General features: G+C 39.4%; 1 long non-coding RNA gene and 1 pseudogene across 3 annotated transcripts in view; one reads left to right on the top strand and one right to left on the bottom strand.

Moving 5' to 3' along the window:
• The window catches only part of Gm31946, a 16,006-nt gene extending 6,578 nt beyond the window's left edge, over positions 1-9,428 (bottom strand). Inside the window, exon 1 of one of the 3 annotated variants that reach the window (XR_382672.4) lies at positions 9,122-9,428. This is a non-coding gene — a long non-coding RNA (predicted gene, 31946). Of the gene's footprint in view, positions 1-9,058 lie in introns of all 3 variants that reach the window. The other 2 variants (XR_382671.4, XR_382670.4) reach the window with 2 other exon arrangements.
• Positions 57,217-63,577, top strand: Gm6317 (predicted gene 6317; annotated as a pseudogene).

Below are 72,089 nucleotides of genomic sequence, written 5' to 3'. Positions count from 1 at the left end.
ACAAACTCATGAACACTAGAAATCTCACTACTAAATTTAAAAAAAAAAAAAACAGCTTGATGGAATTCTGGGCTAAAACCATCTTTTCCTGAGTTTGTTCTTTCTTTTCCTTCCTTTCTTCCTTTCTTCCTTCCTTTCTTTCTTTCTTTCTTCCTTTCTTTCTTTCTTTCTTTTGTTTTGGTGGTGGTTGGGAGATTTTTAATGACTGCTTCTACTTCCTTAGGGATTTTACAAGGATTTAAATAGATTACCTGATCTTGATTTAACTTTGGTAAGTAGTATCTATATAGAAAATCATCCACTTTGTTTAGAATTCCAGTATTGTGGAGTACAGGCTTTTGAAGGCCAAATGATCAAAGCTATACTATTCTTGGGCATATACCCAAAAGATGTTCCACTATACCACAAGGACACTTGTTCCAATAAGTTCACAGCAGTTTTATTCATAACAGACAGAAACTGGAAATAACCCAGAGGTCCCTAAACTGAAGAATAAATACAGAAAATGTGGTACATTTACAAAACAGAATGCTACTCGTCAATTAAAAACAAGGACATGATGAAATTTGCAAGCAAATGGATAGAACTAGAAAATATCATCTTGAGTTAGGTAACCCAGATCCAAAAGGACATGCATGGTATATACTCAATTATAAGTGGATATTAACCATAAAGTACAGGATACCCAGACTACAACCACAGACCCAAAGAAGCTAAATAATGAGAAAAGCCCAAGAGAGGATATTTGAATATTACTCAGAAGGGGAAATAAAGTAGTCATCCAAGGTTGATGGAGGGAGGAAACTAGGTCGGAGCAAGGAGGAAGATGAGAACCTGGGTGGAGATCAGGTATAGGGAGAGCTGAGGAAAGAGTGCCAGGAAATTAAATGGAAATTGACGATGGTTGAGAGAGGAAAAAGCAATCTCCAGGATGTGCCAGAGACCTGCTATGGGGGTAGTTTCACAGATTATATGAGGGTGACTCTAGCTGAGACTCCTAGCAGTGAAGGATAAGGATTGCCTCCTGTAGCCAGGCAGGATTCCCAGTGGAGAGATAAGAATTCCACCCCACCCACAAAACCTCTGACACAAAATGTGTCCTGCCTACAAGAAGTGGAGGGACAAAGATGGAGCAGAGAGTGATGCCAACTATTACCTGGCACAGCTTGAGGCCAATTCATTGGGCAAGTACCAATCCCTGACACTATTAATGATACTCTGTTATGCTTGCAGAAACAAGTTATGCTTTCATAACTGTCCTCTTAGAGGTGCCACCAAGCAACTGACCAAAACGGTTACAGAAACCCACAGTCCAACATTAGACCCAATTTGATAAGTACTATAGAAGAGTTGAGGGAAGAACTAAGGAACAAGAAGAAGAGAGGACTCCACAAGAAAACCAACATAGTCAACTAACTTAGAACCTTGGGTTCACAGAGACCAAACCAGCCATCAAAAAGAATGCACTTGCTAATCCTAGCTCCCCACCTCCATCACAATATATATGTAGCAGATGTGTAGTATGGTCTTCATATAGGTGTCCCAACATCTAGAGCATGGGCTTAACTTGACTATGTTTCCTGCCTGTATATCCTATTTCTCTAACTAGGCTGTCTGGTCTGGCCTCAGTGAGAGAGGATGTGCTCAGTCCTGCAGGGATTTTAAGTTCCAGAATGGGTTGGTACCCAGGGGTTCCTCTCCCTTCTCAAACAACAAACTTAAAGAAGATAGCCACATGAACAGAATTTCAACTCTAACAACAAAAATAACAGGAAGCAACACGACTTTTCCTTACTATCTCTTAATATCAATGGACTCAATTCCCCAATAAAAAGACATAGACTAACAGACTGGCTACATAAACAGGACCCAACTTTTTGCTGCATACAGGAAACCCACCTCAGGGACAAAGACAGACACTACCTCAGAGCAAAAGGCTGGAAAACAATTTTCCAAGCAAATGTTCCCAAGAAACAAGCTAGAGTAGCCATTCTAATATCGAATAAAATCGACTTTCAACCAAAAGTTATCAAAAAAGATAAGGAGGGACACACTTCATACTCATCAAAGATAAAATCTGCCAAGATGAACTCTCAATTCTGAACATCTATGCTCCAAATGCAAGGGCATTCACATTCATTAAAGAAACTTTACTAAAGATCAAAGCACACATTGCATGACACACAATAATAGTGGGAAATGTCAGGACCCCACTCTCATCAAGGGCCAGATCATGGAAACAGAAACTAAACAGAGACACAGTGAAACTAACAGAGGTTATGAAATGAATGGATTGAACAGATATCTATAGAACAATTTATCCTTAAAAAAAAAAGGATATACCTTCTTCTCAGCACCTCAAAGAATCTTCTCCAAAATTGACCATATAATCAGGCACAAAACAGGTCTCAACAGATACAAAAATATTGAAATAATCCCGTGCATCCTATCACCACGAACTAATAACATAAATAATAGAAATCCCACATGCACATGGAAGCTGAACAACACTCTACTCAATGATAACTTTGTCAAGGAAGAAATAAAGAAATTAAAGAGTTTTTAGAGTTTAGTGAAAATGAAGGCACCACATACACAAACTTATGGGACACAATGAAAGCATTCCTAAGAAGAAAACTCATAGCTCTGAGTACCACCAGAAAGAAACTGGAGAGAGCATACACTAGCAGATTGACATCAAACCTGAGAAAGCTCTAGAACAAAAGAAGCAAATTTAACCAAGAGGAGTAGACAGCAGGAAATAATCAAACTCAGCTGAAATCAACCAAGTGGAAACAAAAAGAACTTTACAAAGAATCAGCCAACCCAGGAGCCAGACTAACTACAGGATATAGGGACAGTATCCTAATTAACAAAATCAGAAATGAAAAGGGAGACATAACAACAGAATCTGAGGGAATCCAAAAAATCATCAGATCCTACTACAAAAGCCTATATTCAACAAAACTGGAAAATCTGGATGAATGGACCATATTTTAGACACATACTAGGTACCAAAGCTAAATCAGGATCAGATTGATGATCTAAACAGTCTCTTATCCCCTAACAATGTATAAACAGTCATTAATAGTCTTCCAATCAAAGAAAAAAGCCCAGGACAAGATGGGTTCTATCAGACCCTCAAAATAAACCTAATTCCAATATTCCTTAAACTATTCCACAAAATAGAAACAGAAGGTACTCTACCCAGTTCATTCTATGGAGCCACAGTTACTCTGATACCTAACCCACACAAAGACCCAACAAAAAAAGAGGACTTCAGACCAATTTCCCTTATGAATATTGATGCAAAAATACTCAATAAAATTCTCGCTAACCGAAACCAAGAACACATCAAAACCATCATTCATCATGATCAAGTAGGCTTCATCCCAAGGATGCAGGGATTGTTCAACATATGGAAATACATCAACATAATCCACTATATAAACCAATTCAAAGAAAAAAACACATGATCATCTTGTTAGATGCTGAGAAAGCATTTGACAAAATCCAACACCCCTTTATAATAAAAGCCTTCAAAAGATCAGCAATTCAAGGTCCATACCTAACCATAATAAAAGCAATATACAGCAAAACAGTAGCCAACATCAAACTAAATGGAGAGAAACTGGAAACAATCCCACTAAAAGCAGGGACTACACAAGGCTATCCACTCTCTCCATACCTATTCAATATAGTACTTGAAGTCCTAGACAGAGCAATTAGACAACAAAAGAAGAGCAAGGGGATACAAATTGGAAAGGAAGAAGTCAAAATATCACTATTTGTAGATGACATTGTAGTATATATAAGTGACCCAAAAAATTCCACCAGAGAACTCTTAAACCTGATAAACAACTTCAGTGAACTAGCTAGATATAAAATTAACTCAAACAAATCAGTGGCCTTTCTCTACACAAAGGACAAACAGGCTGAGAAAGAAATTAGGGTTAAGTCAGCTATTGGATAGGTCACACGACCCCCAATGGAGGAGCTAGAGAAATTACCCAAGGAGCTATAGGGAACTGCAACCCTATAGGTGGAACAACAATATGACTAACCAGTACCCGGGAGCTCTTGTCTTTAGCTGCATATGCATCAAAAGATGGCCTAGTCGGCCATCACTGCAAAGAGAGGCCCATTGGACTTGCAAACTTTATATGCCCCAGTACAGGGGAACACCAGGGCCAAAAAGGGGGAGTGGGTGGGTAGGGGATTGGGGGGGGTGGGTACGGGGGACCTTTGGGATGGCATTGAAAATGTAAACCTGGAAAATACCTAATAATAAAAAAAAAATTCAAAAAAAAAAAAAGAAATTAGGGAAACAACACCCTTCACAATAGTCACAAATAATATAAAATACCTTGGTGTTACTCTAACTAAGAAAGTGAAAGATCTGTATGATAAGAACTTCAAGTCTCTGAAGAAAGACCCCCATGCCTATTGTTTGCTGGGCAGTAGCCTGGTTGAGGGAAAGACGTCCTCCTGCCCTCCCTCATCCCTCATCATCTATGGCAGGTGGGAAAGCTGCACCTGGGGTCATGAAAGCAGGAGAATTGGCCATGTCAGGAGAGTGGGCACTCTACCTTGCCTATGAAGCAGGGTAAAACTGCCCCAAGGGTGTGAGAGCAGAAGATGTAGCTCTGCCCCTTGCTGGCTGTAGCACTGGATGAAACAGCCAGGCAGTACAGAAGAGTTTGCCCCCAGTGCTGTGGGTGTGGGAGAGCCAGTGGGCTGACAAGCTCAAATACCTCTCAGGCCTAGGTCCAGTAAAATGGGATTGACTTCTGTGTTTTGTTCTATTTTGTTTTGCTTTTTATAAATTAAAAATCAAAAGTTGAGACATGACTTACTTACCGGGAATACACAACTATATCTACACCCGTGGTTGCCTGAATGCAGTTCTCCTTACAATCACTCCAAAGTGCTGTGGTTCATCATTTTCAATCAGTAAGGAGAATACTGATAGTAAAGCACAATCCCAGGTGAAATTACTGAACTCCTACTTTATCAAGGAAGCTTGCTTTGGTCAAAAATTGGGAAGTATTTGAAACAGCTTACCATTTATTTTAGGAGGCAATAATTGCCCAACACTTACAAAGTAACATCTTTATACCAGGTACTTTGTATGTGTTAAACCTAGCCCTCAGAGGCAGCCCAGAAAGCAGATAACTATTTCTATTTTCTAGAACGGGAAATGCTTGGAGAAACTGAGATCACAGAGCTGGTACGGAGTCTCAACTTTGCACTCTGCCATCCTGCTGCACCAATTCATTACCTTTCTTACAAGGCCTTTCTCTAAGGGGCTTCAAGAGTTTGCTTTTTACAGTAATGGTGACATCCCCTGCAGTTTTATTTATACTATTTATTAGCCCACCAAAGCTTTAGTTCAAGCACAATGCAAAAATAAACTTTAACCCAAGCCCTGCCCTCATTTTCATAAATTCAAAATTTAGTGAGGTCCAAGTTAATGGCTTTTAGTGTATATGGAAAGAGTTTAATAGTCACTTAGCCCTGCTCTGTCTCCATTAGCCAATCTAAAAAGCCTCATGGGGCGAAGGCAAGGAGTGACCTCAAACTTTAATAGGCAAGGAGTGTCTAGAATTTTTTCTTCAGCAAAAATCAGAATATAAAATTGTCAATCCATAACAAAAAACTGAAACCGACAAGTTTAGGTGTTCTGTTCATCAATTAGAGAAAATTAACCTAATTAGATGCCATATTAAGGATTATACCAATGGAGAATCAGCAATCATAAATAAAAGTCCATTTCGAATCTCTTTGGTGTACAGTGAAATGACTTAACACAGCCAGACTGCTTGGCACGTTCCGTGGCGATGTGTAAATGAACATATCACGTGATTGTGTGATCATGTGATCATTCCTGGCTGTTTAACAGGGCCGTCTCTGCTGCTTTTGCTACTTTTTCTAATGCAGATATGTTTCTATGTATACCCTGAGCGGAAAAGTACACAGGATGTGACAGTGCATCAAGCACTTGTCTGCAGTCCCCTCATTGATCCCACAACTGGAAGTATATAAGTCTCTCTGACCCAGGCTGCGAATATTCAGGATTAATCATCTGCACCTTTGGATTGGAGTGCTTTTAGAATTCAAAATCCCACAACTTTCTCTTGACAATACCTTGCAAAGAGCCTCCCTACAAAGAAACAGGTCTGAGGCACAAGCAAAGCAAAGCAGATAAAGGGCGGCCCTTCTTGTCTTTCAGACCTGAGGCTCTGAGACCTGAGGCTCTGAGTGAGGTCCTTTGAGGTCAGGCAGGACTCTCAATAGGTCTTTGGCTTCCTAGTGTTAAGCCATCCAGGGTTTGCTTGGTCTGTTTGCTACAGAACTTGAGTAGTAGGTGGAGCTTGAGTAGTAGGTTTGCTGCCCAAGACCTGTGGAATGGATTAATCCTTCATAGCCCCTTTATATAAAGTATTCATTTTTCTCCTATGAAGTGTACAATATTTTAACAATAGTTTGATAATCTCTCGTCTTCTGCTTTACTGCCTTATCAAGCAGGCACATCAGGCTATCACCACAGGACTCAGCCTTGAGTTTTACTTCCAACTCATTTGGCCAGAGCATCGTGACTACAACAGTCTGTAGTGTCCTCTTTGAAGAATAAAGATGGTGGAGTCAGATCTCTGGTGTTTCCAAAGTTATGGCAGGAAGAGAAAGTTGCTTCCGGTGAGTCAGGACAAACCTCTGGGCTTTCACAACCCTTTCCAACCAATGAACTTCTGCTTATTAATTAGACAGTTAATTAAGCACTTGAGTTTTATGTGAGATTACAGAAATTCCATTTAGAAGACTCTAATAATATCAGAAATTAACTAAATCAAAAGTGCTATCATGTTCACTGCACGAAGCATAATACATGAAAAAGAATAATAATAGTTAATATATGAAATAGGATAGATGGAAAAGCCAAAAGCAACCTACTGTTGCTGACTGAGGGCAGGGTAGGAGGTAGTTTAATAGGAAAGCTAAAACTCATCTTCTTACAGGCTACATAACTAAGCCATCTTGGTAAGACAGGAAGTGTGGCCCTACCCTTAGAGATAATGTGTGACTTGGTGAGAAAGCCCTACTTCGTGGAGAAGTGGGGTGACATTTACTTGAGCTGGTTCAGGCAGTCATCACCCTAAATGGGCAAGGTACTCCCTTCCGGGACAAAGAGTCAAGGCAGCTGAATCCAGGCTCCAAACTGTTAAAGAGTTCTTTTTAGGCTGGGCATGGTGGTGCACGCCTTTAATCTCAGCACTTGGGAGGCAGAGGCAGGTGAATTTCTGAGTTCGAGGCCAGCCTGGTCTACAGAGTGAGTTCCAGGACAGCCAAGGTACACAGAAAAACCCTGTCTCAAAAAAAAAAAAAAAAAAAAAAAAAAAAAGAACACCCCCCCAAAAAAAAACAATAAAAAAACAAACAAACAAGAAAAGAGTTATTTTTAATTTCTTATAAGGAGCCCAACAACACCACAAAACTGACAAACGAAGAGGTGGAAGGAACTGCAGCAAGAGTCTACACCCTGCAGAGAACCTGTGGCCTGCCAGGGTGGAGATACTGCACACAGAGTGAGCAGCATCAGAAGGCTATCTGTGTTCCCACCCTGCTGTAGGTTTGGGGACTTCATCCAGAACACAGACCTGCAAAACATCAGAAACAATGCCTACTTGCCAATGTTTTTGTCGAGCCTTAAATCTTCAGAAATGTTATAATTTGGCATCTACAAGACATTGTTTAGGTTAGTGCTTGTGTATATATACATAATGCTTTCTGTATCGTTTAATCTCTAGACTCAGGTTTCCATACTCCTTTGTCTCCAGGAGCTCCGCAGAATCATTTTATTTTTCCCTAAATAAGAGTGGTTTAAGCTTGACTGGCCTTTTGCACTATTTTGTTCTGGATACCATTATACCACATTCTCAAAGTCACAATGCAGCATAAAGTAAAAGCCAACAGACCAAATAAATTCGAGGAGAGATTTATGCTCTAAAAATCTGGCTCCGGACTTTTGTCTGACAGTGACTAAACTTTCTCACTGGAAACACGTCTGGGGAAAGTTCCCACTGCTGTGTTTCGTTGCCAGAGTATCAGTGGCCGCGCTGAAGTTCTAGAAAGACGACAAGGCCCTTCTGCTGAACAGATCTCCCTGAGTTAAAAGAAATTTGAAACGCTCCGCACCTTTCAACAGCCCCCAAAGTTATATGCTTTATCAGATTTTAAAGTTACTCCAATCCTCCTTGTGGTTACAAGCTTCTCTGCCCCCACTATCTTCACAGCCGCTGCCCTCTCCTAACTAACAGGTTTTGACGTCATTCGGGCTTTGCAAACTGTGTGCTACAGCCCTTGCTCAGGCTTCCCAGCTGCCATTAAAGTTATACTGCATTTGGTTAAGTGTGGAGGCTGGCACAGCAGAGGATCCATAATGGTGATTATCATGCAAATCAGCCTCCCGCAAGTCAGGCTCCTCCTTGGAGGCCTTGCAGCTTGGCTTCCCCCAGTGCTGCCCCATTGTCCCCAGGATAAAGCTAACCGCTCGCTCGCTCAGCTACTGACTCTGGAGGACTCCGAGACAGTTCTCCTGACAGAGATTAGTGGGCAGCGATGAATCTTTCACTTGTGGTAGAAATATGATTTTATTTAAGAAAATAACCATCCATAATTGGGCTTCTGTCGCTTTAAATTTTAATGGGTAGAGTACTGTGGAGGCTGAAGAACTTTAAATTACGGCTTTCAGAAGCTTCTCACTGAATCTTTCAATTATTCTCTGTAAGTACTTTCTCAAAGCATGTGCCACCATGACATTGATATCACAATTCAAATCTAAATTCAAAACTGACTGCAAGGCTATGAGCTATGCGCTGGCGTACGGGCTGACTCGTTTTATCTCTGAACATCTGACGAGGCGAATCAAGAGGCGCTCTCTCAGAGCCCAGCCAGCTGTTTGCCAAATATTCAAATACCCTGGCATGCACAAGAGCCTTTCAGATTTCCCCACATCAAAATTAACGACGACCTCCTATTTCCCCATTAGTTTCTGGCTCACCTCCATCCTTTCTCATAGGCCCGCCTGCCTCACTCTGCTAAGTGCTGCTCGATGCTCGCTCACCTCTAGGTTCCTGGCTCCAGCACTGGACCCAGTGTGTGCTGCAGGATGTGAGCAGTTCAGACAAAACCACGGGGAGCAGTTTTCAAGCCTGTGTTTCCTTGAAGTAGATCTGAAAGGGTGGCTGGACTGATACTTCTGCAGTCTGAATATAGATCCAGAGAGTGCATGGCTCTCCTTAAACGGCATCATTAAACTGAAACAGAAAATGGACCTGGAAAGACCATACATAGCAAGGGCATTGGGAAAGGCATTTCTTTCTTCTACTTCGGTGTCTTAACGTCCTTGTTACAAACCCACTTTCTTTCATTGTTTTAATATCTGCATATTAAAGCAAGCCACCAAAATGAATCCATTTAATTATTTATAGTTCTAACTGTAGACTTTCAATTATTTCAAAATGTGTCCCTGACCTCAGCCTATGCCATTTCTTGTTTACAGCTGTAAACAACTAAATCCAGCTGCTCTCAAGAGCACAAGGAAAGACACTTCATCTCCTCCCTCACATGTTAAAGGTCCTGAAGCAATTTTCCTCAGCAAGTCTCCCACGGGACAACTAAGAGGAGGCTGTGGATTTTAAAGTATGCTGCTGCACATGGGGAGTTTAAGGCAGAAACGACCAAGGTACCATTGACGCAGGACAACAGCCTCTGTCCCTATGGCTGCCTGCATTTCCTGAAACTGGACCTCAAATCCAGGTGGAGCCGGGCCAGGCCTTTTTTATTCCTTCTTGGAAAGCCACTTCTTGACGTGTTCGTTTCCTGTGATGTGTTTATACTTGGGCAGAAGGGGCGCAGCAGGAATGAATCCAGGGCACACTGAGGGGGAAGCTGCTCTCCCAGGAACCATGAATGCCAGATGTCAAATGAACCAACTTGTGCTATAGAGAGTTCGCCATGCAGGATACTAGAGATGTCAAATCATGTATGAGAATTCCTGACATGGGGCCTTTTTTTTTAGCTTATGTAAAACTAGATGGGGAAAAAAATCACTAATTTTAAAATAATATCAACAATAAAAGAAGCCGCAAATTAAAGCATACAAATTACCTGAGAACCAGAAAGGCCAAAAGTGTTCCAATTCTGCCACGGAGTGTCTTCCCAGGTGCCCTGCGTATTACAGGCCACCATTTCCTGAAACAAGCCCAGACACAGCTTTGCCCTCAGATAGGAGCTGGCGCACACAGAAAGATGATTCCTACGATTCCTAAGATACTGGCCATGGAGACAGAAAGAAAAGTTGTTAAGACTCACATTGGTTTCCAAGACCAAAACAATGCAATTATAACTCCCGTTGTGCTTGAATATTTAAGGCTTGTGAAGTGTTTCCAACACAGAGCAGTTGCACAGATATCTTTTACTCAAACCTGCAGTATGCTCTTGTCTGCTAAGCAAGAGATCTTCATGAGCCAGCTTTGATGATGGGCTAATCTCCACACTTCAGGATTTCTATGCACAAAGAGTGTCTCTCACCTATAGAGCTTCTCTCCCTCTCAGAATGATCAACTCTCAGAATTGGTCTACTTTTACTAATTCCTCTTTCTCCTTTCTGCTTTCATTTCTCGATAAGTCAAACAGGATAAGAAGAAATATGTCAAAATCACCTGGGGGAGATCGCTTCAGCCTCAACCCCAGCCTGGGAAACACTACCTACATAATCCACTCATCATTTCTAACTAGAGGAAATTGTATTTCTTAAAAGATGGGGAAAGAAAGCTGAAACTGTACGGACCTCCTGTAGCAATGATATCACTTGTGCCTAACACTTACCTGCCTATATATGGATGACTTCAAAAATAATATTTGACCCAGGCTGCACATATCCAAGTGCCTAAATAACTTGTTCTCAGATGGCCTACGATCTCCAACTCAACAAACACAGCATCAAAACCATCCTGTGTGCTTAGTTTCTCCACTCTTCCTTTTCTTTGTTTGTTTGTTTGTTTTTGTTTTTGCTTTTTTGAGACAGGGTTTCTCTATGTAGCCCTGGCTGTCCTGGAACTCACTCTGTAGACCAGGCTAGCCTCAAACTCAGAAATTCACGTGCCTCTGCCTCCCAAGTGCTGGGATTAAAGGCATGAGCCACCATGCCCAGCCTCTCTTCCTTTTCTTGACAAGATCAATGTCTACTCAGTGACCCCTTGCAGTTGGGCCGGTCATCTCATCTGTATTTACCATTCTTCTCCTCAACAATCCGCCACTCCCACCCCACACACATGAACTCTGTCACCACATCTTCCTCCTCCTTCCTCCAGGACACAGGATCCATCTTCTATCTCTGCATCTAGCATATCCCATATTCCCCCTGGGCCTCTAGAGTAGCTTCAGCTTCAAACCTAGTGCCCACACACTTGGGATGCATACTAGGACTCTCCACTCCTGATATACAAGGTTATTTTGATAGCAGACAGACTTTAAAAATATTTATGTATATAATAGAGTTAGAAAAACAGAGTTGCCACATGGAAGATAATGCCCATTAAACTGTCTTTAAAATATAAATCTTGGTATAAAAATTAAACAATTAAAGAAAAACCTTTTAGGTAGTTTGAATTTTTTTTTCTTAGAAATTTTCTTCATTTATATTTTAAATGCTATCCTGAAAGTCCCCTATGCCCTCCCTGCCCTCCTCTACAACATACCCACTCCTGCTTCCTGGCCCTGGCATTCCCTATATTGGGGCATATTATCTTGGCAAGACCAAGGGCCTCTCCACCCATTGAAGGCCAACTAGGATATCCTCTACTACATATGCAACTAGAAACACAGCTCTGGGGTGTACTGGTTCATATTGTTGTTCCATCTATAGGGTTGCAGACCCCTTCAGCTCCTTGCTTACATTCTCTAGCTACTCCATTGGGGGCCCTGTGTTCCATCCAATAGATGACTGTGAGCATCCACTTCTGTATTTACCAGGCACGGCCATGGCCTCACAAGAGACAGCTATATCAGGGTCCTGTCAGCAAAATCTTTCTGGCATATACAATAGTGTCTGGGTTTGGTGGTTGTATTTGGGATGGATCTCCAGGTGGGACAGTCTCTCGATGGTCCTTCCTTCTGTCTCAGCTCTGAACTTTGTCTCTGTAACTCCTTCCATGGGTATTTTGTTCCCCCTTCTAAGAATGAACGAAGTATCCACACAATGGTATTCCTTCTTCTTGAGTTTCATGTGTTTTGCAAATTGTACGTTGGGTATTTTAACTTTCTGGGCTAATATCTACTTATCAGTGAGTGGATACCATATGTGTTCTTATGTGATTGGGTTACCTCACTCAGGATGATATCCTCCAGATCCATCCATTTGCCTAAGAATTTCATAAATTCATTGTTTGTAATTGCTGAGTAGTACTCCATTGTGTTAATGTACCACATTTCCTGTATCCATTCCTCTGTTGAGAGACATCTGGGTTCTTTCCAGCTTCTGGCTATTATAAATAAGGTTTGTATGAACATAGTGGAGCATGTGTCCTTATTGCAAATTGGAACATATTCAGGGTATATGCCCAGGAGAGGTATTGCTGGATCTTCCGGTCTTACTATGTCAAGTTTTCTGAGGAACCACCAGACTGATTTCCAGACTGGTTGTAACAGCTTACAATCCCACCAACAATGGAGGAGGGTTCCTCTTTCTCCACATCCTCCTGCCACATGAATTTTTGATCTTAGCCATTCTGACTGGTGTGAGGTGGGATCTCAGGGTTGTTTTGATTTGCATTTCCCTGATGTTTAAGGATGTTCAACATTTTTTCAAGTGCTTCTCAGCCATTCAGTATTCCTTAGTTGAGAATTCTTTGTTTAGCTCTGTCTCCATATTTTAATTGGGTTATTAGATTTTCTGGAGTCCATCTTGGGTTATATATATATATTGGATATTAGCCCCCTATCTGATTTAGGATTGGTAAAGATCCTTTCCCAATCTGTTGGTGGCCTTTTTGTCTTATTGACGTGTCTGCTGCCTTACAGAAGCTTTGCAATTTTATGAGGTCCCATTTCTCGATTCTTCATCTTATAGCACAAGCCATTGCTGTTCTATTCAGGAATTTTTCCCCTGTGTTCATATCTTCGAGGCTTTTCCCCACTTTCTCCTCTATATGTTTCAATGTCTCTGGTTTTATGTGGAGATCTTTGATCCGCTTGAGTGTTGTACAAGGAGATAAGAATGGATCAATTAGGATTCTTCTACATGATAACCGCCAGGTGTGCCAGCATCATTTGTTTTAAATGCTGTCTTTTTTCCACTGGATGGCTTTAGCTCCCTTGTCAAAGATCAAGTGACCATAAGTATGTGGGTTCATTTCTGGGTCTTCAATTCTGTTCCATTGGTCTACCTGTCTGTCACTATTCCAGCACTATGCAGTTTTTACCACAATTGCTCTATAGTAGAGCTTGAGGTCAAGGAATGGGATTCAACCAGAGGTTCTTTTATTGTTGAGAATAGTTTTTGCTATTCTAGTTTTTTTTTTTTTGTTATTCAGATGAATTTGCAAAGTGCCCTTTCTAACTCTGTGAAAAATTGAGTTGGAATTTTGAAGGGGATTGCATTGAATCTATAGATTGCTTTCAGCATGATAGCCATTTTGACTATATTAATCCTGTCAATCCATGAACATGGGAGTTCATTCCATCTTCTGAGATCTTCTTCAATTTCTTTCTTCAGAGACTTGAAGTTCTTATCATACAGATCCTTCACTTCCTGAGTTAGAGCCACACCAAGATATTTTATATTATTTGTGACTATTGAGAAGGGAGTTGTTTCCCTAATTTCTTTCTCAGCCTGTTTATCCTTTGTGTAGAGAAAGGCCATTGACTTGTTTGATTTAATTTTATATCCAGCTAGTTCACTGAAGCTGATTATCAGGTTTAGGAGTTGTCTGGTGGAATTTTTGGGGTCACTTATATATACTATCATATCATCTGCAAATAGTGATATTTTGACTTCTTCCTTTCCAATATGTATCCCCTTGATCCCCTTTTGTTGTTTAATTGCTCTGGCTAGGACTTTGAATAGAGAGGGAGAAAGTAGGCAGCCTTGTCTAGTCCCTGATCTTAGTGGGATTGCTTAAAGCTTCTCTCCATTTTGTTTGATGTTGGCTACTGGTTTGCTGTATATTGCTTTTATTATGTTTATGTAATAGCCTCAAATTCCTGATCTTTCCAAGACTTTTGTCATGAATGGGTGTTAGATTTTGTGAAATGCTTTCTCAGCATCTAGCAAGACGATCATGTGTTTTTTTTTTTCCTTTGAGTTTCTTTAGAGTGCATTACATTGATGGATTTCTGTATATTAAAACATCCCTGCATCCCTGGAATGAAGCCTACTTGATCATGATGGATGATCACTTGATGTGTTCCTGGATTCTGTTTCCGAGAATTTTTTGGAGTATTTTTGAATCGATATTCATAAGGGAAATTGGTCTAAAGTTCTCTTTTGGGGGGTGGGGGTCTTTGTATGGTTTACGTATCAGAGTAATTGTGGCTTCATAGAATGAATTGGGTAGAGTATGTTCTGTTCCTACTTTGTGGATTAGTTTGAGTAGAACTGGAATTAGGTCTTCTTTGAAAGTCTGATAGAACTCTGCACTAAACCCATCTGTTCCTGGGCTTTTTTTTCATTGGGAGACTATTAATGACTGCCTCTATTTCTTTAGGGGATATGGGACTTTTTAGATCATTAATCTGATCTTGAATTAATTTTAGTACTTGATATCTATCTAGAAATTTGTCGATTTCATCCAGATCTTCCAGTTTTTTTTTGTTTTTTTTTTTTTTTTTTTTTTTTTTTTTTTTTTTTTTTTTGTAGAAGGATCTGATGATGTTTTGGATTTCTTCAGGATCTGTTGTTATGTCTCTCTTTTCATTTCTGATTTTTTTAATTAGGATGCTGTCCCTGTGCCATTTAGTGAGTCTGGCTAAGGGTTTATCTATCTTGTTGATTTTCTCAAACAACCAGGTCCTTGTTTGGTTGATTCTTTGAATAGTTCTTTTTGTTTCCACTTGGTTGATTTCAGCCCCGAATTTGATTATTTCCTACAGTCTACTCCTCTTCGGTGAATTTCTTCCTTTTGTTCTAGAGCTTTTAGGTGTGCTATCAAGCTCCTAGTGTATGCTCTCTCTAGTTTCTTTTTATGGCACTCAGAGCTATGAGTTTTCCTCTTAGGACTGCTTTCATTCTGTCCCATAATTTTGGGTATGTTGTGGCTTCAGTTTCATTAAACTCTAAAAAGTCTTTAATATCTTCATTTTTTTCTTCCTTCACCAAGGTATCATTGAGTAGAGTGTTAATCAGCTTCCACGTGAATGTTGGCTTTCCATTATTTATGTTGTTATTGAAGATCAGCTTTAGTTCGTTGTGCTGTGGAATAATTTCAATATTTTTGTATCTGTTGAGGCCTGTTTTGTGACCAATTATATGGTCAATTTTGGAGAAGGTACCATGAGGTGCTGAGAAGAAGGTATATGCTTTTGCTTTAGGATAAAATGTTCTGTAGATATCTGTTATATCCATTTGTTTCATAACTTCTGTTAGAGTCCATGTGTCTCTGTTTAGTTTCTGTTTCCAGGATCTGTCCATTGATGAGAGTGAGATACTGAAATCTCCCAATATTATTGTGTATCATGCAATGTGTGCTTTGAGGTTTACTATAGATTCATTAATGAATGTGGATGCCCTTGCATTTGGAGCATAGATATTCAGAACTGAGAGTTCATCTTGCAAGATTTTACCTTTGATGAGTATGAAGTGCCCCTCCTTGTCTTTTTTCATAACTTTGGATTGGATGTCGATTTTATTCGATATTAGAATGGCTACTCCAGCTTGTTAGACCATTTGCTTGGAAAATTGTTTTCCAGCCTTTTACTCTGAGGTAGTAGTCATTTTCCCTGAGGTGGGTTTCCTGTAAGCAGCAAAATGTTGGGTGGTGTTTGTGTAGCCAGTCTTTTAGTCTATATCTTTTTATTGGGAAATTGAGTCCATTGATATTAAGAGATATTAAGGAAAAGTAATTGTTGCTTTCTGTTATTTTTGTTGTTAAAGTTGGGATTTTGTTCTTGCAGCTGTCTTCTTTTAGGATTGTTGAAGGATTACTTTCTTGCTTTTCCTAGGGCGTACTTTTCATCCTTGTGTTGGTGTTTTCCCTTTATTATCCTTTGAAGGGCTGAATTCGTGGAAAGATATTGTGTTTATTTGGTTTTGTCATGGAATTCTTTGGTTTCTCCATCTATGGTAATTGAGAGTTTTGCTGGGTATAGTAGCCTGGGCTGGTATTTGTGTTCTCTTAGTGTCTGTATAACATCTGTCCAGGATCTTCTGGCTTTCATAGTCTCCGTTGAGAAGTCTGTTGTAATTCTAATAGTTCTGTCTTTATATGTTACTTGACCTTTTTCCCTTACTGCTTTTAATATTCTATCTTTATTTAGTGCATTTGTTGTTCTGATTATTAAGTGTTCGGAGGAATTTATTTTCTGATCTAGTCTATTTAGACTTCTGTAGGCTTATATGTTCATAGGCAGCTCTTTCTTTAGGTTAGGGAAGTTTTCTTGAATAATTTTGTTGAAGATATTTGCTGGCCCTTTAAGTTAAAAATCTTCATTCTCATCTATACCTATTATCTGTAGGTTTGGTCTTCTCATTGTCTCCTGGATTTCCTAGATGTTTTGAGTTAGGATCTTTTTGCATTTTGCATTTTCTTTGATTGTTGTGTCCATGTTCTCTATGGAATCTTCTGCACCTGAGATTCTCTCTTCTGTCTCTTATATTCTGTTGCTGATGCTCACATCTATGGTTCCTGATTTCTTTCCTAGGGTTTCTATTTCCAGAGTTGCCTCCCTTTGGGTTTTCTTTATTGTTTCTACTTCCATTTTTAGATCTTGGATGGTTTCGTTCAATTCCATTACCTGTTTGGTTGTCTTTTCCTGTAATTCTTTAAGGGATTTTTGTGTTTCTTCTTTAAGGACTTCTACCTGTTTAGAAGTGTTTTCCTGTAATTCTTTAAGGGATTGTTGTGCTTCCTCTTAAGGACTTCTACCTGTTTAGCAGTGTTCTTCTGTACTTCTTTAAGTGAGTTATTAATGTCCTTTTTAAAATCCTCTGCCATTATCATGAGATATGATTTTAATTCCAAATCTTGCTTTTTGGGTGTGTTGGGGTATCCAGAACTTTCTGTGATGAGAGTGCTGGGTTCTGATGATGCTGAGTGCTCTTAGTTTCTGTTAGTAAGATTCTTAAGTTTGCCTTTCACCATCTGGTAGTCTCTGGCATTAGTTGTTATAGCTGTCTCTGGCTGGAGCTTGTTCTTCCTATGATTCTGTTAGTCTCTGTCAGCACTCCTGGGAGTCTAACCCTCTCCTGAGTCTCAGTGGTCAGCGCACTCTCTGCAGGCAAGCGCTCGTCTGGCAGGGAATGTGCATAGAGTTCTGAGTCTCAGCTCTGCCTTCTGGCTAAAGATGAAGGTACACAGGGACCCTGTCCAAGAAACTATGTTGTTCTGCAGCCTGTGTGTTCTCCTGTGCATACTGGTCTTTGAAGGACCCAGTATAACTTGAAATTTTTTTAAAAGAAAATATGACTCAATGATGTTTGGGGGAGCTAAACTCCTTAAAGTGACAGTGCATCTTCCTCCCCAACTTCCTATGTTCCTGTTATGGACATAGATCATCTGAGTATCAGCTTCCTACATGACAAACACTCCAAATCTACAGGTTAAAAAGATACTTCATTTAGTTCCACATTCTGTGGATGAGCTATGTGGTTCCTTCTGAGCTGACAGTACAGATAGATCAAATCAGAGGAAATCCTAGTTGGTCCATGGTTCTCTTGGACTCTCCCACTGTTCCTGGTCTCATGGTGATTCATATGTTAACTAGACGATGTGAGATGATCTCATCACACCTCGGCTGTTTCTAAAACTGTTAACAAGGCCTCTGTTCTCCTGTGGCAATTCATTCCCCTTGCTCATTCAAAAGATAGCTTCTGAGTTCCCAACACAGAAATCCCTTGTCACAAGCATTCTTCAAGTCTTTATTATGTCATATTTGCTAATGACCATTGACTAAAACATGACACAAGAACAACTCAGTCCAGCAATGGGATGAAAGATTCTACCTCATAATGGAAGGATCTGCCATGTGACATTGCTGGGCTTATATTCAAGAGCTAAGTACCCAAGAGTCTACTGCTCTTATGCTAGGTTTATCCCTTAAACATTCCGAGCATATTCACATGTGTGTTCATGTTCTTCCCACCCCTAAAATGAACTCCTCAACTTTCTGAAAAATTATTTTTGTCAGTTAAATCTTTCTTGACTAAGTATAATGTATTAACATGTCTAGTTCTATCATTCATACCAACACATCTATCATTAGCATTATTTTGTTACCCACTCATTTCTTTCTGTTTATATGTGCATATTACTTATTTTTCAATATTCTTATTGTTGAAATCTTCATACATTTATATAATACATTTCAGTCATTTTATCCCCCCCTCCATCCTCTCTCTCCTCTTCCTCCTGCTAAAACCCTTCTTCTTGGCAAGACTCTCCCCTACCTTCCTGTCTTCTTGTGTTTCAGGGTTCTGATCCAATACAGCAGTCTCTGGCATCTTCATTTAAGGCAAAAATCAATCACTTTCTTGTCTGTTCCCTTGATCCCTTGTGAATGCCTCTCCTTTGTCATTTAGGGAATTGTATTATAATTACTTATTAGGAGCCAAAATGTCTGACTTTGTACCGTAGCATCTAGCACACTGGCTGGCAAAGAAAAAGCATTCAATAACTATTCTGTAAGGTAGAATTAATTGATGAGTTCAGAACAAAGATATAAGCCTCCCTGAAACATACTTATATGACAAGATTTAAGGTGCAACTAGAAAAAAGCAGCCTTATGAGTTAAGAAATCTAATCAGATCTATGCCATCTAATATGAAGAGCAACAGGCAGAGACAAACTTCATGTTGAAAGCATCTTCCTATGGGGACTGACATAGCCTGAACTTCCAGTATACGTTATTCCAAGATCTGAAATGTTTGGGGTTTGTTGTTGTTGTTTATTGGTTGGTTGATTGGTGGGTGGGTAGATGGTTTAGTTGGTTGGTGCATTATTTGATTCGTGAGCTAGTTGGTTGGTTGGTTGGTTTTTATAATTCTGGAGTCACTACCACTCAAAATGTACCTACCTGCATGACCCTGATCATTTATTTAATACATTTCTATCTATACAGAGTAAAGTCTGTGGTAATGACATGTACACTAAGCACACACAGATCAAATCCCAGAGCATCTTGTATAAAAAGTCAAAGCCCTTGAGACAAGTGACCTCAAGCTTTTTCTTCCCATCCACAAGAGCAGAGAAGGAGAAATAGGGTGGGAAGGTAAAGCAATGAGAGCAGGTAAGTAACTTCATATTTGTCCAAGAGTCATGCCTCTGCTTGCTGACTAAATACCTATATTAAAGTCCAACGGCTCCCATTTGGGACCTCCTCCCACCCTGGCATATACAGTGGCTATTTCTAGTAGCAGAGGACTTGGGAAACTCTGCATAATATTTTTAGGCAACAATCAGCAAAGGATCAATACTTGTACTATACAAGACTACCAGGGAGTTAGTTTTAAAAGGAGGTTTAAAATGTTTTTTATACACAAAATCTTACTTTATCCCTCTTGAATATAAATGAAGATAAATTTGACAAGTAAGGGTTTTTTGCTTTCTACATCAGAAAAAAAATTGTTTTAAAAAAAATAAAGAGGTGCTAGGCATAGCAAAGCTGTAACTTCTGACCTTGTAAGCTAGGACAGAGGGATGAGGATTCATGACCAGCCCATGCTACAAAGTGAGTTCAAGTCCTGTTGTTACCTAGGGTAGATTACTTGGCTAATATATGTAAGGCCCTGAATCTCCAGCACCAAAATTAATTCATTATTAATTAATTAACTGATTAATTAAATTAAGAAAGAGAGACAGAAAGAACACAATTGTGAAGTAGAATATGCCATTTAAGGAAGAAAATGTACAATTGAAATAAAGTGAATTTAGATACATTGAAGTATTGTTCCAAGGTAAAACCAAATTTTAATGAATTGTGTGTGTGTGTGTGTGTGTGTGTGTGTGTGCGCGCGCGCGCACGCGCACGTGCGTGCGCACACGTGTGTGTATACAAATGATATGTGTATCCCAACTCCAGGAATCAACCTGACTCTGCCTCCCAAGCATTTAGTTCTCTCTCTCTCTCTCTCTCTCTCTCTCTCTCTCTCTCTCTCTTTCTCTCTCTCTCTCCTTTCTTTCTTTCTTTCTTTCTTTCTCTCTTTCTCTCTCTCTCCTTCTTTCTTTCTTTCTTTCTTTCTTTTTTTAATGTGGATTGAATTCAAGTTCTAGTGATTGTCTTGCTTTGGCCCTGTATGTCCTCAGTATGCTCCCTTTTCACCCTTAAGAAATAGAATAAAGGGAGTGGTGACCTTGGGGCAAGACTCTACCCAGCTAAGCTTCCGACTTTTGAAAAAGAATTAAAGAAAAGGGAAAAGAAATTAAAGAAAAGATTAGGGTTAGGTGGTGGAGGCACATATCTTTAATCCTAGCACTTAGAGGAAAAGGTAGATGTATTTCTAAAAATCAAGGACAGCCTGGTCTGTAGCTCAAGTTCCAGGACAGTCAAGCTTAGACAGTGAAGGAAACCATGGAAAATAGAAAGCTTGTGAAGACATAATAGAACAAGTAGACCATGCTCTAGCCTCAGCAAGCAGCAGAACTTGGCAGCTTCAACTACATGGTTCTGACTTTAGAGTCAAGGATAGAAAGGGGTTATGGAATCTCTCTCTATGACTAAGGAAATCTCCTGAGGCCATGTATTTAGCATGGATGTCCAGACATGGAGGTGCAGAGAGGCCATGGTGTGACACCATGAAGGTGAAGACTGGATTGCCTTGGGGACCCCAAGAGGTTAAATATGTCAAACCCATGCATGGGATACCTGCCAAAGAAAGCTGCTAACGGGGATAGGAACAAGCCCAAGAGAAACAAGAGTATTGCAATCAACAAAGCTGAATGGATTTGGAGATCTAAAGAGCATTTTGACATCAAACATGAAGATGCTGAGTTTAGAGTTTGCCTGGATGTTTTTTTTTTTTAGCCTTGCTTTGGTCTAATATTTGTCTATGCTCCTTCCCTACCTTTTGGAACAATAATGTATATCTTGTGCCATTATAAGTTGGAAGTATGTAATCTGCTTTTTAATTTTGATTTTACAGGGGATTACAGTTAAGAGATTGCCTGAATTTCAGTAGAGACTTTTAACTTTGGACTTTGAAGTAAGTTTGAAACTGTATGTAGACTATGGGGACTTTTGAAGTTGAAGTTGGACTGAATGCATTCTGTATTACAGTGTGGCTACAAGCCTATGGATAATAGGGAGTAGAATGTAGTGGTTTGAATAGGAATGACCCACATAGACTCATGTGTTTGAATGCTTGGCCTACAGGGAGTAGCACTGTTAGGAGGTGTGGCTTTGTTGGAGTAGGTATGGCCTTGTTGAGAGTAGATGTGACCTTGTGGGAGAAAGTGTCACCATGGGGGAGGCTTTGAGATCTTCTATGCTCAAACTACACCCAGTGGGGCACACCATCTCAGTCTGCTGCCTTTAGATCAAGATGTAGAGCTCTCAACTCCTCCAACACCATGTCTGCCTACATGCTGCCATGCTTCCCACCATGATGATAGCAAACTAAACATCTGAACTGTAAGTCAGCCATAATTAAGTGTTTTCCTTTATAGGAGTTGTGGTGGTCATGATTTCTCTTCATAGCAATGAAACCCTAAATAAGACATAGTGGCTAAGGTATGGAATGCTCAGATGTGAGACAGAGCTCCTGACTCAAATGATCCCCAAAATAGACAGGGGGAGCATCTGATCAAACACTCTTCAGAACAGAGTACCTGAGTCAAATAATCCCCAGAAGAGAACACCTGAAGCAAAGGTTTCCCAAGCAGATGAGTAGGCCTGCTACTCTTCACGGGAATTTACTATAGAATCTAGAAATCTTTTTTTTTCCTTTTTTTTCCATTTTTTATTAGGTATTTAGCTCATTTACATTTCCAATGCTATACCAAAAGTCCCCCATAGCCACCCACCCCCACTCCCCTACCCACCCACTCCCCCTTTTTGGCCCTGGCGTTCCCCTGTACTGGGGCATATAAAGTTTGCAAGTCCAATGGGCCTCTCTTTCCAGTGATGGCCGACTAGGCCATCTTTTGATACATATGCAGCTAGAGTCAAGAGCTACGGGGTACTGGTTAGTTCATAATGTTGTTCCACCTATAGGGTTGCAGATCCCTTTAGCTCCTTGGGTACTTTCTCTAGCTCCTCCATTGGGAGCCCTGTGATCCATCCATTAGTTGACTGTGAGCATCCACTTCTGTGTTTGCTAGGCCCCGGCATAGTCTCACAAGAGACAGCTACATCTGGGTCCTTTCGATAAAATCTTGCTAGTGTATGCAATGGTGTCAGCGTTTGGATGCTGATTATGGGGTGGATCCCTGGATATGACGGTCTCTACATGGTCCATCCTTTCATCTCAGCTCCAAACTTTGTCTCTGTAACTCCTTCCAAGGGTGTTTTGTTCAGAATCTAGAATTCTTATATCGAAACTTTGAAAGTAATCATTACTATGGTCTTTTCATCATATAATTTATTTTTTAATCTAATGCCATTTTGTTTTTAAAAAAGTATCCAAAAATAAAGCTGCCATTTCATTTTGAAGATTTTCAGATAATATTAAATTTAATGGGCAAAACTGAGGGAAGTCTCAGACATGTATTTTCTGTCCTTTATTTCCCAGGTTTTTGTCTTTATGTCACTGTCTATCTGCCTACCTACCTGTCTGTCTGTCTGTTTGTCTCACCCTTATATGAATACACACCATAGTAGGTTCTCTTACACAAAAATATCCTCAGCAGTTTGCACCTGCACTCAAGAGGAGAGCCTGTGCTCTGGCTCCCCACTGACTGCCACACCCAGAGACAGTTTGACCCACAGGATCACAGGTTCACAGGAGGGATGGGCTCAGTCAGAAACAGCAAAGCCTGTTAACACCAGAGATAAGCAGATGACAAGAGGCAAGTGTAAGAACATAAGTAACAGAAAACAATGTTACATGGCAACATCAGAACTCAGTTTTCCTACCGCAAAAAGCCCTGACTACACCAACACACCTGAAAAGCAAGATTCACATCTAAAATTCCATCTCATGAAGACAATAGAAGACAAAAAAAAAAAAAAAAAAACATAAACGCCTCCCATAAAGAAATACAGGAGAACACAGGTATACAAGTAGAAACACTTAAAGAGGAAACACATGAATCATTTAAATAAATATAGGAAAACACAATCAAACAGGTGAAGGAAGACAATTCTGGAGATGGAAAACTAGGAAAGAGATCAGGAGTCATAGATGCAAGCATCACCAACAAAATACAAGAGATAGAAGAGGGAATCTTGTGTGTAGAGGATACCACAGAAAACATTGATACAACTGTAAAATGTGAAAATGCAAAATGTGAAAAGCTCCTAACCCAAAACATCCAGGAAATCCAGGACACAATGAAAAGACAAAACCAATAAAAGGTATAGAAGAGAGCAATGATTTCCAACTGAAAGGGCCAGTAAACATCTTCAACAAAATTATAGAAGAAAACTTCCCTAACCTAAAGAAAGAGGTGACCATAAATGTACAAGAAGCCTATATAACACCAAACAGATTGGACCAGAAAAGAAATTTCTCCCATCACATAATAATCAAAACATCAAATGCACAGAAGAAAGAAAGAATACTAAAAGCAGTAAGGGGAAAAGATCAAGTAAAATACAAAGGCAGACCTATCAGAATTACACAGGACTTCTCAACAGACACTCTACAGCCAGAAGATCTAGGACATATATCATAGAGACCGTAAGAGAACAAAAATGCCTGCTCAGGCTACTATACACAGCAAAACTCTCAATGAATGTAGATGGATAAACCAAGATATTCCATAATAAAGCTGAATATTGTGTAAACAATAGCTTTCCACTAATCCAGCCCTACAGATAAATAATACAAGGAAAATTCCAATAAAAGGAAGGAAACTACACCCAAGAAAAAGCAAGAAATTATTCTTCTTACAACAAATCCAGAGAAGAGAGACACACAAACGTAATTTCACCTCTAACAACAAAAATGACAAGAGGCAACAATCATTGGTCTTTAAGATCTCATAATATCAATGGACTCAATTCCCCAATAAAAAGGTATAGGTTAACAGACTGGATACATAAACAGAATTCAGCATTTCAGTGCATACAGGAAACACATCTCAGTAACAAATACAGACACTACTTCAGAGTAAAAGGCTGGAAAAAATTCTTCCAAACAAATGGTCCAAAAAACAAGCTGGACTAACCATTCTAATACCTAATAAAATATACTTTCAACCAAAAGTTATCAAGAAAGATGGGGAAGAACACTACATACTCATCAATGGAAAAATCCACCAAGATAAACTCTCTCAACTCTGAATATCTATGCCCAATCCTTAATCATGAGGGAAATACAAATCAAAACCATGCTGAGATTCTACCTCACTTCAATCAGAATGGATAAGATAAAAAACAGGGGTCACAGAAGATGCTGGTAAGGATGTGGACATAGAGGAACACTCCTCCATTGATGGTGGGAATGCAAGCTGGTACAACCACTTTAGAAATCAATCTGGTGGTACCTCAAAAAATAGGAAATACTACTACTGAAGACCCAGCTATACCACTACTGGACATATACCCAAAAGATCCTCCACCGTATAACAAGGACATATACTCCACTCTGTTTACAGCAGCCTTATTTATAATAGAAGCTGGAAAAATCCAGATGCCCCTCAACAGAAGAATGAACAGAGACTTCATGAAATTCCATTGATGGAACTAGAAAATATCATTCTGAGTGAAGCAACCCAGACACAAAAGAATACACATAGTATGTACTCACTCTTAAGTGGATATTAGCCCAAAAGCTCAGAATATCCATGCTACAACCCACAAACTATATGGAGCTTAATCACAAGGAAGACTAAAGATGGATGCTTCAATTCTACATAGAAGAGGAACAAAATAATCACAAGGGGTAAAGGGAGGGCAGGACCTAGGAGGAAGAGAGGAGGGGGAGGGAAAAAAGAGAGGGCAGGATCAGGTATTGGAAAGGACAGGAAAGAAGTACAGAGGGTCGGGACATTGGATTGAAATGTGTAGCAATGGGGTATGGGGAACTGGGTATAGCCACTAGTAAGTCCCAGACACCAGTGAAGCAAGAGGTTTCCAGGACCCAATGGGGTTGACTTTAGCCAAAATATCAAACAGAGGGGAGATAGAACCTGTAGAGACGATCTCCAGTAGATAGCCATAGCCCCCAGTTGAGAGATGGGGCTACCCACCTACCTCAAAATTTTTAACCCAATATTGTTCCCGTCCATAGGAAAGATAAGGACAGAAAATGGAATAGAGACTGAAGGAAAGGCCATGCAGAGAATGCCCCACCTAGGGATTGATCCCATCTGCAGACACCAAACCCAGACACTATTGTGAATGCCAAGACGAACTTGCTGACAAGAGCCTGGTATGGCTGTTCCCTGAAAGGTTCTACCAATACAGGTGCAGATACTCAACACCCAATCATTGTAATGTGCCCAGGGATCCCAGTGGAAGAGCTAGTGTAAGGACTGAGGATGCTAAAGGGGATTGCAAACCCATAGGAAGAACAATGCCAACTAACTGGACCACTCAGAGCTCCCAGTGACTAAGCTGCCAACCAAAGAGTATACATGGAGGGAGCCATGGCTCCAGATACATAAGTAGCAGAGGATGGCCTAATGTAGCATCAATGGGAGTGGACGTCTTTAGTCGTGTGGAGGTTCAATGCCCCAGTGTAGGGGATGATAGAGCAGTGAGGTGGCAGTGGGTGAGCAGGTATAAGATCATCTTCATAGAGGCAAAGGGAAGGGGGGAGAAGGGAGATGCTATAGTAGGGGTTTGTAGGGAGAAATGGGAAGAGAGATATCATTTGAAATGTAAACAAAACAAGAATTAATTTTAAAAGTCCTCACAAATTTTTAGCCAGAAAAAAAATACATCTGATTACCAAGACACCCTGCTTTGTTTATTAATCACTAAATAGTTGTCCCTTGTGTCTAAATTATGTGTGTGTGTGTGTGTGTGTGTGTGTGTGGTGTGTATACATATACCTATATATATGAATGATATGGCTAAATAGACCTGTTGGCTTTTGCCATTAAGAATGTTGTTGGTATAGATTCAAATGAGAGTGCATCTCTCGTGTGAGGATTTGGCCTATTAGTGGTGTCCTGTACATCCATTAGTTCTGCATTATAGAACAATTTTGTGTTCCTTCTTTTAAGAACTCTGTGCTGTTGTCTCTCTTAAAATTAGTCAGATTTCATCAGCATCCCTGCCGTGCTGCTGAATAGTTTGCAGGAACTCCATCTTCTTGTTTGAATCTGTGTTCATAATCTCCAGTATCCCTTGAGATCATTCATTCCAACGAACATATGATTTCCAAGAACACTAAATCTCCCATTTACAGATTTCCCTAATCCACCTTTTACCCTCAGTATACCTAGATTATAATCATTAAAAGTTAATTATGGCTGAGAAAAAAATGCCTAGGTTCTACTTGCTGGTGGTAAATTCCCTACTCTATCCAAGTACAAAGACCTAAAGATCAAATGAGCTGATTCCTCTTCAACTCCATGTCAAGCAAAAAGAAACCAATATTAAATCATAAAGAACAAATCTTACAAATAGGCTTAAATTAAAGTAACTTGTACTGGCAAAAAGAAATATTGTAGTTCAACAAGATCATTTTCCTCCTGTTATAGCTCGTGGAAAGAAGAAGAAAGAAGAGAGAGAGAGAGAGAGAGAGAGAGAGAGAGAGAGAGAGAGAGAGAGAGAGAGAGAGAGAGAGGAAGGAGGAGGAGGAGGATGCAGTAAAGAGAGAGCCCCAGGCTTGCTAGCACTTGGTGTGAAATATGTTACTCTAATTCTGGGTCCACTTCATAAAAATGTGTCAAAATACTAATTATGGGTACAAGGACTTACACTATGCCGTATAGAAAGAAAAATATAACTGACATTCCCTAAAAGTGTGCAAATTCAACTTAATCATTTGGTAAGCTGTGTAATATAATCTGAATAATGACAATATGACATGAGTTTGCCAATGATTACATCTGTTTCATAGTCATATATAGAAAAGACAGGTAGGAAAATGAGGGTCACAATTCATCTACATTTTATTTCATTAAACACTATATTTAATGTTAAAAAGCATCAAGCTATAAATCATGTTGGGATAAATGTTCCATAAGTAATGACCACAGTCATCATAAATCTAGAATATAGATCCTAATTACACAGTAGAATCAAAACCACCACGTTGGCAATTAAAACTACAGTAATTTTGCTTGTAATTTGATTTTCAATACTCAAAGTAACAGATATTCGTCGATACATCCATTAGTTGTAAATGGTTTATGTGTACATATAATGGTTTCAGTTGACATATTCTAGTTTTGTATCTTAAAATCCAGCTGTGTTCCATGAGGGTTAAATTCTATGGCATGCCTTGGTGAGCCTGTCTTATAAAGGAAAGTGTTTGAAAATCTAGAATAACAGTGCTAAGAATTCAAACTATTGTAAGATATTACACAAGGACTTTGCTTTTGATGAAATAAGCACACTTTAAAAGTAAAATTATGATGCTGAAGAGCTGGCTTAGAAATTTAAGAGGATCTGTTGCTGCAGAACTAAATTTAATTACCAATGCCAGCAGTGTGGCTCACAAACATCTATAATTCCATTCCAGGGGTCCTGATGTCTTCTCCTGACCTCAGTAGACTCCAGGCATGTACATTGTGTACACACATACATGCAGGCAAAGCACCCATATGCATAAAACATAAAGATTTTAAACTTGGCCCTGACAGTAAAGTGTAACAAAAAATGCAAATACAAGGGTTAAATTGACTAATGTAAAAGTTGTTCTGGGATCATGTGTAACTGGTTCCTATGAGATATAGCCAACTTAAAAAGTAAAAACTATTTCCGCAGTGCCTTTGGTCTAGAGTTGGATTGTGTATTACCTCTATTAACTAGGAAGCCAAGAATTGCTTGAAGAAATAACATTATGGCTCTACAGAATGACTGATGGTCTTTGCAAAGGCTCGGATGGTTTCATCTTTCTTGAGACTTTATCACTGATTTGTTCTTAGTCATGTGCAGTAACTAAGGCCAACAAAGGTAACAAGTGTTTGATGTATGTGAGCTGAGCCATTTTTGTCAGGAATGCATCCATTTTAAGCTATACTCATTTCTCACAAATACGTACATGGGTTTTTGTTTCTACCTTCCAGTGACTGACCAAACTGCTACAGAAATTATAAAAGCATGACTCTCAGAAACACTAGAGTGGTATCATGCATTTGCCTCCCTGCATAAGATCACTGCACTGCAGATGATTTGACTTCAGAAGCAACATCTCAATAAAGAGCTTGCCCTTTGCTCACTGCCCTTGGCACAGCCTCCACACAGTCCTTAGCTTCTGGCAGATGCAATCAATTGTAATACATCCTGTCCTGTATAGTCTGCAGTAAGCCACAGACGTTCCCTTGTAGGTGAAAGGAAATTTCAAAAGGAGTGTGGAAAAACAATTTATCAGATTGAAAAGTGACCATTTTTAAATAGTTCACAACTTGGCATAAGGGTAGATGCTCAGTGGTAGAGCACTTGATTAGCACATGCCAGACTCTGAGTTCACTCTCCAGAACTAGAAGGCAGGAGAGGGGTGAGCACTTTTGTATTCCTTTACATACTGCAAATCAAGTAAAGTAGCTTAATCAGTGGCTAGAAAAACATCATTATCAGTAACATATTCATGAGAGATGCTATGTCTAAGAGCTGCAAAATGTTTGGCAAAAACCCAGAAATGAAAAGGGAATACAGTAAAAAAAAATTGACAGAGCAGTTTGGTGTTTCAGCCCTATTCATTGTGAGAATTTTCTCCCATCTCTGTTTGCTCTGTTTGGAAGGATAATAGAAAAACCAACAGAATGTCAGATTCGTTTGACTTGACTCTATCTATATATAGACCCACACACTGCACAATGATCCAGGACAGAAGCAGATCTGTATACACTGATGAATATACGTACGTACAAATGCTAGTGTTTCTTTCTAAATTTTTCTTTGTATAATTTTCTCTTATGTAAAACATAGCAGTGTGTTTTGTTTGTTTTGACAATTTAAGCACCATCTAAACTGTATTTCACAAAATTAAAGGAATTCTTCACAATTAATTTCTGCAGTCAACGGTTTTCTCAAAGTAGGCAACTTTTCTTGGAGCTGAGGAGACACAGCAGCAGACCAGAGTGAGGGCTGGAGACAATTCATTAGCAGGAACACAGGGGGAGGGGGTAGCCCCTGATCTGTAGCTTAATTACTAATGAGAGTCGTTACATATTCATAATCTCAAATGAAGTCAGCTTATTGTTTTAAAAATTTAAAAAAAAAGAAACTTATCAGCGAGGCTCCATGGCAAGATTAAACACTGCACTATAGCTTCGCGCCATGACACTTCTGCCACTTCATGCCATGCCACTTCTGCCAAGAGTGAGAGTAAGATTGATTGCTTTGCAATGTAAACTGATAGGCAACTAAAAAGTGCTGCCCAAGAGTCCGAAACTGCTTAGTTTTGCTGCAAAGATCCAAATAACTGAAACAAAAAGGAAGGTCAAAGTGGTGAATATGCATGTCAACATATATGTATACGCAATATATTTTTAAAATATGTTTTAAAGTATTCCAAACCAGGAATTTGGCTTATTCAGTGTTCGGAGTAAATATCTGTTAGGATTGTAAAACTGAAAACATGAATTCTCACTGTGGTGAGAGAAGATCAGTATGCCCCAGTAAACATATCTCATGTTGCAAAAATACCATAACATATACAGCAGGCCTTTCCTAAAATCATCTCATGGTTCCCATTACTTTCAATATCAAAGCTGAGTGCACTGAGCCTGTTAGCGCCGAAGAATTCAGTTACAGAGTTACATGGAATCCCATTCCTTACGGGGCTCTTTGCGTTGTTGTCACTGTCCCCAGCATTTTCATCACCTCTGCCACCATCATTGTCATCACCATCATCACTACCACTATCATCACCATCATCTCCACCAGCACCATCCCCATCATCTCGACCACTACCGTCATCACCATCGTTGCCATCATCATTATAATTAGTGCTACAAGCAAGTCATTCAGTGTGCTTGTCAAAAATTCCTAAGGGGACAGCATTACACCAATTGGCCCCCACAATACCTATCCGGGGAAGCTACCAACATCCACTGAAGTCAAAGGATGGAAATGTATGTTTCACACCTACTTTGGAAAAACTTAGAGCCTTTTTTCACTCATAATGATGTCCTTCAGCTGCAATGCCAGCCCAGTTCCATATTTTCCTGACAGGCATACGTACTACAAACGACCCGTAAAAATTAAGTCTAACAGGACACTGAGAGGGAACATTCTAAATTTAATCACATTTGAGTTGTTGAGAGTTATTTCCGGATGCATAATGTGTATAAATATCTGCACAGCTAAAGACAAATCAAGAACATTGAGATGGTAGTGGAGAATCAAAGGTTCTGTGTTGTGGAGGAGTCTCACCAAACTGTTTTACATCTTAGTCACAGACACACAAGCTTTGAAAATAGAAGGATTTGTGTTTATGATTGATTGAGGTAACTGATTATCCACAGATATTTTAAGTGTTGAGACGTTAACTTGTCAGCTCTATCAGTTTGATTGCAGTAAAACATGAAAACATTGACTTTTGTCTAGTTAGAGAAATTTATTTTTCCCAGAATGACAATCCTTTAAGCAGAAGCCAGGCAGCGTGCCAGATTTCCATGTCATACACGAAGTTTGCAAATGCAATCCATATTTTCAAGTGTTTTTTAAGGTACAATAAGTGGTGCATAGATTTTTTTTTTTTGGAAATAGTTTTGTAATAAACTCCTGTGGTCTGTTACATTCTTTTAGTCTGAGAAAAGTACTCATTTTGAAATGGGAAATAAAGGATCTTTGTACTGGTATAGTGTATGTTACCAGTGTTCTTCACCTATTTAAAGTCTCTTTCAAAAATAAAATAACATTCTTTGGACTGCCATGCTGTGAACAAGTTTGATTAAGATGTTTTATAAGCCTGGAATAAATGCTGATCGTAACTGTCAGTGAGCTGACAGCTTTCAAAAGTCTTTGTTCCTGGAATGAGTAATTTGTCTTATCTTTTTAAGATACCACACTCTATTGTAGCAGGAAAATGTTAAAATCAAGTAAATGCTACTAAAATTTGATTGCTATTAAATCAGCCTTGTAGTCTAGATCCTGAGAGTACTGCATTCATGTTCACTCTCTGAGAAAAAAGAAGGTATTACAGGAAAACCTGTACTTTTCAGTGTCTAAAACCTAGTCCACTGTAAGAATCAAAAATGTCAAATGGTATATCTAGTCAATCCTTTGAATAAAACATGTGCCTGGGAGATCAGCACTAGTCCTGGTGATCTTAATGAAGAAAAGACATATGTGGTCACAGTTCCACTGAAACACCAACATCCATGTACTTCCTGCTTATTTTCCAAGTACTTGTTAAGGAAGTAAAAAATACAGGACATTCCAAAGACTGGTGGACCAGTGATCCCACTAGGCATGAGTTTTGCTGACAGCAGTGAATTGGACATTGTACCATGGATGAACACACAGAGGGTAGCAATATGCTCGAGCAAAACAGCCAGCTGAACAGAAGAATATTTCCTCCCATCTCCACCAACTGGCTGTTTTGTTTCGCAAAGCACTAGATTGGTGGCCCTTCTAACCACATCTTAGAAAATGAAAATCATGATAAGTTAAGTCACCCTTTCTCCCCTTGGTTTATTCCACCTACCGCTGATGCTTCCTTGTTATTCCAGAGCGGAACTACACAAAACGGCCTGTCTATGTTGTCCACAAAAAACTGTTTGTGAAAGAGTCCCTTCCCTTAGTATAAGACTCTCTACTTTTATACTGTGACCACAAAAGTTACAATTGTGATCATTTTCTGTGTGTCTTCTCTTTACAATCTGTATTCTCCAGAGGTCCAAGGAGTGCTCATATTTGTAATGCTAGTATTTTTTTACTCATGTATTACCATTGTATATAATATGTCATTCTTCATTTTATGATTTTCCAAGTAGCAGGAAACCATGGGTATCGTGCTAGTTATCACGGTAAATTGTTAAGTGTCACCATTGTTATGGCCCACTTTAAAATGTGCTCTATTTGACTTTTAATAATGTGCTCTATTTGACTTTTATTTTCCTTCTTCCTTTATGTAGTGGCACTCCCTTAGTTTCTGATATAGTGACAGCTCTCTACTTTCCTCATATTCACATGCTAACCTTCCTACTCATATACATATCCATCTGCATGTCTTTCTATTATCTATATAATGCCGTACAGTGTTTAACAGTTATTTCACAAATTTGGTTTAAAAACGATGACTTACTTTTCCCTTGTTTAGGTTGCTTATCCTGTAAGGACACTAGCCAACATAAAACAAGCTAAAGACTGTTTACATGATTATAATATTGCCATAATGTCATTACCTTCAAACTGTTTTTTAGACTTTCAAAATTTTTATTCATTACGTTTACATACAATGTATTTTGATCATGTTAACCTCACATCCTCTAGTTTTTCCCTGATCCACCCCCTTTTGCTACCCACACAACACTGTGCCTATTTTTGACCTGTCAAGACTAATTTGTGCTTCCCAAATACTACTGAGTATGGGGTCAAATTATAAAGGATATACTCTTAGATAAATTTTCATCTACTATCTATCTACCTATCTATCATCTATATATCTATCAATCTAACTATCTATCCTACCTCTATCTCTCTATCTCTCTCACACACACAATATCTCAAAGGATAGGACTTGATCTGGCTTGGGCTTTCAACAATTTTATGTGTGTTCTCTCATCTATTGTAAGTTCATATGTGCAGCTACCCTTCTGTGTTTAAGTGATACTGATTCTTTCTAGTCATCCACCACCTTTGGCTGGTACATGCCTTTATTACTCTCTTCCTCAATGATGCATGATCCGTGGAGAAAGAGATAAAATATGCATGTCCCTTTTAGAGTTTAGCATTTTACAGTCTCTTCCTCTCTATACCTTGTCCAACTTTTGGTGTCTATGTCAATCACTATTCACTGTTAGCAGAAATTTCTCATATAAGGCTAGAAACATATTAGCAGCATAATAGTAATAGGTCTTCCCCTGGGGCCTATGACCTATCTGACCATATGTTTTTAGCATAATGATGGTGTCTGGTATGGGTGTCATCTTGTGGATCTAGACATAGGTCCAATCAGAAAGTGATTAGTTAATTTCTGTAATGTTAATGCCACTACCACATCAGTGGACCTGCCTTGACAGGTCAGTCATTATTATAGCAACTGGACTTCATTGCTGGATATAATGGCTGGATTTATGTATTAACTTGACACAAGCTATAGTCATCCAAGAGGAAGAAGATTCAATTGAAAAAATGTCCCCATGAACTCCAATATTTTCTCAATTAGTGATCCATGGGGGATGTCACAACCCATTGTGGGAGGGGCCATCCCTAGACTGGTAGTCTTGGGTTCTATAAGAAAGTATGCTGAGCAAGCCATGAGAAGTAAGCCAGTAAGCAGCACTCCTCTGTGGCCTCTGCGTTGGCTCCTGCCTCCAGGTTCATGCCCTGTTTCAGTTCCTCTCCTGGTTTCCTTCAGTGATGAACAACAATGTGGAATTTATAAGCCATATAAACCCTTTTCTCCCCAACCTGCATTTTGGTCCTAGTGTTTTGTCAATACAATAGAAAGGCCAACTAAGATCCTGGATATGATTTATGACACCTTCTCCTCCTCTGGAGTTTCCATAGCACCTTCCAAAACTGTGAAAGCTTGCCAGTATGAACAAAACTTCCAGGTCAATAAAAGCTTGATTTCTTCATGTTCTATGATTCAACTGTTTCAGTATTGGGGTCTTAGGCAAGAGAAATAGCAATAAATTACACTGTTTGGGGGTCTATCAGACCTTTCTGAAACAACTCCAAAAGAAGTAACCCAGTCCTGACATTGGGTTTTCTATTTGTTATCCTGTGGTGCCTACAAAGGGCACTGTTGTTCCATTATAAGGTAACTGCACTTGACTCTTCTCCATCTTTCTCCTTGTTCTCCCTTCTCTCCCTCTTTCTGTCTATGTGTGTGTAAGATTTCACATTAGTAGGGTTTTTTTTTTAAAGTAAACGTTCAATTTTGAAGCTCTGGGTCAAGTAGAGACTGTTATTAACCTTAGTGAAAGAGGAGAAGCATGCCTGCTCCATTCTGACACTTGATTCTGTTTGATAACATTTTTCTATTTTCAGTGTCATAGATGTGGTTTTGCAAATATGTAGACAAAACACAACGGTTGAAGTGACCAAGCATGGGTTACGTTAAACATTGTTTTTCTGTCTTCTGTCTATTTTAAGTCATTATTTTTTTTATCTGTCCTCTCTTCATTCATTTTCTTGTTTCTTTACCTATTTATTTTGGAAGACTTGGAATCAAACCCATTACTTCACTCACTACAGTCAAGATTTGTACCACAGAGGTAGACTACCAGTACTGTATGCTAACTTTTAAGTCGGTGGTACTTGGTCACTTTAATGATGGCAACTGTCCTTACTAAGATTATCAGCTTAAATGTATGTGGCTCAAAAGTATCACACTTCTCTCCTTCCTTGGCCACATTTAAGTTCTGTATATGTCCTCGTACATAAAGTAAAAAACAAAATTCATTGTTAGCACTTGAACACATTTCTTGCTAACAACCTACAGGCAGTCTTGCTCATAATTTCCTGATTCCTGGAGCCTCACAAAGACCCCCTCTCCATGTTTTTTCCCTGATATTCTTCTTGTTTTAATCTCTATAACAGACACTGATATCTACACCTTCACAGTCTTTAGAAGGACAAATAGTATTTTCTTACCATTATTGAAATATGAGAATCTTCCTTATTAAATGCATAAAATGATTTTTGAAAATAAAACTATTTGTTTGCTCTCATTTCTCTGCAGGAAGAACAAAAACAAAAACCTTAGTATAGTAACATTAAGGCTGTAGTAAGGATCGGCAGGGCCTCTCTTCAGAAAAAAATAGGTGAAGAGAGGCAGCAAACAAAAGAAAAATTAGAAACAACAAGCAAGAAGTTGCTTGCAGCCCAGTTCACCAGCATACCATAATTCCATTTCCAGTTTTTATTTTTAAATGATTTCAAAGTTCCAGAAACATTTCAAGCACAGCACAGTGATTGATCTGTGTGCCCCACATCATAACACATTGTCAAGGTTGCTCTATACTTTCCTCCTTTCTCCTTCCTCAATTCTTTTTTTTTATTTAAGTAACTTTTAGAGGGATAAGTTTGTAGATAGAATTCTTTGTTACCTATAAATACTACAGTGCACATTTCTCAAAAGAAAAAAAATATTGCCATACATTACTGAAGTAAAATATTAAAATTAAATTTTTAATATGGTCATATGCTATTATCTAAACTAAAAGTGCAAGGATAATGATAATTCTGCAAATTATCCACAAAAGTCCTTTATACCTAATTTTTGTTGAGTTTCTGATTCAGCCTTTGCTTGTCTTTCATAAAATTGACTTTTTTTCCTTTTCTCTTGTTTTTATTACATATTTACTCTATTTAAATTGCAAATGATATCCATTTTCCTGGTTTCCCCTTTGAAAACCCCCTATCCCATTCTCCCTTCCCCTGCTCACCAACCCACCCACTCCTTCTTCCCCACCATAGCATTCCCCTACTCTGGAGAATCAAGTATTCACAGGACCAACAGCCTCTTTTTTCACTGATGACTATAAAGCCATCCTCTGCTACATAAGCAGCTGGAGCCATGGGTCCCTCCATGTGTACTCTTAGTTGGTGATTTGGTCCCAGGGAGCTGTGGGGATACTGGTGGGTTAATATTGCTGTTCCTCTTACGGGGCAGCAAACCCCTTTGGCTCCTTCAGTCCTTTCTCTAACTCCTCCATTGAGGACCCTGTGCTCAGGCCAATGGTTGGCTGAGATCATCAACCTATGTATTTGTCAGGCACAGGTAGAGCAATAGCAGGAGACAGCAATAGCAGGCTCCTATCAGGAAGCAATTGTTGGCATCCACAATAGTGTATGGGTTTGTTGACTGTATATGGGATGGATCCCCAGGTGGGGCAGTCTCTGGATGACTTTTCTTTCAATCTCTGCTCCACACTTTGTCTCTGTATCTCCTCCCATGGGTATTTTTTTCTCCCTTCTAAGAAGGACCGAAGCACCCACACTTTGGTCTTCCTTCTTCTTGAGCTTCATGTGGTCTGTGAATTGTATCTTGGGTATTCCAAGCTTCTGGGCTAATATCCACTTATCAGTGAGTACATACCGTGTGTTCTTTTGTGATTGACTTACTTCATTTGGGATGATAATTTCTAGTTCCATCCATTTGTCTGAGAACTTCATAAATAACATTCTTTTGGGTTTTTTTTTTTTTTTGGTTTTATTTTTTTTTGGTTTTTCGAGACAGGGTTTTTCTGTGTAACCCTGGCTGTCCTGGAACTCACTTTGTAGACCAGGCTAGCCTCGAACTCAGAAATCCACCTGCCTCTGCCTCCCAAGTGCTGGGATTAAAGGCGTGCGCCACCACGCCCTGCTAATAACATTCTTTTTAATAGCTGAGTGGTACAACATTGTGTAAATGTACCACGTTTTCTGTATCTATTCCTCTGTTGAGGGGCATTTGGGTTCTTTCCAGCTTCTGGCTGTTATAAATAAGGCTGCTATGAACATAGTAGAGCATGTGTCCTTCTTACCGGTTGGAACATCTTCTGGATATATGCCCAGGAGAGGTATTGCGGGATCCTCCAGTAGTACTATGTCCAACATTCTGAGGAATGGCCAAACTGATTTCCATAATGGTTGTACCAGCTAACAATCACACCTGAAATGGTAAATGTTCCTCTTTCTCCATATCCTTGCTAGCATCTGCTGTCACCTTAGCTTTTGATCTTATCCATTCTGACCAATGAAGTGGAATCTCAGTGTTTTAACTTGCATTTCCCTGATGACTAAGGATGTTGATCATGCTTCTCAGCCATTCAGTATTCCTCACTTGAGAATTCTTTGTTTAGCTCTATACTTTATTTTTAAATAGCCTTATTTGGCACTCTAGAGTCTAACTTCTTGACTTCTTTGTATATATTGGATATTAGCCCTCCATCAGATGTAGGGTTGGTAAAGATCTTTTCCCAATCTGTTTGTTGACATTTTGTCCTATTGACAGTGTCCTTTGCCTTACAGAAGCTTTGAAATTTGATGAGTTCTCATTTGTCAATTCTTGATCTTACAGCATAAACTATTGGTGTTCTCTTCAGGCAATTTTCCCCAGTGCCCATGTGTTCTGGGCACTTCCCAATTTTCTCTTCTATTAGTTTCAGTGTCTCTGGTTTTATGTGGAGGTCCTTAATCCACATGGACTTGAGATTTGTACAAGGAGATGAGAATGGATCAATTTGCATTCTTCTACAGATTAACGCCCAGTAGAAGGATCACCATTCATTGAAAACACTTTCTTTCCACTGGATGGTTTTAGTTCCTTTGTCAAAGATCAAGTGACTATAGGTGTGTGGGTTCATTTCTGGGTCTTCAATTCTATTCTATTGCTCTATCTGCCTGTGATGGTACCAATACAATGCAGTTTTTACCAAAATTGCTCTGTATTATAGTTTGAGGTCAGGAATAGTGAAGTTTTTTTATTATGGAGAATACTTTTCACTATCCTGAGATTTTTGTTATTCCAGATAAATTTACAAATTGTTCTTTCTAACTCTGTTAAGATTTGAGTTGGAATTTTGATGGGGATTACATTGAATCTGTAGATTGCTTTCAGCAAGAAGGCCATTTTTACTATATTAATCCTGCCAATCCATGAGCATGGGAGATCTTTCCATCTTCTGAGATCTTCGATCTCTTTCTTCAGAGACTTGAAATTCTTATCATACAGATCTTTCACTTGCTTAGTTAGAGCCACACCAAGTTATTTTGTATTATTTGTTACTATTGTGAAGGGTGTTCTTTTCCTAATATCTTTCTCAGCCTGATTATCCTTTGTGTAGAGAAGGGCAAATGATTTGTTTCAGTTAATTTTTTATCCAGCTAATTTGCTGTAGTTGTTTATCAGGTTTAGGAGTTCTCTGGTGGAATTTTTGGGATCACTTATATATACTACCATATCATCTGCAAATAGTGATATTTTGACTTCTTTCTTTCCAATGTGTATCCCTTTGACCACCTATTGTTATCTAATTGCTCTGGCTAGGACTTCAAGTACTATATTAAGTAGGTATGGAGAGAGTGTGCAGACCTGTCTAGGCCCTGATTTTAGTAGAATTACTTCAAGTTTCTCTCCATTTAGTTTGATGTTGACTACTGGTTTGCTGTAGATTGCTTTTATTATGTTTAGGTATGGGCCGTGAATTCCTGATCTTTCTAAGAATTTTATCATGAAGGGATGTTGGATTTTGTCAAATGTTTTCTCGGCATCTAATGAAATGATCATATGATTTTTTTTCTTTGAGTTTGTTTATATAGTGGATTATATTGATGGATTTCTGTAAACTCAGTTATTCCTGCATCCCTGGAATAAAGCCTACTTGATCATAATGGATAATTGTTTTGATGTATTCTTGGATTTGGTGTGTGAGTATTTTTGCATTGATATTCATAAGGTAAATTAGTCTAAAGTTCTCTTTCTTTGTTGGATCTTTGAGTGATATATATATATATATATATATATATATATATATATATATATATATATATCAGAGTAATTGTGACTTCATAGAACGAATTGGGTAGAGTACCTCCTATTCCTATTTTGTGGAATAGTTTGAGGAGTATAGGTTTTAGGTCTTCTTTGAAAGCCTAATAGAACTCTGCACTAAACCCATCTGGTCCTGGGTTTAGTTTTGTGGCTGATTTTTTTTGGTTGGTTGGTTGGTTGGTTGGTTGGTTTTGGTTTTTTGGTTGGTTTTTTTTTTTTTTTTTTTGGTTGTGAGACTATTAATGACTAGTTCTATTTCTTTAGGGGTTATGGAACAGTTTATATGGTTTATGTGATCCTGACTTAACTTTAGTACCTGGTATCTGTCTAGAATATGGTCCATTTCATCCAGATTTTCCCGTTTTGTTCAGTATCTGCTTTTGAAGTAAGATCTGAGGATTTTTGGATTTCCTTGGTTTCTGTTGTTATAGCTCTCTTCATTTCTGATTTCATTAATTTGGATACTGTCTCTGTGCCTTCTGGTTAGTCTGGCTAAGGATTTATCTATCTTGTTGATTTTTTCAAAGAACCACTTCCTGGTTTAGTTGATTCTTTGAATGGTTCTTTTGTTTCTACTTGGTTGAAGTTAGTCCTGAGTTTGATTATTTCCTGCCTTCTACACCTCTTAGGTGTATTTGCTTCTTTTTATTCTAGATCTTTCAGATGTGTTGTCAAACTGCTAGCTCTATCCAGTTTCTTTTCAGAAGCACTCAAAGCTATGAGTTTTCATCTTAACATTGCTTTCACTCTGTGTCCTATAAGTTTGGGTATGTTTTGGCTTTGTTTTCATTAAACTCTAAAAAAGTCTTTAATATCTTTCTTTCTTTATTACTTGACCAAGTTATCAACGAGTAGAGTGCTGTTCAGCTTCCACGTGTATGTGGGCTTTCTATTGTTTATGTTGTTATTGAAGATCAACCTTACTCTGTGGTGTTCTGATGGGGTTGTTTCAAACTTCTTGTGTCTGTTGAGGCCTTTTGTGATGGAGCACATGGTCAATTTTGGAGAAGGTACTGTAAGGTGCTGAAAAGAAGGTATATTCTTTTGTTTTAGGATGAAATGTTCTATAGATATCTGGTAAATCCATTTGGCTCATAACTTCCGTTAGTATCACTGTGTCTCTGTTTACTTTCTGTTTCCATGATCTGTCTATCGCTGAGAATGGGGTGTTGAAGTCTCCCACTATTATTGTTTGCAGTGCAATGTGTGCTTTGAGCTTCAGTAAAGTTTCCTTTATGAATGTGTGTGCCTTTGCATTAGGAGCATAGATGTACAGAATTAAGAGTTTATCTTGGTAGATTTTTCCTTTGATATCTATGAAGTGTTCTTCCTTATCTTTTTTGATATCTTTAGGTTGAAAGTTGATTTTATTCGATATTTAGAATGGCTACTCCAGCTTGTTTCTTGGGACCATTTGCTTGGAGGACTGTTTTCCAGTATTGAACTCTGAGGTAGCATCTGTCTTTCTCACTGAGGTGGGTTTCTTGTATGCAGCAAAATGTTGGGTCCCCTTTACGTATCCAGTCTGTTACTCTATGTCTTCTTATTGTGGAATTGAGTCCATTGATATTAAGAGATGTTAAGGAAAAAAATGATTGTTGCTTTTTGTTATTTCTGTTGTTAGAGGTGGAATTATGTTTATGCGGCTCTCTTCTTTTTGGTGTGTTAAAAAAAAACATTATTTTCTTGCTTTTTTAGGGTATAGTTTTGTTCTTTGTGTTGGGGTTTCCTACTTAATATATTTTGGTGGGCTCAATTTGGGGAAAGATATTATGTAAATTTATTTTTCTCATGGAATATTTGGTTTCTCTACCTATGGTAATTGAGAATTTCGCTGGATATAGTAGCCTGGGCTGGAATTTGTGTTCTTTTAGGGCCTGTATGACATTGGCCCAGGATCTTCTGGCTTTTATAGTCTCTGGTGTGAAGTCTGCTGTAATTCTGATAGATCTGCCTTTATATGTTACTTGACTTTTTCCCTTACTGCTTTTAATATTCTTTCTTTGTTTAGTGCGTTTGGGTTTTGACTATTATGTGATGGGAGAAATTTCTTTTCTGGCCCAATCTATTTTGTTTTTCTGTATTCTTCTTGTATGTTCATGGGCATCTCTTTCCTTAGGTTAAGAAAGTTTTCTTCTATATTTTTGTTGAAGATATTTACTGGCCCTTTAAGTTGGTGATCTTTGCTTGCTTCTATACATATTATTACCCTTAAGTCTGATCTGCACATTATATCCTAGATTCCCTGTAAGATTTAGATTAGGACCTTTTTGCATTTTGCATTTTCTTTGACTGTTGTGTCAATGTTTTCTATGATATCTTCTGTACCTGTGATTCTTTATCCTTTTCTTGTATTCTGTTGGTGATGGTTGCATCTATGTCTCCTGATCTCTTTCCTAGTTTTTCTATCTCCAGTGTTGTCTCCCTTTGTGATTTCTTTATTATTTCTACTTCCATATTTAGATCCTGAATGACTTTGTCCAATTCCTTCACCTGTTTGTTTCTGTTTTCTTCTAATTCTTTAAAGGATTTTTGTGTGTCCTCTTTAAGGGCTTCTACTTGTTTACCTGTGTTCTCCTGTATTTCTTTTCTTTTTTTTTTTTTTTAGATATTATCTTTATGTACATTTCAAATGTTATCTCCTTTTCTAGTTTTCCCTCTGAAAATCCCTTACACTTTACCCCCTCCCCCTAATCCCCAACCCACCCTCTCCCATTCCTGGCCCTGGCATTCCCTAAACTGGGACATAGAACCTTCACAGGACCTAGGGACTCTCTTCCCATTGATGACTGACTAGTCCATCCTCAGCTACATGTACAGCAAGAGCCATGGGCCCCACCATGTACTTTCTTTGATAGGTAGTTTAGTACCCATGAAGCTCCAGGGGTACTTGTTACTTCATATTGATATTCCTCCTATGGGGCTGCAAACCCCTTCAGCTCCATGGGTACTTTTTCTAGTTCCTTCATTGAGGACCTGTGCTCCATCCAATGGACGACTGTGATCATCCACTTCTGTACTGGCCGGGCACTGGCAAAGCCTGTCAGGAGATAGCTGTATTTCATGTCAGCAAACTCTTGTTAGCATCTGCCATAGTGTCTGCATTTGGTGGTTGTTTAAGGGATGGATCCCCAAGTTGGGCAGTCTCTGGATGGTCGTGCCTTCAGTCTCTGCTCTGAACTTTGTCTCTGTAACTCCTTCCATGGATATTTTGTGCCCTTTCTAAGAAGGACTCTAAGCTTCTGGGCTAATATCCACTTATCAGTGTATGCATATTATGTGTATTCTTTTGTGACTGGGTTACCTCACTTAGGATGAAAGCCTCCAGATCCATCCATTTGTCTAAGAATTGTTGGGGTGGGGGGAGGAAGCACTTTTATTTTCTGAGCTATTTTTTTTTCACAGGGCCAATTGATGACCTTTCCTCCTATTGATGACCAATTAGGCCATCCTCTGCTACATATATAGCTAAAGCCACAAGTTCCACCATGTGTTTTCTTTGATTGGTGATATAATTCAAAAACGCTCTGGGGGTACTGGTTAGTTCATATTGATGTTCCTCCTATGGGGCCTCAGTCCCCTTCAGCTCCCTGGGTATTTCTCCAGCTCCTTCATTGGGGACTTTGTGCTCCATCCAATGGATGACTGTGAGCATCCACTTCTGTATTTGCCAGGCACTGGCAGAGGCTCGCAGGAGACAGCTATATCAGGCTCCTGTCAGCAGGCTCTTGTTGGCATCTGCCTAGTGACTGAATTTGGTGGTTGTTTATGGGGTGGATCCCCAAGTGGGGCAGTCTCTGGATGGTCGTTCCTTCAGTCTCTGTTTCTTTCAGGCTCTGCTCCAAACTTGTCTCTGTAACTCCTTCCATGGGTATTTTCTTCCCCAATTCTAAGAAGGAATGAAGTATCCACAATTTGGTCTTCCTTCTTCTTGAGTTTCATATACTTTGCAAATTGTATCTTGGGTATTCTAAGTTTCTGGGCTAATATCCACTTATCAGTGAGTGCACATCATGTGTGGGTTTTTTGTGATTTCATTGCCTCACTCAGGATGATATCCTCCAGATCCATTCATTGGCCTAAGAATTTCATAAATTCATTGCCTTTAATAGCTGAGTAGGACCTAAGCTTGAGGTCAGGCATGGTGATTCCAACAGTTCTTTTATTGTTGAGAATGGCTTTGGCTATCCAAGATTTTATGTTAATCCAGATGAATTTGCAAATTGCTCTTTCTATCTCTGTGAAGAATTGAGTTGGGATTTTGATGGGGATTGCATTGAATCTGTAGATTGATTTTGGCAAGTTAGCCATTTTTACAGTGTTGATCCTGCCAATTCATGAGCATGGGAGATCTTTCCATCTTCTGAGATCTTCTTTGATTTCTTTCTTCAGAGACTTGAAGTTCTTATCATACAGATCTTTACTTCCTTAGTTAGAGTCATGATCAGGTATTTTATATTATCTGTCACTATTGTGAAGGGTGTTGTTTCCCTAATTTCTTTCTTTCTCAGCCTGTCTATCCTTGGTATAGAAAAGGCCACTAATTTGTTTGAGTTAATTTTATATCCAGCTACATCACTGAAGTTGTTTATCAGGTTTAGGAGTTCTCTGGTGGAATGGGGTCACTTATGTATACTACCATATCATCTGCAAATAGTGATATTTTGAATTCTTCCTTTCCAATTTGTATTCCTTTGATCTCATTTTGTTGTCTAATTGCTCTGGCTAGGACTTTGAGTACTATACTGAATAGGTAGGGAGAGAGTATGCAGCCTTGTCTAGGCCCTGATTTTAGTGGGACTGCTTCCAGTTTCTCACCATTTAATTTGATGTTGGCTACTGGTTTGCTTTATATTGCTTTCATTATATTTAGGTATGGGCCTTGAATTCCTGATCTTTCCAAGACTTTTATCATGAAGGGGTTTTGGACTTTGTCAAATGCCTTCTCAGCATCTAATGAGATGATCATGTGGTTTTTGTCTTTGAGTTTGTTTATGTAGTGGGTTACGTTGATGAATTTCCATATGTTGAACCATCCTTGCATCCCTGAGATGAAGCCTACTTGATCATGATGAATGATCATTTTGATTTGTTCTTAGATTCAGTTTGCAAGAATGTTATTGAATACTTTTGCACCGATATTCATAAGGAAAATCGGTGTGAAGTTCTCTTTCTTTGTTGAATCTTTGTGTGGTTTCTGTATCAGAGTAATTGTGGCATCATAGAACAAATTGGGTAGAGTACCTTCTGTTTCTATTTTGTAGAATACTTTGAGGAGTATTGGAATTCAGTCTTCTTTGAAGGTCTGATAGAACTTTGTACTAAACCCATCTGGTCCTGGGATTTTTATTTTTTTTGGTTGGGAGACTATTAATGAGTGTTTATCTCTTTAGAGGAAATGAGACTGTTTAGATCATTAATCTGATCCTGATTTAACCTTGGTACCTGGTATCTTTCTAGAAAATTGTCCATTTCATCCAGGTTTTCCAGTTCTGTTGAATATGGGCTTTTGTAGTAGGATCTGATGATTTCCTTTGGATTTCCTTATGTTCTGTTGTTATATCTCCATTTTCATTTCTGATTTTTTTAGTTAGAATACTGTCCCTATGCCCTCTAGTTTGTCTGGCTAAGGGTTTGTCTATCTTTTTTTTTTTTTTTTTGAAAAACAAAACAAAACAAAACAAAACAAAACAGTTCCTGGTTTGGTTGATTCTTTGTGTAGTTCTTTTTCTTTCAACTTGGCTGATTTCAGCCCTGAATTTATTTCCTGCTGTCTACTCCTGTTGGATGAATTTGCTTCTTTTTGTTCTATAGCTTTTAGGTGTGCTGTCAATCTGCTAGTATATGCTCACTCCAGCTTCTTTTTGTGGCACTCAGAGCTATGTGTTTTCCTCTGATGACTGCTTTCACTGTGTCCCATAAGTTTTTGTATGTGTTGCCTTCATTCTCACTAAACTCTAATCCTTCTGTATTTCTTCCTTGACCAAGTTATCATTCAGTAGAGTGTTGTTCAGCTTCCATGTGTATATGACTTTTCTATTATTGATGTTGTTATTGAAGAGCAGCCTTAGTCCATGGTGATCTGATAGGGTGCATGGGATTATTTCAATATTTTCGTATCTGCTGAGGCCCATTTCATGACCAATTATGTGGTCAGTTTTGGAGAAGGTACCATGAGGTGCTGAGAAGAAGGTGTATCCTTTTTTTTTAATTGGATATTTTCTTTATATACATTTCAAATGCTATCCCAAAAGTTCCCTATACCCCCCCCCCCCGCCCTGCTTCCCTACCCATCCATTCCCACTTCTTGGCCATGGCATTCCCCTATACTGGGGCATATAAAGTTTGCAATACCAAGGGGCCTCTCTTTCCAGTTATGGCCAGCTAGGCCATCTTCTGCTACATATACAGCTAGCGACATGCGCTCTGGGGGTACTGGTTAGTTCACATTTTTGTTCCACCTATAGGGTTGTGGACCCCTTCAGCTCCTTGGTTGCTTTCTCTGGCTTCTCCATTGGGGGCCCTGTCTTATCGATGACTGTGAGCATCCACTTCTGTATTTGCCAGGCACTGGCATAGCCTCATATGAGACAGCTATACCAGGGTCCCTTCAGCAAAATCTTGCTGGCATATGCAATAGTGTCTTGGTTTGGTGGCTGATTATGGGATGGATCTCCGGGTGGGGTAGTCTCTGGATAGTCCATCATTTCGTCTTAGCTCCAAACTTTGTCTCTGTAACTCCTTTCATGGGTATTTTGTTCCCTATTCTAAGGAGGAATGAGGAATCCAGAAATTCAAATAACACTATTTAAAAATGAGGTACAGAGCTAAACAAAGAATTCTCAACTGAGGAATACCAAATGGCTGAGAAGCACCTGAAAAAATGTTCAACATCCTTAATCATCAGGGAAATGCAAATCAAAACAACCTTGAGATTCCACCTCACACCAGTCAAAATGGCTAAGATCAAAAATTCAGGCAACAGCAGATGCTGGCAAGAATGGGGAGAAAGAGAAACGTTCCTCCATTGCTGGTGGGATTGCAAGCTTGTACAACCACTCTGGAAATCAGTCTGGATGTTCCTCAGAAAATTGGACATAATACTACTGGAAGATCCACCAATAACTCTCTTGGGCATATACCCAGAAGAAGTTCCAACTGGTAATAAGAACACATGCTTCACTATGTTCATAGCAGCCTTATTTATAATAGCCAGAAGCTGGAAAGAACCCAGATGTCCCTCAACAGAAGAATGGCTACAGAAAATGTGGTACATCTACACAATGGAGTACTACTCAGCTATTAAAACAATGAATTTATGAAATTCTTGGACAAATGGATGTATCTGGAGTATATCATCCTTAGTGAGGTAACCCAATCACAAAAGAAGTCATTAGATATGCACTCACTGATAAGTGGATATTAGCCCAGAAACATAGAACACTCAAGATACAACTTGCAAAACACAAGGTATATCCTTTTGTTTTATGATGAAATGTTCTATAAATATCAGTTAAATCCATTTGTTTCATAACTTCTTTTTTTATTACATATTTTCCTCAATTACATTTCCAATGCTATCCCAAAAGTCCCCCCACTTCCCTACCCACTCATTCCCATTTTTTTTGGCCCTGGCGTTCCCCTGTACTGGGGCATATACAGTTTGCATGTCCAATGGGCCTCTCTTTCCAGTGATGGCCGACTAGGCCATCTTTTGATACATATGCAGCTAGAGTCAAGAGCTCCGGGGTACTGGTTAGTTCATAATGTTGTTCCACCTATAGGGATGCAGATCCCTTTAGCTCCTTGGGTACTTTCTCTAGCTCCTCCATTGGGAGCCCTGTGATCCATTCATTAGCTGACTGTGAGCATCCACTTCTGTGTTTGCTAGGCCCCGGCATAGTCTCACAAGAGACAGCTACATCTGGGTCCTTTCAATAAAATCTTGCTAGTGTATGCAATGGTGTCAGGGTTTGGAAGCTGATTATGGGGGGGGGGATCCCTGGATATGACAGTCTCTACATGGTCCATCCTTTCATCTCAGCTCCAAACTTTGTCTCTGTAACTCCTTCCATGGGTGTTTTGTTCCCACTTCTAAGGAGGGGCATAGTGTCCACACTTCAGTCTTCATTCTTCTTGAGTTTCATGTGTTTAGCAAATTGTATATTATATCTTGGGTATCCTAGGTTTTGGGCTAACATCCACTTATCAGTGAGTACATATTGTGTGAATTCCTTTGTGAATGTGTTACCTCACTCAGGATGATGCCCTCCAGGTCCATCCATTTGCCTAGGAATTTCATAAATTCATTCTTTTTAATAGCTGAGTAGTACTCCTTAGTGTAAATGTACCACATTTTCTGTATCCATTCCTCTGTTGAGGGGCATCTGGGTTCTTTCCAGCTTCTGGCTATTATAAATAAGGCTGCTCTGAACATAGTGGAGCATGTTTCCTTCTTACCAGTTGGGGCATCTTCTGGATATATGCCCAGGAGAGGTATTGCTGGATCCTCCGGTAGTACTATGTCCAATTTTCTGAGGATCCGCCAGACTGATTTCCAGAGTGGTTGTACAAGCCTGCAATCCCACCAACAATGGAGGAGGGTTCCTCTTTCTCCACATCCATGCCAGCATCTGCTGTCACCTGAATTTTTGATCTTAGCCATTCTGACTGGTGTGAGGTGGAATCTCAGGGTTGTTTTGATTTGCATTTCTCTGATGATTAAGAATGTTGAACATTTTTTCAGGTGCTTCTCTGCCATTCGGTATTCCTCAGGTGAGAATTCTTTCTTCAGTTCTGAGCCCCATTTTTAATGGGGTTATTTGATTTTCTGAAGTCTACCTTCTTGAGTTCTTTATATATGTTGGATATTAGTCCCCTATCTGATTTAGGATAGGTAAAGATCCTTTCCCAATCTGTTGGTGGTCTTTTTGTCTTATTGACGGTGTCTTTTGCCTTGCAGAAACTTTGGAGTTTCATTAGGTCCCATTTGTCAATTCTCTTTCTTACAGCACAAGCCATTGCTGTTCTATTCAGGAATTATTCCCCTGTGCCCATATCTTCAAGGCTTTTTCCCACTTTCTCCTCTATAATTTTCAGTGTCTCTGGTTTTTTTGTGGCGTTCCTTGATCCTCTTAGTTTTGTTCTTAGTACAAGGAGATAGGAATGAGTCAATTCACATTCTTCTACATGATAACCACCAGTTGTGGCAGCACCATTTGTTGAAAATGCTGTCTTTTTTTTCCACTGGATGGTTTTAGCTCTCCTGTCAAAGATCAAGTGACCATAGGTGTGCGGGTTCATTTCTGGGTCTTCAATTCTATTCCATTGGTCTACTTGTCTGTCAGTATACCAGTACCATGCAGTTTTTATCACAATTGCTCTATAGTAAAGCTTTAGGTCAGGCATGGTGTGGTTCATAACTTCTGTTAGTTTCACTGTGTCTCTGCTAGTTTCTGTTTCCATGATCTGTCCATTGATGAGAGTGATGTGTTGAAGTCTCCCACTATTATTGTGTGAGGTGTAATGTGTGCTTTGAGTTTTAGCAAAGTATCTTTACTGAATGTGGATGCCCTTGCATTTGAAGCACAGATGTTCAGAATTGAGTGTTCATCTTGGTAAATTTTACCTTTGGTAAGTAAGAAGTGTCCTTCTTTATCTTTTTTGAGAACTTTAGGTTGAAAGTCGCTTCTATTCGATATTAGAATGGCTATTCTAACTTGTTTCTTGGGAACATTGGCTTGGAAAATTGTTTTCCAGCCTTTTGCTCTATGGTAGTGTCTGTCTTTGTCCCTGAGGTAGGTTTCCTGTATGCAGCAAAAAGTTGGGTCCTGTTTACGTAGCCAGTCTGTTAGTCTCTGTCTTTTTATTGGAGAATTGAGTCCATTGATATTAAAAGATATTAAGGAAAAGTCGTTGTTGCTTCCTGTTTTGTTGTTGTTGTTGTTGTTGTTGTTAGAGTTGGAATTCTGTTCATGTGGTTCTTTAGGTTTGTTGAAAGATTACTTTCTTCTGTTTTCTCGAGTTTAGTTTACCTCATTGTGTTGAAGTTTTCCCTTTATTATCCTTTGAAGGGCTGGATTTGTAGAAAGATATTGTGTTTATTTGGTTTTGTCATGGAGTACCTTAGTTTCTCCATCTATAGTAATTGAGAGTTTTTCTGGGTATAGTAACCTGGGCTGTCATTTGTTTTCTCTTTGGGTCTGTATGATATCTTCCCTTTGAATTCCTTTGTGAATGTGTTACCTCACTCAGGATGATGCCCTCCAGGTCCATCCATTTGGCTAGGAATTTCATAAATTCATTCTTTTTAATAGCTGAGTAGTACTCCATTGTGTAAATGTACCACATTTTCTGTATCCATTCCTCTGTTGAGATCTTCCCAGAATCTTCTGGTTTTCATAGTCTCTGGAGAGAAGTCAGGTGTAAGTCTGATAGCTCTGCCTTTATATGTTACTTGACCTTTTTCCCTTACTGCTTTTAATATTCTTCCTTTGTTTTGTACATTAGGTGTTTTGATTATTATGTGACAGGAGGAATTTCTTTTCTCGTCCAAACTATTTGTAGGCTTCTTATATGTTCATGGGCATCTCTTTCTTTAGGTTGGGGAAGTTTTCTTCTATAATTTTGATGAAGATATTTACTGGCCCTTTAATATGGAAATCTTCCTTCCTGTCTAGACCTATTATCCTTAGGTTTGGTCTTCTCATTGTGTCCTGGATTTCCTGGATGTTTTGTTTTAGGACCTTTTTACATTTCACATTTTCTTTGATTGTTCTGTCAATGTTTTCTGTGGTATCTTCTGCACCTGATATTCTTCTATCTCTTGTATTCTGTTGGTTATGCTTGCATCAATGGCTCCTGACTTCCTTTCTAGGTTTTCTATTCTCAGAGTGGTCTTCCTTTGTGATTTCTGTATTTCTTTAAGGGAGTTATTTATGTCCTTCTTAAAATCCTTCATCTCTATCATGAGATGTGACTATAAATCCAAATCTTGTTTTTTTAGTGTGTTGGGGTATCCAGGACTTGCTGTTGTTGGTGAACTGTGTTCTAATGATGCCAAGTAGTCTTTGTTTCTGTTGTAAGGTTCTTGTGCTTGCCTTTGTTATCTGGTTATCTCTGGTTTTAGTTGGTCTTGCTGTCTCTGGCTGGAGCTTGTCCTTCCTGTGGGCCTGTAAGTCTGTGTCAGCACTCCTGGGAGACCAGCTCTTTCCTTTCAGAACTTGTGTACAGAGGGCTGTGGGACAGCTCAAGCTCCTGGTACAGATGGTTACCAGAAATATCTTGTCCTAGCCATTCCACAGTTCCTGTGCCCTGTGCACTCCCAGAGACACCCCCCTCCCCCCACCTCTGCTCAGGACAATTATTTGAAAGAAAGTGGTTATCTCACCTCTGAGCCTAAGAGTGAGAGCACTTCTGGGAGACCAGTTCTCTCCTGGCAGGCCCTGTGCACAGAGGGCTGTGGAACAACCCAAACTCCAGGTGCAGATGATAAACTTGACTTTAAAATCTCTAGGTTTTTCTAATTTCTTCCCATGATAAGACTTAGTGTACATATCTTTGACAGCAATGCTATATGAGTGATGTTATGCTCTTCCCAGTGCTCATGTTGCTACTTCCCAATTACTGACAATGTTAATGACAATTTATTATCCAGGTAAGGTGTTATCTGCCATGTTACTCCACTGTGCGGATCTTTGTAGTTATTGTTCCGTGGTTTATAATTAAGCAGTGACTTTTGAGAGATGCTATTTAAGACTAAGAATCCCAGTTTTTCTCAAATTCTCACCCTTTGATTTTGGTACCCAATAACGACCCTTGTCTGTTAGTTACAATGGTTATAAGATGGAACCACTTCTGGAACTAGCAATGATCTTACACTTATAAGTACTTGCTGCCTGTTGCTGTGTAGGTGTTTATGGGCAGTGGGCTATGCACAGCCAGCCTGGACCCAGGTCGAGGAAAGTTCTCGAACCCTGGTTACCCGGTGGGTGGTGATTTCCACCGACATGGGATAGAAGATGTTCAGCCACCTCTCCTGCCCCCACCCCACTCCTGTTGCAGCTACAGCCTCCCACAGCACCCCACAGAGAGGTATGTGGCCATCAGTCACATAGGAGTAGCACTAAGCCCTCCCACATGCAAATAAGGTTTGCCCAAAGTTCTCCGACCAAAGCAATTAGAAATGCCTCTTGTCAGACCCTTACCCACCCCAAAACTGTATATAAGAATCTTATCCAGAAGGATTAGAGGGGTGTGAGAACTACTCTGTAGTTTGAGCCTTCTCTCCTAAGAGCTGTAACATTTAGGAAGAGGTCTGCTCTCCCAAAGTGAAGCCTGTAGCTCTGCAGCTCTCCTCACTGGCCTCTCATCTGCCCAGTCCAACCCAACTCAGTTCAGGGCAGCTCGGAGTAACCAGGTAACCTGGAAGAGATGGAGGTGGAGGCAACTGCAGCAGCAGAAGGGACTTCCCCTCCCTATCCGCACTCGCATTCACGTCCCTTCCTAACTCTCGGACTAGGCTGTGCCAGAGATCTCCATGGAAAGCCTCTGGCACACAGGCCTACAGGTGTTGAACATCCAACAATGCTCCAAGTACTAAAGGCTTGGGCCTCAGGGTGGTGTTATCAAGAGATATGATGACTTTGAGGAGGTAAGGCCTCATAAGTGGCTCGTAGATCATAAGGATCTGACCTTAAAGGACATTGTTCTGTCATGCACTCTAGTGTCATCTGCAAGTGACCCAAGGCCTTAAAGTAATGAGAACAGTCAGTCAATCAGGAACTGATATCTCTAAAGCTGGTACTGTTAGGGATCTCAGATGTCTCATTATGGTGAAAGAAATCGAACACAGCCAGGTTCTGCTTCTGTTATTTGTTCATTGTTCAGTAGGGATATTTAAATTTTCAATGATTAGACTCAGTTGTTGTTGTTACTTTGAAACTCATGTTACCCAGGTTTGGCCAGTAGAAATCCCTTGATCTGACTTCCAAGATTTCCTGACATGTCCTTAACAGAATTGGGGCTTTAATTTTATTTATTGTATATTTTGGTACCTGTTTCTAAAATAACACTTTAAAAGACTGGATATCCTTTGTCCTGCTATAGCATCTTCATCTGGTTTTCCTCATTTCGATTCAGAATTATATAAATAGGATCTGGAAATAGAAAAGATAACAAATTATAGTAATCCCATTGTTTTTGTGGCCATGCAGGCAACCATCTGTCCCTCCAATCCAACACACATGTTCCTATATTAGGGACCTGGCAGTCACTGTCCCCTCTTCTTGAATCCCTTCCCATGCACCTGAGAGCTGGCTTTCCTGGCCTTTCAACCACAGGGAAAGAACAATGCTTTCCTAACTTCCAAAACGTGATGAAGTCTCATTCTAAAGTACAATTTTCAGTGACAATGGATATTATTTCTAAATGTTTAAGTCAGACACCATTGTTAACCCTTACCTTCTTGCTGTGGTGGAATTCCTCAGGTATTGAGAGCTATATAGAGTCCTTCTGGTCCTGGAAACAGAGTTGATATTACCTACCCTGGTGCTTTCTGCTTTTGTATCCCATTCCATTACACACAGCCTATGCACACTCAGTAACAAGGCTATAAAATCAATCCAATATGTAATTAGAAGCTGTTTGCTTCTAAATAAAAACACCTAACAAATAAAAAGCAATATTTGTCCTTTTTTAATTTTTTTGTACAGAACACTCTCTAAAACACTCTTAACTAGAACACTTGCTTTTCTCAATTAAGGTTTTGTTAAAGAGCAAACGAGAAGAAAACCCTCAACAATCACAGATAATAATCAACATCAAAGAGATTGCCACAGGCTTTGCAGGTAATCAAGTTTTTAACACATTCAGCACAGAAACTCATTTTTCCCCAGTGAGTATAGAATCCAGTGTGGCTGCATTTCATCAATTAGTGTTAAAGGTCTTCTCATCAAAATATATAGCAAATTCTAGGGCTTATGGTTTGCCAAAGCAAACTCAGTATGTTTTTACCGTGTATTTTATAAGGTTTTGAGTTTCTTGATCTACTTAACTAGTCTTTTTTCTAAAACAACTAACATACTTGAGACCCCCCAAAAGTATAGTTTCCAATAGCCATATTGAGGGTTCACCAGGTAGCTAACTTTTGCTCTGAATGTCAGTTTCTCATTAAATTGCTCAGTTTGGGAATTTAGAGATTTTATATTTTTTGAGATGCAGATCCACAGCATTTGTCAACCTAGTGACTAGTAAAAGTTTACAAGACACAACACGAAATAATGAGACATCTGATTATATAGGAAACCAACAACAAACACTGCTGAGGACTCCAGAGGAGGCAGGGGGGGGGTAGGTTGGGGGATGGGGGGTTGGGTGGGGAATGCCTCAATCAAGAAAGTGCCTGTCACCAAAGTACAAAGAACATTTTAAGGACTACCGTCTGACATTGGTTCCCTGGGTTCTCTGGCACCCAATGTAAAAAGCCTGACACAACCCCAGCACTCAAGACTAGAAGATCCCTGAAGCTCAGTATAACAAAAATCAATGAGCTCCTGTGTTGCAAACTAGAGTAATGGGGGAATTACAAAGCAACAGTACGGAAAAGCTGAGATCCATGGGCCATGAACTCTGTTGGAGAATGTCAACAACAACCCTGAATTTCTGTGTGTGTTATCATATGCTGCAGGAAGGAGGAAAATGAGGGTTAGCTAATCTAGAAAGGAAGTTTCTGTAGGGGAGAAGTTTTAAACTGAAGACATCTAGAAACATACACTGTTTCAGTTAAAGATCCACCATTCAGAAATCTATGTACTGCAACCAGAGAAAGACTGTGCCATACATCTCAGCATGACCAGGAGGACACTGCCATTCCCAAGTCCAAGACTTGGTCCCTCATGTTAGATTCTTTTGATGACAGTTCACATTTACTCAAAAATTCCTCTTCTTCCCACAGGTTCAGGGAATTAAAAAAAAACTGATTGAAAAAGACCTCTAGATGGACCTCTGACCATCCCCCAGGACCAGAGTGCAGGGAATAAGAAATAAAGACAGGATATAGAGGACAAGAGAGAAAAGGAATGGAAAAAAAGAGAGGCAGCAGGGGAATTTGTCCTTGACTGCCTCTGCGTAGATAAGAGAGAGACATGGCCCAAAAGCAAATGATGGTTTATAAATGTGTCAGGATGAGGCGTTTAATTTTAATTGGACATGTTAATTAGGTGCGTTAAAGGGGGCTTTTGATTGCTGGACTTCGATATTTTGTTAGCTGGACTTTGGAAGTAAGCATCAGAAGGAGGAATTGGCCAAAAAAGGGAATAGGCCTTGGGGGCTAGCTCCTGGCATGTAACCCAAGGGTTTAGCAGAGTAGAGGAAGTATGGGAGAAGGAAAGACCTGTAGGAGCCATTTTTACAAGCTGGCTACTGTCCCTTAACTACACACACACACACACACACACACACACACACACACACACACAGTGGGGAAAAGGTTAGGGAAGATATATTATTGGTGGGAATGTAAATTAGAGCAACCACTATAGAAATCAGTATTGAGGTTCCTGAAAAAAAATTAGAAATAACAACATGATATGGCTATGTCACTCCCGGGTGGACGGAAATTCACTATTCCACTAAGATGTCTGCACACTTCTGTTTGTCATGGCACTGTTTACAAGAGATATGGTTTCATGGGATCTAGGTGACCATTAATAGATAAATTAGTAAACAAAATTTATCTATTCACGATATAACTTTATTCAACCAGAAAAAAATAAAATCATGATATTTACAGGAACTAGGGATCACCATGTTAACTGATATAAGCCAGACTCCAAAAAAGTACATGACATACATGTATTAAAATGTCATCATGAAACCTGTTATTTTGTACAGTGAATATACACAAGCAAAAATAGTAAAAAGTAACAATTAATTCTTCTAACACATAAGTTTCCTCAATGATAAAATATGTGCATTAAATTAACACATTTTAACAGTCTTGGGTCCCTAATCTGCTTGATGAAATTCTAGAATGTCTTACCAATGACAGACCTCATAGGTCAATTCACTTCCCAATGTTCTTCCTATAGATACATCAATACACACCTGATTTTAAGTAAAACACCCTTTGGGGGGGATGATATTATAACTATTGTAGTAGTCACAGTTGGAAAGCCAATTCCTAGCATGTTGTATAAATCATCTCACCACACTATTTTCTATATTTTGTATTGGATTCTTTGGAACTCTAGAAGATTATTAGACCTGGGGAGATCACAGAAGGAAACAGACAAATTCAGTCTGTAATGAATAAAATATTGACTGTAACACACTAATTATACCCTTAACTATTTAAAAATGAGTGTCACAGCTAAAGTTTATAGATTTTACATTCACATAACTTCTATAAACAATACCAAATATTGTTTTCAATAGGTTAATATCTATGAAAAAATCTTTATTTAGACAGGACTAGAAATTTAAAATTCAGTCTATCTAGAACTGAAGCCACTATGCTGCCATTTAACTGACACATCTTATATGTCCTCAAGCTTCATACCTCATACAAGCACCACTATAAAGCTTTCTGCCCTAGACCCTAATAAACCTTAACTCCTGCTCCTCATGTCACAGACCAGTTATAAAGTCCTTATTCTTCTGTCCCATGAATATCTCTACTTCTCTCTTTTCCTGCTATCCATACTAGTTCAAGCTATTTTCATCTCTCACCTTTGTAGCATTTGTGTCAATACCTTCAGCATTATTTTGTTCACTCTGGTCTTCATATTACAACTAGAATTTTCTCAGTCATCATATATGTGCTCTCAGGATAAAATCCAAACTTCTTAGTTTGAAATGATAAAACATTTCAAGATGAAAACTTATATAGAATCTTCTCTGAAATACCATTTGTGATTAGTTGATCTAGAGGCAAGAAGGAAAAAAAGTAGATAGATTAGTTTTTCATCTAATATAGAAAACTAAAGCAAAGATAGATTGGTTGCTGGGGTATAGAGAAGCACTCTAAGCAGCTCATGTTACTGGACCTGTTATAGTTCCTTTCTTCCTCTTAAATATGAAGGTTGTATGATTACTGTGAAGTGGTAATCACAGGATAGTTTGGTTAGTATAACCATTTCTATAACTCAAACATCGCTTTGTCTTCTTAAATATATACAGTTTGTACTTGTCTTATACTTGAATAAATCTTAGAAAGTGAGGATATTTGTGAAGCAGTGGACCATGCCACCAGACAGAAGAACTGGTAAGGTAGTAGCAAAAGTTCAGAACACCAAACTATTAATAAGAATGGCAGTTCACTAGTTCCCAATCAGATGCCTGTCCTGGAGCATGTAACCATGACACTTCACTAAAAGACCATAACAACTGGTCACATAGCATAGAAAACCAGAGTTCTATCCAGGCTAATAATTGGGGGGAGGGAGGGTCTAGATGGGCCCTGAGGGTTTAGCCAATAAGCGTCCCTTCCTGCAAAATGTATTTAATCACTTTTCTACCATGACAAGCCATGACAGTCTCCTTCTTTGGGGAACACCATGGGGGAGGACTTCTTCATATAGAGCTGCACCTAAGTGTCCTGCAGAAGGCCTCTTCACACTTCTCCACACTCCTGGTACCCACTCTGAGATAATATCCACAGGGCAAATGGGATTCAGTGGATTATTATTATTATTTTAAAAGAGGACATGAAGTTGGATTAGAGAAGTGGAAGGTAGATCTGGAAGGAATTACAGGAGGAATACCGAATAAACATGATCAAAATGCATTGTACTAAATTCTCAAAGACTTAATAAAAATATTTTAAGTAGTGAGTTATACATTAAACTATAGTCTTGGGGGGGGGGGGATATCATAGCACAGAACAATCTGACCAGTTTGTCTGTATTTGCAATTCCAAAAGTTTCTTGCAATCTTCAAGGCTAGATATATCTGCAATGTAGATCATCTAAATTTACTTCTTCTTTATTTAAAAGCCTTAGTTAGAAAAATATTTTTCAGCTCTCTGCTCCTCCTTGTTCCAGAGACAGATGCATCTACTTGTGCAGTGCCAGCCTTGAACCGAAGACAAAATGGTGAAGGTCGGTGATTTGGCCATATTGGGTGCCTGGTTACCAGGGCTGCCATCTGCTCTCCACCCAGCAAAGTGGAGATTGCTGCCATCAACGATCCCTTCATTGACCTCAACTACATGGTCTACATGTTCCAGTATGACTTCACCGATGACAAACTCAACCGCACAGTCAAGGCCGAGAATATGAAGCTTGTTGTATTAGTCAGGGTTCTCTAGAGTCACAGAACTTATGGATAGTCTCTAGATAATAAAGGAATTTATTGATGACTTACAGTCGGCAGCTCAATTCCCAACAATCGTTCAGTCACAGCTGTGAATGGAAGTCCAAGGATCTAGCAGTTACTCAGTCTCACGCAGCAAGCAGGCGAAGGAGCAGGAGCAAGAGCTAGACTCCCTTCTTCCAATGTCCTTATATTGTCTCCAGCAGAAGGTGTAGCCCAGATTAAAGGTGTGTTCCACCACACCTTTAATCCCAGATGAAAGGCATAGCCCAGATTAAAGGTGTGTTCCTTAAACTCGGAGATTCAATCTTCTGGAATCCATAGCCACTATGGCTCAAGATCTTCAAACCAAGATACAGATAAGGATCTCCAAGCCTCCAGATAAGGGTCACTGATGAGCCTTCCAATTCCGGATTGTAGTTCATTCCAAATATTGTCAAGTTGACAACCAGGAATAGCCACTACAATCCACCCCTTGTCAACTTGACACAAATAATATCTCATGTTCACATGAAACAATAACAAGGTTGTAAATATGCCTAACATGATATAACTATCCCTCGTACAATCGTAAACGCATTAGTAAATTTACAATGGGCATTCATATTACTTTATAATCCTCGTTTCTGCAACTGGTTATGTGGCCTTAATTGGTATTTATAACTACCTTCCTCTACTACCCATTCTGTATTTCCTTCACCTTCAGCCAGCACCTCAGCAGGTCTTGGCTCTTTTCCTGGAGGATTGACCCATACCTTCATTCCTGATGGGTCTGTGTCCTTTGTCATCCTGCTTGGATTAGGCTGTTGTAGTTTCCCATTGACTTTAATCACAGGACATGGTAGAACTAAGAGACGCCCTAAGGGGTCTCCTACACTCCAGACATAATCTTGCTTACCACCATTGTGAAGAGGTAATCCAATTTCCCCATGGTAATCTGGATCTATCACCCCTCCTAACACTGTTATTCCTTTTTTAGCCTGTTGGTTTAAGGGCATTAGAAGCCCAAAATGACCAGGGGGAAGTCTGAGCTTCCAGTTCAATAGAACGTTTGTTGTAGCTCCTGGTAGGAGCATTCCCCTCTCTGGAGCCAAAATTTCTAGGCCAGCAGAACCTAGAGTTATGGGGACAGGAAGCAAAAATTTTCCTAGAGGGTCATTAGGAGTAATAGTAAGTGGAACTATTCCCTTTTCCACCCCTTGATTCCTGGACCCATGAATCCTGGCTATGGGTGAAACTGTACCATATATCGAGCGCTGATTCAAAGCATATACTGCCTTCTGAAGAACTCTACCCCAGCCTTCCAAGCTGTTTCCACCTAATTGGCGCTGTAACTGCGTCTTCAAAAGGCCATTCCATCTTTCTATCAGACCAGCTGCTTCAGGATGATGGGGAACGTGGTAAGACCAGTGAATTCCATGATCGTGGGCCCACTGTCGTACTTCTCTGGCTGTGAAATGAGTTCCTTGGTCAGAAGCAATACTGTGAGGAATACCATGACGATAGATAAGGCATTCTGTCAGTCCGTGAATGGTGGTTTTAGCAGAGGCATTACGTGCAGGAAAGGCAAATCCATAACCAGAATAAGTATCTACTCCAGTAAGAACAAAACGCTGTCCTTTCCACGAAGGAAGTGGTCCAATGTAGTCAACCTGCCACCAGGTTGCTGGCTGGTCACCTCGAGGAATGGTGCTATATCTGGGGCTCAGTGTTGGTTTCTGCTGTTGGCAGATCTGGCAATCAGCAGCAGCTGTAGCCAGGTCAGCTTTGGTGAGTGGAAGCCCATGTTGCTGAGCCCAAGCATAACCTCCATCTCGACCACCATGGCCACTTTGTTCATGTGCCCATTGAGCAATGACAGGGATGGCTGGGGAGAGAGGCTGACTGTCCACAGAACGGGTCATCTTATCCACTTGATTATTGAACTCCTCCTCGGCTGAAGTCACCTTTTGGTGAGCATTTACATGGGACACAAATATCTTCACATCCTTTGCCCATTTGGAGAGATCTATCCACATACTTCTTCCCCAGATGTCTTTCTCACCAATTTTCCAATTGTGATCTTTCCAAGTCCCTGACCATCCAGCCAATCCATTGGATACAGCCCATGAGTCAGTGAATAATCGTACCTCTGGCCATTTCTTCTTGCAAACAAACTGTAATACCATGTGTACCGCCCAAAGTTCTGCCCACTGTGAAGATTTCCCTTCACCTGTGTCTTTCAGGGTTGTCCCAGAAAGGGGTTGTAATGCTGCAGCTATCCACTTCTGGGTGGTGCCTGCATAACGTGCAGAGCCATCAGTAAACCAGGCTCTAGTCTTCTCCTCTTCGGTCAGTCGATCATAGGGAACACCCCATGAGGCTATAGGCGCATGCTTGGCAGCAGATGGCATTGTAACAGGAGTAGAAACCATAGGCATTTGAGCAACTTCTTCATGTAACTTGCTTGTGCCTTCAGGACCTGCTCTGGCCCGATCACGTATATACCACTTCCATTTGATAATAGACTGCTGCTGTGCACGTCCCACTTTATGACTTGCAGGGTCTGATAGTACCCAGCTCATGATGGGTAGTTCAGGTCGCATAGTAACTTGGTGTCCTATTGTCAAACGTTCAGTTTCCACTAAGGCCCAATAGCAGGCCAAGAGCTGTTTTTCAAAGGGAGAATAGTTGTCTGCAGATGATGGTAGAGCTTTGCTCCAAAATCCCAAAGGTCTTTTCTGTGATTCACCTACAGGGGCCTGCCAGAGGCTCCAAACAGCATCTCTATCAGCCACAGACACCTCAAGTACCATCGGGTCTGCTGGGTCATATGGTCCAAGTGGTAGAGCAGCCTGCACAGCAGCCTGGACCTGTTGAAGGGCCTTCTCCTGTTCCAGGCCCCACACAAAGCTAGCAGCTTTCCGAGTCACTTGGTAAATAGGCCTAAGTAACACACCCAAGTGAGGGATGTGTTGTCTCCAGAATCCAAATAGACCCACTAAACGTTGTGCTTCTTTCTTGGTTGTAGGAGGGGCCAGGTGCAATAACTTATCTTTCACCTTAGAAGGAATATCTCTGCATGCCCCACACCACTGGACTCCTAAGAATTTCACTGAGGTAGATGGTCCTTGAATTTTGGTTGGATTTATTTCCCATCCTCTGATACGCATATGTGTTACCAATGAGTCCAAAGTGGTTGCTACTTCCTGCTCACTTGGTCCAATCAGCATAATGTCATCAATATAGTGCACCAATGTGATATTTTGTGGAAGATCCAAACGATCAAGATCCCTTCTAACTAAATTATGACACAGGGCAGGAGAGTTAATATATCCTTGAGGCAAAACTGTGAAGGTATACTGTTGGCCTTGCCAACTGAAAGCAAATTGCTTCTGGTGGTCCTTATGGACAGGTACTGAGAAGAAGGCGTTTGCCAGATCAATAGCCGCATACCAGGTGCCAGGAGATGTGTTAATTTGCTCAAGTAACGAAACTACATCTGGTACAGCAGCTGCAATTGGAGTTACTACCTGATTTAGTTTTCGATAATCAACTGTCATTCTCCATGATCCATCTGTTCAGTAGGCCATCTTTTGATAAACACCTCAGCCAACCATTCAAACAAACTTTTGACACCTTTTTTAACTATGCGAGCTTCCGTATTAAACCTAGAATCTCTACTCAGAGGACCCATGTCAATAAACTCAGCCTGCTCTAGTTTTATGTTCCTTCCACCCTTATCCCACACCCTTAAAATCCATTCCCACACATATTCACCAGGTTTCTGCTTGAATGAATTAGCAAACTCATTAAGCTCCTTAGTAGTGTAGCGAATTTCCTCATGGACTACACTTTCTACCTCCCCTCTAGGAGCCTGTTTTGCTTTGAGTCTGGTTACAGGTCTAGAAGAAACTATTGGTGGGCCGTGAGCAGACTCTGCAAAATTAATTTCCTCATGTGGGGAAGGCATTATTTCAAGAGGTGGGGCTGAGGGTACTACTTCCTCAGGTGGGGCAAACCCTTGAGAATCTGAGGATTCAAAATTCTCAGCTTCAACATGGTCTTCCCACACATCCCCATCCCATGTTGTAGGATCCCATTCTTTGCCAATTAGAGCCCTTACTTTAACTGTCAACACATTCTGAGGCTGAGACTTGAATTTTCGCTGTAGTTCAGCCAACCTTACAATGAGAGTTTCTGTTTGATTTTCTGCAACTTGAGCTCTATTGCTACAAGAGAGAAGATTCTCCTCAAGGACACACTTAGCAACTTTTAGATCGTTTACTTGTGTCTGGAGCCTTTCGATTTTATCACACAACTCCTTCCTTTCATTCACCATTTTTTCCACAGATACTAAGAGCAGCCAGCCAGTAAAATCATTTTCCGATTTTTCCCCCATCTTGTAGAAAGCTTTGTGCACTGAATCACCTAATTCATTAAGAACATCAAGGTCATTAGCTTCTTTAAGTTCGGAATATAGTTTCAACCATGGGTCTTCAAAATTCTCTGAGCTCCCAGGAGGGAGAGAATCTGGGGAGGTTTCAATAGTTGAAAGTGCTGGTGGATCAACAAGCCAACTCCAGTATTTTAAAAGATTCATCCTTGTACTTCTGTTACTCTAGAACCACTCCTGGTACCAACTTCTGTATTAGTCAGGGTTCTCTAGAGTCACAGAACTTATGGATAGTCTCTAGATAATAAAGGAATTTATTGATGACTTACAGTCGGCAGCTCAATTCCCAACAATCGTTCAGTCACAGCTGTGAATGGAAGTCCAAGGATCTAGCAGTTACTCAGTCTCACGCAGCAAGCAGGCGAAGGAGCAGGAGCAAGAGCTAGACTCCCTTCTTCCAATGTCCTTATATTGTCTCCAGCAGAAGGTGTAGCCCAGATTAAAGGTGTGTTCCACCACACCTTTAATCCCAGATGAAAGGCATAGCCCAGATTAAAGGTGTGTTCCTTAAACTCGGAGATTCAATCTTCTGGAATCCATAGCCACTATGGCTCAAGATCTTCAAACCAAGATACAGATAAGGATCTCCAAGCCTCCAGATAAGGGTCACTGATGAGCCTTCCAATTCCGGATTGTAGTTCATTCCAAATATTGTCAAGTTGACAACCAGGAATAGCCACTACACTTGTCATCAATGGGAAGCCCATCACCATCTTCCAGGAGCGAGATCCCACTACCATCAAATAGGGTGATGCTGATGCTGAGTGTGTCGTGGAGTCTACTGGTGTCTTCACCACCATGGAGAAGGCTGGGGCCCACTTGAAGAGTGGGACCAAAGGGTCATTATCTCTGCCCCTTCGGCTGATGCCCCCATGTTTGTGATGGGTATGAACCATGAGAAATATGACAATCACTCAAGATTGTCTGCATCCTGCACTACCAACTGCTTAGGCCGCTGGCCAAGGTCATCCATGACAACTTTGGCATCATGGAAGGGCTCATGACCGGTCCATATCACTACTGCCTCTCAGAAGACTGTGGATGGTCCCTCTGGAAAGCTGTGGCATGATGGCCATGGGGCTGCCCAGAACATCATCCCTGAATCCACTGGTGCAGCGAATGCTGTGGGCAAGGTCATCCCAGAGTTGAATGGGAAGCTCACTGGCCTGGCCTTCTGTGTTCCTACCCTCAATGAATCCATTGTGGATCTGACATGCTACCTGGAGAAACCTTCCAAGCATGATGACATCAAGAAAGAGGTAAAGGAGGCATCTGAGGGCCCACTGATGGGCGTCCTGGGCTACACTGAGGACCAGGTTGTCTCCTGCGACTTCAACAGCAACTCCCACTCTTCCACCTTTGATGCTGGGGCTGGCATTACTCTTAATGACAACTTTGTAAAAGTAATTTCCTGGTATTACAATGAATACGGCTACAGCAACAGGGTGGTAGACCTCAGGGCCTACATGGTCTCTAAGGAGTAAGAAACCTTGGACCACCCACACCAGCAAGGACACTGAAAGGAGAGAGCCCCTCAGTTGCTGAGAGGTACCTATCTCAAATTGGCCCCCAACACTGAGCATTTCCCTCACAATTTCCATCCCAGACCCCCATAAAAACAGGAGGGGCCTAGTGAACCCTCTCTACTCTCTTGAATATCATCAATAAAGTTTGCTACACACACACACAAAAAAAAAAGAAAACAATTTTTCAATGCTACAAAATAGCGATACCAGACCATTCATCAACCTGAAACAATAAACATTTGGAATATATGGTCATGTGACTACATGACCAAATAGTCATCTTTTGGCATTTTTACTAGATTTGATATTACTTCTTTTGTATACTTTACAGATAACAGGAAAACATAAGTAAAAACCAATCAAGTGTGGAAAATGTGCTATTACTCTTACTACTTTATTAAACTTCTCTTATACACCTCAGACTTTATAAAAAGGCAAGCTCAGGACCTCCACATGCTCAGGTGCAGGCTAAACCAGTCAGAAAAACAGGTGCCTCACTATCCACCTCCAGGCCTATGAAAGTACTAGAAGGAAAACTCCAACCTAAGTAGGTTAACTATACCCATGACATCATAGGCAAAAAATAATTCATACCAGCAAAACCAAAAGCGAAAAACACACAGACACACACACACACACACACACACACACACACACTACACCACCACCAACAACAAACAGGAATCTACAATCATTGGTCACTGATATCTCTCAATATCAATAGTATCAATTCCCCAATAAAAAAGACACAGACTAATAGAATGGATTTAAAAAGAAAAAAGGATCCATATCTACTGCATCCAAGAAACACATCTTAACATCAAGGATAGAGCTTACTGCAGGGTAAAAGGTTGGAAAAAGATAATTCATGCAAATGGAACTAAGAAACAAGCTGGAGTAGCCATTTTAACAATAGCAAAATAAACTTCAAACTAAATTTAATTAGAAGGGATGAGAAAGGACACTTATACTCATCAAAGAAAAATCCACCAATGTGGTATTTCAATTATCAACAACTATGATCCAAGCACAAGGGCACTCATATTACAAAAGCATGAATGACATATCAAACCCCATACTTTAATACTGGGAGACTTTAATACCCCACTCTCACCAATGGACAGGCCATCCGGTCAAAACAAAACAGAGAAATAATAGAGTTAACAAAATATTTCACCCAAAGACAAGAGACTATATCTTCTTATCAGCACCTCACAGAACATTCTCAAAACTTGATAACACATTAGGTTACAAAGCAAGTCTTAACCGTTACAAGAACATTGAAATAAAACCCTGGGTTCTATCAGATCACCACAGATTAAAGCTAAACTTCAATAACAACAGAAAAAATAGAAACATGTGCTGTCACCTGAGGTTTTGATCTTAGACATTCTGATTGGTGTAAAGTGGAATTTCAGGGTCATTTTGATTTGCATTTCCCTGATCACTAAAGACTTTGAGTATTTCTTTAAGTGCTTCTCAGCCATTTGAGATTACTCTGTTGAGAATTCTCTGTTTAGTTCTATACCCCATTTTTTATTTGTTTGTTTGGTTTTTGGGTGGTTAACTTCTTGATTTCTTTATATATTTTGGATGCTAGTCTTTTTATCAAATGTGGAGTTAGTGAAGATTTTTTTCTCCCAATCTGTAAGTTGCCAATTTGACCTATTGACTATGTCCCATAACAGAAAATGTGGTTCATTTACACAATGGAATACTACTCAGCTATTAAGAATGAAGACAACCTGAGTTTTGCAGGCAAATGGATGGAACTAGAAAATATCATCCTGAGTGAGGTAACTCAGACCCAAAAGGGCATGCATGGTATGTACTCACTAATAAGTGAATATTAGCCCCAAAAAAGTACAGAATACCCAGGATACAATCCACAATACATGAAAAAGTTAACAAGCTGAAGAACCCAAGTGAGGATGCCTCAATCCCACTTGGGAGAGAGAAGAAAGAAATCACAGGAGCAGGGAGGGAGGGTCCTTGGTGGGAAAGGAGACAGGTAAGGGAAGAGGGGAACACAATCGGGTATTGGGTAGGGGAAACAGGACTGAAGTCCTATGGACCAGCAGAAAGAAGGAAAACAGGAAACCTCAGGAGGTATGAGGTGGTGGGGGGGGGAACCCTCTAGAATGTACCAGAGACCTGGAAGGTGAGACAATCTCAGCACTCAAAGGGAGTTCTTACCTTAGATGAAATGCCCTACAGTAGGGAGAAGAAACTTGTAGAACCCATCTTCAGTAGAAAGACAGGGCATCAAGTGAGGGATGGGGTTGCCATCCCACAGTCAAAAACTCTGACCCATAATCGCTTGTGTCTAAAAGAACTGTAGGGACAAAAATGGAGAAGAACCTGACAAAAAAGGAGTTCCAGTGATAGGCCCAAAGAGGGATCAAGCTCATGGGAAGGCCCCAAGGTCTGACACTATGACTGAGGCTATAGAGCACTCACAAAAAGAGTCTATCAGGACTGCCATCCCAAAGACTCAAAAAGCAGCTGAAAGAGTCAGACGCAGATATTTCACCCAACCAATGGACAGAAGCTGTGTATCCTGTGGTTGAATTAAGGAAAATCTTGAAGAAGCTGAAGAAGAGGGAGACCTTGTAGGAGGACCAGCAGTCACAACTAACCTGGAACCCCAAGATCTCTCAAGCACTGGGCCACCAACCAAGCAGCATACACCAACTGATATGTGCCCAACACATATACAGCAGAGGACTGCCAGATTTGGACTCAGTCAGAGAAGATGCACCTAACTCTCAAGAGACTGGAGGTCCCAGGGAGTAGGGAGGTCTGGTGGGGTGAGGGGTTGGAGGAACATCCTCCTGGAAATGGTGGGAAGACATATGGGATGTGGAACAGCCAGAGGATGGACCAGGGGGAGAAAATCTGGACTGTAAAAAAAAAATGAAATTTTTTTAAAAAATTAAATGAAAAAAAAATGAAAACAAAAACAAAACACAGAAAACCTACAAACTCTTAGAAATCTAACAACTTCCTAATGAATAACTTTGGGGTCAAGGCAGAAATATGGAAATTAAAGTCTTTCTAGAATTTAATGAAAATGAATGTAGGACATATCCAAACTTATGGCACACTTTGAATGAAAGCAGTGCTAAGAGGAAAATTCATAGAAATAAGCACCTTCATAATAAAGAAATTGGAGATATCTCATATTAGCAATTTAACAGCACAGCTGAAAGCTCTCTAACAAAAAGAAACAAAGGATGGTAAGAAATAATTAAGATGAGGACTGAAATCAATAAAATAGAAACAAAAAGAACAATACAAAGAATCAATAAAACAAGTGAATTCTTTCAGAAAATCAACATGACAGACAAACCGTTCTCCAAACTAACTAAAAGATAGAGAGGAAATATCTAAATTAACAAAATCAGAAACTTAAAAGGGGGGGCATAACAACAGACACTGTGGAAATTCAAAGAATCATTAGGTCATACTTCAAAAACCTGTACTCCTCAAAATTGAAAAATCTAAACTAAATGGACAATTTTCTTGATAAATACTGCTTACCAAAGTTAAATAAAGACCAGATAATTTAAATAGACCTGCAACCCCTAAGGAAATAGAAACAATCATTAAAATTCTCCCAACCAAAAAAGCCCAAGGCCAGATGGTTTGAGTACAGATTTCTACCAGGCTTTCAAAGATATAGCACCAATATTCCTCAAATTATTCCACAAAATAGAAACAGAAGGAAGACTGCCAGACTTACTCTATGAGGCAACAATCACCTGATACCCAAAGACTCAACAAAGACAGAATTACAGACCAGTTTCTGTCATGAGCATTGATGTGGAAATACTCGATAAAAGACTTGCAAAGTGAATCCAAAACACATCAAAAAGATCCTCCACCTTGATCAAATAGGCTTCATCCCAAAATATACAGGGACAGTTCAACATAAAAAAATTCTAGCAATAAAAAAGCAAGCCCAAGCATTTTTACAGAGCTGTGGTTTTTTCAGTTTTGCTATTTTGAATACAGCAAAGTAAACACAAGTTAAGAAATTCTGTTTCCAGAGGCCTACTGACATCACAGACTATTGTTTTGAATAAACAATAAGCACCTACTAGAGCCATGTGCTAATACCAAATATCAGAAAATTACAATGAGAGGTACTCAATGGGAACAATGTTTTAATGATACATAGCCATAAGTATTTGTTACCAAAAGTGAATAAAAGACAAGTTTGCATATCCAAAATTCTAGGAGATTAGTGTTTCAGCTTGAAATTTTAGGGAATAATTTTGATAGAATAGTAAGAAAGACAGTAGGTAGATTTCAATGACTTCAAGTACATTATTCTGTAGCATGTTAAGGTCCATTAAAACCTTCTAAACAAAAATGTTCATTTTCTCTTTTCTAAGATTTTAAGTCCGAAATTGATGACTTCTTCATGATTATCATGCACATCCTGAACTTTTTAATATCTAAGCTAAGTAAAGCCCAAAATACATCTGGTCAAAACTTATTTTAAGCCATTTCTAAAATTTTACACACAAGCATATTTCAAACACAATTTATCCCACATGTTTCTAATTTATTTGCACTTTTGTCATCAAACGTTTGTTCAACAAAATTTATTTACATATTGTCCAACATGCCTTCCAATGCTTGCTTTCATATATGACACCATGAAACATTCTAACTTTAAATTACAAAGTTAGCTCTGAAAACTTCTACCTGAAAATTACAAATTTGGTTCATGTGGAGCTTACATTTGACAAAACACTTCCATATTCTCTCTCACATTTTCTTTAGCATTCTCTTCACTCTGTGCCCCCACATATAATTACTTATAGGTTAAGTGATATGAATCACCATTATGGGGCAGTAAAGCCAAAGTTGTTTGTGTAGAGACCATTGTCTTAAGTATTTTAAGAGGTATTGTGGGTAAAAGTGTCATTGATAAATAAGTGAAAAACGTTGGAGGCCACAGGGAGTTTAGAGGTCTGGTGGGGTAGGGGATGGTGGTTGGGGACAGGGTAGGGAGGAAGTATGGGATGTAGAACAGTCAAAACAGACTGGGAGGGGGATAAAATATGGGGTGTAAAAAAAAAGAGAGATTAAATAAAACGTAAAAAACTAGAAACTTTCTTTACTGTAAAACTTCTCTTTCTCTTATATGCATAATGGATATTAGGAAATAAATACAGAAATAGCATTTCTCAAACTCATCTGACAATGGGACCCTTTTAACAAACCTTTTGTAGGATATTAATACTCTATTTTAAAGAAACTTGGAAATCTTCTCTGTCAGATTTAAGACAGTTGCAATGATGTGCTTATTACTGTCTGCCCAACTCTGTCACTCCAGTGAGACTACTTTGTTAATGTTTGCAAGATCAAAGACCAGATTCTTTAAATGTACACTTTTAATAACCACTTCAACAAGGTAATCTGAGTTTTGACTAGTGTAATAATGATAGATGAGCAGCAATATGAAGGGGGATAAATTTAGTTCTCAATAATTTTCAAACAGAATGATTTATTGAAAACTACCATCTACTCAATTTTTAGTGGGTTAAATAAACATAACCCAATAATATATGGGCAGTTCTTGATTATACTACAATATAATTCTGAATTGGCATCTCTCACTGAACGTTTTTTCAGAATCATCCCTATAAACATATGGTATATGCTGAGCCAACACAGAGTAATTTAAGTAATATTTGTTTAATCAAGACGTAATTTTAACATTGTTAAATATCATTAAGGGCAGTAGGCTCTCCTGATCTGCCTGAGCCTTCTAAAGGAAAGGTTTCATTGATATGTTTATATAACTGAAAGATAATTCCACTGTGACCCAAATCACATAATACAATCCAAAGACCTTAGCAAATTAATTTAGAATTAGCTCATGTTTATACAATACATGCCATCTCTTGTCTTCAATTATAAAGAAAATTAAGAACAGTCTCTATTAAGAAACTCACTCTTTAAGCCGGTAAAATACACTGTGGCATGGCATATAATGCAATTTAGCTAAAAATCATAGATATTCTTAGCACAAGACAAAGATGTAAAAGTTACTCTTAACAATTATTATTAAATATCTTAAAATGTTTTCAAAAAACATTCACTTCCACTATGAAAGTTTAACTGCCATGATAATTGTGTCTCTAAAAAAATGGGGAAAAAGTGCATGAAATAATAGTTCAGGAACTGGACAAAAGGTAACTTAAGACTATGATTCCTTAAAGAAGAAAATAAACTAGTTGAATCTTCAATTGCCCCAGTTCATTACCTGGAAGCATTTGTTAGACTCTATAGCTATCAATGAAGAATACAAATGACCCAAGAATCAGTGAGTTTGAAACAAGAAGTAGATACTGCTGGAGATTATGGAAAGATATTACCAGACAGGAAGCTATGAACAGACACAGGTGGTAGACAGAAAGTTCTGAAGATCTGTAGTCACACTCTTAACTTTAAGTGATTTTTTTTTCTTTCATCAGAATTAGTTAAGTTTTTAATCTATTTATATTGCTTCATTTAACTGATGGATATTTGCTGTTTACTGTTTATTTTGTTTAAATTTTTCGTAAATATAAATACAATGCATTTTGATCCTGACTGCAGCTGGCAGAGGGACTCTGCCTGAGAAGATGACCAGGACATGATAACATCGAGGGAAGTGGGGATCAGGTAGGTATCTAGAGAGTAGGGGAGGTCAGGAAACCTGCCTGGAGTATTGTGTACTCCTTAATACATACACTGAGTACAGTCAGTATTTCCCAGACATGAATAGGCTATTCATTGGACATGGTTAATTACTGATCTGTATATGTATAAAGTAAGGCTCTATAGGTCTGGGGAAAGGAAGACAAGAAACTATATTTCTATAGTCCTCATAATTTACACAGAGCTGAGGAAAATTCCTCAAGAAGCCATATAATAAACTATTCGAAATGTTTGAAGTAAGGTTAACTTGACCTTCCACTGAATGCTCTGAAACCTCTAATAAAGCTTAAAAGTAAACTATGAAAAGGTGCAACTGATTCTAAGCAATGTGACTGCATGCCAACACAATGCTCAACACTCTTCAAAGGAATGTAGGGAAATACAACACCTAACACCATAAGATTCATAATGTCCAGTATGAGATTTTAAAAGATTGCAAATAAACCAGGAAAAACATCATCCATAACAGAGAGAAAGAGAAGCCTGTAAAAATAATAACAGAAACTGTAAGTGTATCAGAAAGGGACATTAAGGATATTCAGAGATGTGGAAACACACTGAAACAAGAAGCAAGGGTGCCTTTTAAAAGTCCACAAGAAATAAAAGTATTAAAATCAAGAAAATATAATACATCATACTGTGTGACACAAACACATAAAATAGCATCAATCTTTAATTCATGTGGTCCAAGTTGTCTAATGAAAACATAACATGTGAGTAAACACATCCAGGAAAACAAAGACAGACATGACAATGTCGGGTAAAATAATACAAATATCATTAGAATCTCAGAGAGAAAAGGGTAATCAGCGAAAACATTTTAGACAGTAATCATTATAATCTTCCAAATTTAATAGTTGTAGTTGTTAAAATAAGAATTGACCCCATAGGTCTTTGTATTTGAATGTTTGGTTCTTAGCTGGTGGACTTCTAAAAAGGATCAGAAAATGTGACCTTGTTTATATAAGTGTCTCACTGGAGGTGGGCTTTAAAGATTCAAAAGCCCATGTCTGTCTGATTCTCATTCTCTCTCTCTCTCTCTCTCTCTCTCTCTCTGCCTCCTGCCTACAGATCAGGATGTAGCTCTCAGCTACAATTCCAGAGCCATGCCAGCTTGTCTACTGCCACCCTCCACACCATGACAGCCATCAGTTAACAGTTTTAGAGCTAAAACTGTAAGCAAATGCCCAGTTAAGTGCCTTCTCTTATAAGTTGACTTGGTTCTCATGTCTCTCTTCACAGCAACAGAGCAGTAACTAAGACAGAAATCCTGAATAGTCTAAACCTAAAGAAAATCAAGCATAATGGTAGAAATAATAGTACAATGATAATATAACAGTATCATAATAAAACCACAGAATAATAAATCATTGAAAAGAAGAGATAAGAAAGTCACAGATTGACTTACTCAAGGTCTAGGGGCCCTGAGATAACCAGCTGGGGGCATTACTATCCACAGCAGACATCCATTGTCCTACAAGGAAGCCCAGTGTGGCTTTCATATTCCAGTGAAATCTTTTAAAGTACAGGAATGTGAAAAAAAAAAAAAAAAAACAAGGACTCCTCCCTCCTGATGACACTTTCAAATTCCCATGTTCTGTCCTGGGGCTTTGAGATCGCATCCCTCCTCTTTTGTATTAGTCTCTTCTACTTCCCCCCCCCTTCTGTTCTCCTCTCCTCACTCCCTACCCTTTCATGTTCTTGGAATGTTCCAAGTGATGGAAAGGTAACGAGTCCACAAATCTACACTTTACAGAATGACGTTCTCATTGCAAGATCAAAACTTGCAATGTGTTTGGGTAGCCATGCTAGATCTTCAACTTCACCCTTGGTAGCATATGCGGCCCTTAGAATTCAAAGAGGAAGAAAAAGACACTATTTTGTGAGGGGAAAACCTAAGAGAGCTTTTACTTTAAATGTGGAGGGAGTAAGCCTAATGACAATGGAATAA

The sequence above is a fragment of the Mus musculus genome, chromosome 13 (assembly GCF_000001635.26).
Source record: "Mus musculus strain C57BL/6J chromosome 13, GRCm38.p6 C57BL/6J".
Classification (NCBI taxonomy): domain Eukaryota; kingdom Metazoa; phylum Chordata; class Mammalia; order Rodentia; family Muridae; genus Mus; species Mus musculus.
Note: the sequence above shows the minus strand (reverse complement) of the source record. Positions and strands in the feature narration are given on the sequence as shown.